We start from the raw sequence: 72089 nt of genomic DNA, 5'->3' as shown, positions 1-72089 counted from the left end.
CATTGCTTCGCGCCGGTTCCTGCATTTTCGTCTTGTGTGAACCCGCGTCGGTGTGAGGAAGTCTTCTTACCTTGAAGGCAAGAAGAGCAGGCAGAAGGTGGGAACGAGGAGAGAGGAGAGCATGGCGGCATCCGTGCCAGATAAAAACATCAAGAAGAAAACTGAGAAGAAGCTTGCTGCTCGAGAGGAAGCCAAATTGTTAGCCAGTTTCATGGCGGTCATGAATAACATGAGGAAGCAAGTAAGTGGGGGAGGAAGGGAGATCGGGGGTGAGATGGGTGAACTCTGGGCCTCCCGTAAAGAAACCTTGGAGGAGCCTGTCGCCTTGCGGGGTCCAGCAAAAACCCGGAGCTGGGGTGGGGACTATGGGTCGGAACCCCTGCTCGAAAACGAGGGACCGAAGCTTTGGCAGTTTCAAGTCTGTAGCGCACTGCCTTCCTAGTGTAGAATGTCCCTAGGAAAAGGGCCCCGTTTTGAAGGGGTTGGCTTGGCATTCTTTTGTTATTTTGCCAAGTCTTGGTTAGTGTTCTTCCGTATGGCAAACGAGGGCGGGGTGCCTGGTGCTGCCGGCATAAAGCTGCCGGTTCGTTAGTGGGATTTGAACTAGGAGCATCTTGATTTATTGCCCAATCTCTTACATTAGTGTAATTATCTGATTCGTTTACATAAAAAAATGCAATTCTGATATTCTAGAAGAATTGTTAAGGTGAGGTTTTATAACCCAGTCTGTTCCATTTGGTACATGTTACTGTTAATTATGTTAACTTTATAGTTAAGTTACATTGGAATAAGATAATTCAAATGTGCTCTGATACTATCCTGCAGGAAGTAAATATAGTTCCGTCTGAGCAACTTTCATATTGTGGAGTTCAACTTCCAGAATTCGCCAGGCAGCAAGATAAGGTTTAGTGAAGAAAATAAACATTTCTACCAGTTTCTTTGAATATAAGAAATATTATATTTCTGGATCCTAACTTTGTGCTTTTTTTGGGTTCTATTTTAGAAAACGCTATGTGATGTTATATTAATAGTCCAGGAGAGGAAGATCCCAGCTCATCGGGTTGTACTTGCTTCAGCCAGTCACTTTTTTCACTTAATGTTTACCAGTAAGGTTTTTTTTTCCCAGTTCAGCTTTTAATTGTCTGTTTAAAATATCAATTTATTATCCCCAGATTTGCAAAAAAAAGGACAGAACATTTTAATTAGTATTGAACAAGTCTTGTTACTGTAATTCCTACAGTCCTAATTAAACCATAACATTAATGCCTTAATACATACTTCCTTTTATATAGATTAAAACTACCCATAGGAAATTATCAATAGATAGTTGGAAAAAGTAATGTCTCCTCCATGACATCATGTTTTGTGAGAAGGATATGAAAATAGTCCTTCAGGATATACCCTAACATTCCATCTTACATGTGGCTGGATCATCAGCTATTTCTAAATAGGCCACAAATAGGTGATCAAGTGTAAATAAGCATTGTGCTTATAAGCCATTGACTCAATTGTGCTTCTGGAAGAATGACAGAACTTTCACTTTGAAACAGAATGCTGTGTGGAGTTTGGGGGTGCATGGTTGTCCTACTGGTAAGAACTGCTTTACTCTGTCTCCTCAGCTTTTCTGCTGTTGCTAAGCTATTATAATACACAATGTTCTCATAAATGTCCTAAGCTGAGAAAGGGAGAGTAAACGTTGATGCATCCCTTCTCATTTGTGACCAGCTTTCCTTTCTGCCCTAAAACAAGCTTAATCAGGACAGGGATTGTGGGTCTGGCTTGGCTACTTGGTCCACTGAGCCATAATTCTTGGTAGCTGTGATAGATGTGGGTTACTGCTAAATAGTGTTTGTGATTGACAATAGTGACTGGAAATACCTAAAGGGTGTTTCAGAATTTCATCCAAGAAGAGTTCCCACAAGAAACAGGTTTGCTCATTCAAAGATCAGAGTAATAGTTCTGCAAGTTTTTTTTTAAAAAAAACTCTTGATAATATTATCTAATTACAGCAAATATGATTGAATCAAAGTCATTTGAAGTTGAATTAAAGGATGCTGAGCCAGATATAATTGAACAGCTGGTGGAGTTTGCTTATACTGCAAGGTAAGTATCTCACAATATTCACTATTGCTAGCCACCTACAAATACAAATCTAGAAAATTTTGTTCATTTGATTACATTGGGCATTCAAGTACAAAATATTATATCTAATACAGAATGTTATTTTAAATGTTGCAAGAAATACTCACATTAATTCTATATGCAGATCTTATAGTTGTATACTTCTACATATTTTTAATTGTTAAAGTTAAGAAAATCTTCTCAAGGTTACTTTTTTAAATGTGTCAGGGTTTATATGTATATTTGTTAAAATGTTTACTTGTGTAAACATTGATATTTTTTTTCCAGAATTTCTGTGAACAGTAACAATGTCCAATCATTGTTGGATGCAGCAAATCAATATCAAATTGAACCTGTGAAAAAAATGTGCGTAGAATTTTTAAAAGAGCAAGTGGATGCTACAAATTGTCTTGGTAAGGGATTTCCCTTCTGTTAAAGATATTACAAAATTTCCAAACTTTGGAATGAAGAACCTCATTGACTTTGTATTATATTTTGGAAACAGTTTTTATAATTAATATATAATTTTGTTAAAATTTAAAAATAATTTGCATATTTTAAAACATTGAGGTTTATAAGTGCTTATATTTGTTTTTTTGAGAATCCATTTAGTGTAGTGGTTAAAAACTAGAAATTGGGAGACTGAATTCTAGTAGTAGAAGGCTACTTCTAGTAGAAGGCAGTTGGCTGATTTTGGGATGGTCATTTTCTCTCAGCCTAGGAATCAGGCATTGGCAAATCACTCGTGCAATCTTGTCAAGAAAACTGCTTGTCCAGGGACTTGTCAAGAAGTATCAATGACTCAAAGGCCCAAAAATAATGTGTATTTTATATAATATCTCACAAAGCAAGCACTTCTTTTTTCCATTTTGCATTAGGTATAAGTGTATTAGCAGAGTGCCTTGACTGCCCAGAACTGAAGGCCACTGCAGATGATTATATTTATCAGCACTTCACAGAGGTGTACAAGACCGATGAGTTTCAGCAGTTAGATGTTAAACGTGTGACTCATCTCCTCAATCAAGATACTCTGACTGTAAGAGCTGAAGATCAGGTAATTTTTTTTTAAAAAAAAACACATTTTTAAAACCCCATGTCTTCCTCAATCTCAGGTCTTCTATCAGAAGCCTGCATAGTATCTTAGCTGTTCCTAGCATTGCACTCTTCTGGACAAACAGCTCTGATGTCATTCCTGGGATCTGTTGGAGCCACACATCCAGTTTAGGAGTCACAGCTGCAAGTACTTCTACTACCAGTGGGACCACTTTGGCCTTTACTTTCTGCATCTAGTTCTTCCTTCAGGTCTAGTTAATGCACAGTTCTAAAGTTCCATAAGGACATGACATTCTTAATGTTAGCAGTTAATGTAGAACAGCTTTTATTAATATCAACATTTGTTTTTCCAAGTTTCTTTACCAATTTTGAGTGAAAAAAAGAACTCATCAATTAAGATTGACAAGTGATAGAAGAAAAAATGTCTCAGGTAATAGTACCTTCTTCTGCTAAATGGTCAAAGTTAAGTTTGGCGTTTGAAGTGAAGCTTTAGAGTTTATTTTAAATAATATTTTCTTTGCCATTTCTAAAATAGACTGCTATGTATATGTGACTAATTAAATATCTTTTTCCTAATTTCCAGGTTTATGATGCTGCTGTCCGTTGGTTAAAGTATGATGAGCCAAACCGTCAGCCCTTCATGGTTGATATTCTTGCTAAAGTCAGGTTTCCTTTAATTTCAAAGAATTTCCTTAGTAAAACTGTACAGGCAGAGCCACTTATACAAGACAACCCAGAGTGTCTCAAAATGGTTATAAGTAAGTTTATCATCAAGATGTCTTTTCAACATTCTAATACTTATTTCCTCTGTGGGTTGCTTATGTCACCACATAACCCAATGAAAATAACCCCTTGAAAAGAGCTAATTTTATCCTTTGGGTGTGGGTGGGTAAGAAACCAATTGTCTTTTACATTCTAGCTCCTTCCAAGAAAAATGTTCTCAAACGTTAGTCCTTCTTTCAGGAAAATCTATTTCACAGGCCATACTCTCTTTGGATTCCAAAAACCTTTTTTAAGAAGCCCCACACCTGCTTTTAGACAAGAATGATTTGCAGTACACTGATAAATTCTAATCATAAAACATATAACAGTCATTGCTGTGAATGTTTTTGATAGTTCCTTTAAGATTCTACAGAATGGAACTTGCTGTTTTGTTCAGGGCTATCTGCACAAAGCATATTATACATTTTAGAATGCCAATTGTGCATTCTTGAAATGATTTAGCTAGTTATAGTTTTGTTCAGTACAGGTTAGAGGAATTCAATGAATTATACGTTTATCTGCCTTTAAATACTTCAGGAGCCAGCTGGTTTAGGTCAAAGAAGCTAGATTGTTGATTCACTATGGTAAATCTATCTCAGCGGTGTTAAAGTTCTTCACTGTCTTTCAGTTTATTTTTAGGCACAATTTGAGATTATCTTCTTGAACTACATGGGATCAGGCAATCCAAAATGCTGCCTTAATCCTTACAGTTCCCTTTTTTGTCATGAGTGTCTTGCTTGTGAAATTATCTCCATAGAATGTCCAAGTACAAGAGTTAGATCCATGTGTTTGGCAATATTTCATAATGCAGTCAGTACCCCTCTCTCCTTTCCTTTGAAGACAAGGTGGTCTGGTACTTTGGTGCTCTCTATATAGTAGTAATTGGATAGTAGTGAAACTTCAGCTTCAGCAGAATGACTGGGAAGAAAGAAAACAGTTATGGCCTTGTTTTTTGAGAACTCTTCATAAATTAAAACTTCTATTTATGTGTGAACATGCAAGAGTGAGGAAATAAGTGTCCACAGAAGGAAGAAACTGATGCGCTCTTTTACTTGATGACCTCTTGAACAAAAGGTGTACATAATACTTATTGTGTCTTCTTATGTTGGAAATAAAGATGTAACTTTGAACTGCACAAAATCAGATTTCCCCCCTCCTTTTTTTATTTTATTTTATTTAGGTGGAATGAGATACCATCTCCTTTCTCCAGAAGACAGAGAAGAATTGGTAGATGGGACTCGTCCAAGAAGGAAAAAGCACGAGTACCGCATCGCCTTGTTTGGAGGATCACAGCCGCAGTCATGTCGATACTTCAATCCAAAGGTAATTCTGATCTTCCATTGCTTGAATGAATTAGATGTACTAGATAAAGATATATCTTTACTTAATGCGTCATTTTATATTCCTGCATTTTGTGGCTTTATGTTAGGGTTATTTTATTATTTTTATTTCAAGCAGAACCTAGTTTATGCACCAAAGGAGAGAAAAGTTCAGGGATGTACTTAAATTGCAGATGTTTGCTGTTAATATAATCTTTTGTTTACATGTTTGATATTGTACAAAACAAAACAAAACAAAACAAAAAAATTGTTTTTTCTAAAATGGATCTGGGCAGATTAGGCTTCTAAAGAATGATATACTGGGAGATTACAGTTTCAAGAGTGCAGCTCTATTTTGCAGCAATTCAACACTTTTAAAATATATGTTAGGGTCATGAGTCTGACATAGTTCATACGATTTACTTAACATCCATGATGTTTTCATTTCATAGCCATAGTAAAAACAGTCATAAAATCAGATCAGTTTACATGGTCACCCATTTAACAACCACAGTGACTTAAAGCAAAATTCCAGGCTTCATTGTGGTTTCTCACCTTAATATATCATGTTCTGAGGATAACAGGAACAGAAATATTCATGTTATCCTCAAACCCTTGACAAAAATGGAATAAAAATAAAATATTAATGGTCCCAAAACTGAAGACATTTTTTTGAAGGACATGGTTGAAAATATTCTATACGGCTTTGATTTATTTTTATACAGGATTACAGCTGGACAGACATCCGATGTCCCTTTGAAAAGCGGAGGGATGCAGCTTGTGTTTTCTGGGATAATGTAGTTTATATTTTGGGTGGTTCACAGCTTTTTCCTATAAAACGAATGGATTGCTATAATGTTGTTAAAGACAGCTGGTACTCCAAACTGGGTCCTCCAACTCCTCGTGACAGTCTTGCAGCATGTGCAGCAGAGGGTAAAATTTACACATCTGGTGGTTCAGAAGTAGGTAAGACACATTAATGGACATGGCTGTGGGAACGTTAAAAGCTACATTTGGTATTGTATTGTTGCAAAATATTTCTTTTAAAAGAAGTAGATTACAGTAAACACTATTATACCAATTTTGAATCCACATGTTAGAACAGTAATACTACATGCATTAATTAAACTAAGATTTTGCAACTTGGATTATTTTCTATGCATACAGTACATACATAGATATTTATAAGAGAATAATTTTCACTTAACACACTGGGCCTTATCTCATTGGATTTGAATTAGACTTACTGGTTTTATTAATGTGTTGATAAACATGTGAAGTGCAACTCTTTTTTTGCAAAGCTATTTGATTATTTTCCTGATTATATTTTTAGAAAATTTTCCTTGTATAGATACAAGGAAAACTTGTATAGATCTCTTTTATCTATCCAAATACAAAAACAAAAATATTTTCCTTTGTATTTACATGCTTTTCTCATTACTCATGGTAATAAATAACCTGTATGTGTCACAAAACACATACCCAGTATAACCACAATATTAGCCACGACCCTGCAACATTATGTTGGAGACTGTCAAATAATCTGTTTTACTTCTTTCCTGGGCTTCTGCTTTAGGAGTAGCATGAAATTGCAGCCATTTTTCCACTGGCCTTTCCATTGGAGAGCCATTTTCTATGCCCCTTGAGTCACTGAAGGGAGAACGTGCATATCTCAAGCTTCCTCCCTGCTAGCATGGCAATAAGATTCTTAGATTTTATTCACATTAAAGGGGACACACAAACCACTATTTTCTCATTTGTTTTCTCTGTGTTTCTACTGAGAATTGCAATAAAAACGGTGCTTTTTTTCTTCCATTAATCAGATGTTGTCCTCAGTACAACTAATCTGATTTGGTGTTGAGAAATTGAGATGTCAAGTTAAGATTCCCTGGAAATGGTGTGTCAAAATCTGGATCACTATTGAGAGTTTATTGTCTATGTAGTTTGCCTATTAAGGATATTATTTTAATAAGCAGATGGTCTCATTGTCTAAGTGATTTTTTTTGTTGTTGTTTAAAGGAAATTCTGCTTTATATTTATTTGAATGCTATGATACAAGAACAGAAAGTTGGCATACAAAGCCCAGTATGCTGACTCAGCGATGCAGTCATGGGATGGTAGAAGCAAATGGCCTGATTTATGTATGCGGAGGAAGTTTAGGGAACAATGTTTCTGGAAGAGTCTTGAGCTCCTGCGAAGTTTATGATCCAGCAAAGGAAACGTAAGTACTGACTTTATTCCCTGACAAAAGCTTGGAATAGAAATGAGTTTCTTCACATTGTGAAATGGTAGAAAAGTTTGATTTCCAAGTTGTACACTCACCCTTCAAAACATGGAAACTACTTTATTCTTATTTGGGGAGGAAAATGCAAAAGAGCCACCCAAGAACCACGCACTATTTTAAGTGGAGCTGCAACTCATCTGCCAGGCTTTGTTGAGATAAGAGAACTAATAGTTAATTATAACATTTCTCATTAAGTCTTGGTCACATTTAACATAAAGGAAAATATGGTTTGAAATTGTGTATTTTAAATATTTGCAGGTGGACTGAGCTATGTCCAATGCTTGAAGCCCGAAAGAATCATGGTTTGGTGGTGGTGAAAGATAAAATATTTGCTGTAGGGGGGCAAAATAGCTTAGGTATGTATTAATAATTTATTCTACCTAACTGCCATGAGGCTATATGGACTGTTGCAGTATTAAAATAAATAAAACCTTAAGTTCTGCTTTCTGAAAGATAAAGACATCAACCCTCTTGATGCTTGTAGTATGGGCTTTAAAGGGCTGTCACAGTATTTCAAGCAGATTGGTATAAATGGTAAAATATTGTTCAGCACCAGAAGGCTTAAATGCAACAGAAAGTAGTTCCCTAAAACTACTTGAGTTCCATAAACAGGAACCATCAAATGCCCTTTATCCAAGAGTTTTTTTCATATTAATGATAAATTAAATGTCATATAAATAAAACACCGATGCTAGTTAGTGATTAAAATATTTCCTTATAAATATTCTGATAATATTTCTTATAAATTAACAAAATATAGTTTTAATTTTAATATACTTAACCTTTAATATAAATATAATACTTGTTTCTTAATTTGCAGATCTTGCGATACTGATTTTCTAAATGTAATTTTATATTCCCAATATATCCTGTAAATAGTCTTTTATGTTGCAGTTCCATATGTATTTATCTGAAAATAAGAATGATTATATTTGTGGAACTTAGTTAACAAGCTAAATTAGTACAATTGAGATAGATAGTACAATTCCAATAATTCTGTGGCTTTATGATTCCATTTTATTACATCCTCATTACTTATCCTCACTACTTATGGAAGTTTTGTATTCATAATGAAGCATAGCTCAGGCATAAATCTATCAATATTCCTTTTTCTTAATGTTAAATAGAATTTTTAAATGAGGTTCCTTTACAATTTTAAACATTTAAGATTTTAAGGCTATATCATGTCCTAGAAGTAAGTTCCATTAAACTCTGAAGATATATTCAGGATATTAAATTATTATTTCACAATTATTCCATCAATTTTATATAGTTTGATTTTATATAGTTACTTTTATATAGTTACTTTTCATCTCTAGGACCTATATATTTTTATCTATTTCTGTAGTAGACTTGAGTGGTTTCTTTAAACCATTCAATTAACTTATTTATTATATTGGTAAAATATTTTTAATTTCTTGTCATTTTATCCTAAAATGATAATGACAGTTATATTGGCTTAATAATTATTTTCTTTCTTCCCTATAAAGGTGGCTTAGACAGTGTGGAATACTATGACATTAAACTGAATGAATGGAAGATGGTTTCCCCTATGTCATGGAAAGGTGTTACTGTAAAATGTGCTGCTGTGGGTTCCACAATTTATGTTCTGGCTGGATTTCAGGGTGTGGGTCGGTTGGGACACATCCTTGAATATAACACTGAAATTGACAAATGGACACCAAACTCTAAAGTTCGTGCTTTTCCAGTGACCAGCTGTTTAATTTGTGTAGTTGATACTTGTGGAGCAAATGAGGAGACATTAGAAACTTAAAAACTTTAGAATTATAAAAAAAATTCCTGAAAGAAATTGCTATTTGTTTTATTCTACCTTTTAGCTGTGTTTTGCCAGTCCATAATATGGGGAAAATTTGGAATGTGATTTTCATTATTAGTTTAACTTTTTTTTATAATTTGAGTTTCCTCATTTGAGTACTGTTCTTTAGTGTCCCTTCTATGCATTGGAACTATTTCAAATTCTCCAAATGAGGAGTGAAGAGAAATGAAAATTTCTGAAGATGCCCATAATTTCTGAAGATGCCCATAATTTTCAAAAAACAACTGTTTAATATGCATTGCAAATTATTTTAAGAATAACCTCTTTATTAAACTTCATTTTTCATTAAAAGCACTGACATTCTTCAAGTAGAAAACTCCCAAAACAAAGTATTAAGCTATATGTTGCTCAAACTAGTGATCAGGATGCCATCTCATCACAGAATTCAAGTTCTGTAATTTTGTTTCCAATAATTGAAATAGTTTAAATTAATACTATTACCAATACTATTGATCTTCTCTTTGTACTTAACTTATTGCAATAACAAAGTATTGTTATTGTACATGAACATTCTATCTCTTTAAATGCTTGTATGACATAACCAAAGTGGTGTTAAGGAAGAGGCAAATAATTTCCTGAACATTCTTAATTCTATCTGTACAAAGCTTTATTCTCTGGAATGCAGTTCCATTATATTCTTTCAAACATACATCTAGGAGCTGATGATTTTGGTAAGTGCATCTACTTTCTGAAATATTACAGGTATAAACAAGATAATATGGTAACTTTTTTTATTTGCAAATGAATGTAGATAGCAATACTACAGTTTCATAAATGTTTTTTGAAAATTCTGTTTTTAAAGTTTTGTTCCGAACTGCAATCCATTTTATTTTTGTCTTTTGTTTATGAACTGAAATCTATGCTACTTAAAATCTGCATAGTTTTGATCTGATTTCCTTTCTTCAAGCTACTTATAAAAATTCATAATAATTTCTTACATGTCACTAAGATTGCAGTAAGGTTTCAAAACTATATATGTACTTTAAAAGTACTCATTTATAAACTTGCATATGAGGAAGTTGAATGATAGCACTTATAAAACTTTTTGGGATATAAACATACATTGCTTTGCCTAATTTTTCTTAACATATTTTTGCAGTTAAGAGGGAGAGAAAGAGAGACAGAGAGACTGATTTCTTCTAGATTGAAATGTTCTGTATTGAACAAGGTATATCTTTCTGTATCTTCTTAGTATTGGCTTTTTGTCATGAAAATCTGAACTTAGTACTTTAAACAGCTCTGTATGCTTGCAAAGAGGAATACAAATTTAATTTTCTAACAACTTTTAAATTGGATTTAATTTGTTTAAGTTGGATTTAAAAACAAATTCTTAAACAAATTGAGGTGCATTTTTTTCCAATTAAGAGATTGTCCAAAAATTTAAAAAAATATATTAATAGATGTAATTTTCAAGCAATGAAAATGCAAAAAGGAACTTAATCCAGCTCATTAACAAATAAGATTCATTTCCATTATGAAACAGGGAGAGTTTCGTAAAATGAATATAAACTAATGCAAGTTTTCCATAGGTTTACATTTCTCCAAGTTATTTGTTTAGGAAGACAGTGATAGATCTGTTTCTTTGTGAATGTTCATGCATTGTAATGTTCATTGTTTATGAACATTATGTGCGAAAAGTTTTCTTGTTTTTGTGAACTGGGCATCTATTAAAAAATCTTGTATATTGAATAATTTTGTTATGTATCAGAATTTTGAAAGTGAAGCAAATACCTCAGTGAGGCTTTTGTGGTCATTTTATTAAATATTTGTTCCTAAAATGTGTTGTTTTTATTTATTTATGTTTGTCCTATCAATGGTCCAAGCAATCACTATCCATTACATAATACCCCAATGGTATTTTAGAGAGCTTTAAAAATCTGGCTATTTCTTCTGGCCTTAACCAAAGGTGTCTGAAGTTTCCCCATTCCACCAGATGTTGGTGCTATGGTCTAATGGATTTACCATCTTATTCTTTTTTTCTTTTCTAGTCTGGCTCTAATTTTATTGTTTGTTTTGTTTGTTGTACTATGAGCTATCTAGAAGTCACCCTGGAGTCAGGCAGTAAAGTGAAATAAAAAAAAGATAACATCATGTACTATTGCTTCAAATTCTGTTGCAGCAATAGAAAATTATAGTCCTTTTCTTAACTCTATCCCATACACATAGAAAACTGTTAAATAGTACAAGACTTGACAAATATGTTAATGGTTGAAGTTTTGGGGAGAGATTTTTCTAAGGGTGCCGATAACCAGTTTGTGAAATAAACAGATTCCAACATCTATACCACTGATTTGTGGATTTTGGATCACATGCAGTATGCACTATGGAGATTATTTTGGCAAGGTTATAATGTAGGAACCTCTTTTCACCCTGCATGTAATCCTTAATCTTGGGGAGCCACCTTCCATACTTGGAAAGTAAAACAACTTTACATTTTACTTTCATAAAGTACCCACATGCCATACTTTACGAAAGTAAAACAATCTCACATATACTACAAACGTGGATTTTATTAATCGTTAGGTTCACTAAACCAAAACAAAGCAGATTACATTATGGTTTAGCATGATGAGTGAATTCAGACAATATTAGATTCCTGCACCAAAGTAGGTACCTGAAGGATATGGCCAATCACAAAACATTTTTCTAGAAGGCAAAACAACTAAAGACAGAATAAAGATTGGGGGGGGGGGTATTACTTGACTATTTTGAAGTTTCCTACTCCAATAGACAAACCATAAATTCAAAGATAACCTATGCCAAATTATTTTAATATTTGATTTCAAAAATCACAGCATATACTGTTATCAGTTTTACAGAATACAGATTGATAATCAAAAAGAGTTAAAGCAGCAACCAGAAACAATATTCCTGACAAAACACTAAATAAAAAATGGTGAATATGAGTCCCCTCCCTGCAAATCATAAAGCACTGTTGGAAGAAATAACCAGATCCAGTTCCAAGCCAGGAGAAAGGCACTGGAAATAAAATGGAGGCAGATTGGAAAGAAAGGTTCAGTTCATTGATGAAGCAGAACCACCAAGGTCATGTGATTCTGGGACAGCTGACAAAATGGAGTTTAGAGAGGGTGGGTTTTATACCTTCTGAATTCCTATGGGGTAATGGCTAGCTCTATAGGCAAAAGGGGAAATGCAAATCCTAGGTGTTTGTCTGACCTAATTTTGTCAACCTTTGGCTTGATTGTGTTGCTTATCTGAAGTTTCTGCCTGACCCAGTCTTTCTGAATGGATTATCAATCTGCATTTCTATACCCTGGCCTCCTCGGTTTCTGCTTGGTGACAGGAAAACGGGCTGGCTTCTGCCTCCCTTAAGGTTTTTTTCCATTTCTCCTGGGGGAAATATTCTATCCTGCCTTTTTAATATTTCCCAATATTAATATTTCATTTTTGGGGGGACAAGGGCTTCCACAATTACTATTTTCCATATACATGAATCTCTCACTATCTTGCTTTACAGTTCAAAACGAGGGGCTTAATAGAACTATAATTGCTTAGTATTTTTATTAGGATCTAAAAGCATTCCTGAAAATAAAAGTGGCATTGGGAGAGCCAATTAGTCAAGTGGTTAAAGCACCAGCTAAAAAGCAGAGGATTATCAGTTCAAGTCCAGCCTTAGCTTAAAGTTGCCTGGGTGACTTTGGGCCATACTTTCTCTCAGCCCAACCCACCTCACAGGGTTGTTGTGGAGAAAATAGAGGCGGGAGGTATCTTCAGCTGTCTGTTAGGACATAATTATAATTTAACAGTGTCTACGTTTAGATAAATAAAACCCTTTCTTCCCCATTTCCCCAACCCTTCTAATTTCAAAATATAAAATAAAGTGGGGTTGATATTAGCGGCACAATACGGAGACTTCCTGATGTATCTATACTTGCTGAATGTCGCCTTCAGAGGCACATTAAATTTTTACCACTATATATTTGGGTGGCTGTTTTTTTTTTAAATTAACCGTAACGAGAAAACTAAAATCATTTTTTTAAAAAAAAAAAATACTTTTTAAACTGTTTTTAACATGGCAATCTGCCAATGCATTTACTTCCGCCAAGGGTAGTCTTGTCGTCGTTACGTCATCACTAGACGCCCTAATTGCTGCGTGCCCAAGCACGGCCAAGTCGTATTACAAATACTGCGTAGCCCTAGACAAAATCTTGCGGAGCGGATACGGTAGTGGAAGCAAAGCGGGAAACTTGTATTGGCGGTGGTGAGAGCGGTGCCTTCTCATGGCTCACAATTCTGGTTGGGTTTGCTCTTACTACTTGCAGGGCAACTGCCGTTTCGGTGATAGATGCTGGTATGAGCATCCACACGGTGGCAGAGCCAGCCAGGCCTTTGCCCAAAACTCAGGTACGGAGGGGATTTGGGTTCTTCATTAGCCTCTTAGGGTTGCCGCTTGCGATTTCTAGGGTCTCTTCCCGCGGGGAACGTGGCTGCATAATGGACTTGCTCGGGAGAGAAAGGTCCGCCTTTGGCTAACAAAGTGTTTTTAACTTAGTTTGCTTGTATTTTGTTTTTAAACCCCAGCCTCTTTTACAGTGACCGGTTGAAACCTGGCCGTACTTTTTAAAAATTGGGATGCTTAGTCTAATTTCTTTACCGTTCTCCTTGCGAAAGAATCCTATAGCAGTTAACAAAGTTAAAACGGATTTCAAAAAATATTGAAATCCATTAAATAAGATTAAAACAAGGTGCGTTACAAAAACCGCAGCCTCGTTCTGTAATAGTTACTATTCAGGCAATGTGCTTGAAGTTATTCTACTCATGTAATAAACGTGTTAGTGTTCTATGGATTTCAGGGGGATCTGCTTTAAGTAGAACTAAATTCATCCCACCTGAGTATCCCGTTAATTTAGGTCTCTTTCATTTCAGCTGCCAGTGCAACTTGTAATTAATTGCAATTATTGACAGTTCCAAAAACTGTCCATTTTTGGTTCCAAAAATGCTGAAATGCTATTCAAGTTTGTTGGGCTTTTGGACATCCATAGAGATTAAACAGTTAAAGCCTGTTTGTTTCCATTTAGTGTAAATGATGGAACACTGACTCAATGTGGTCTCTGCAGATTCTCAGAATTTTAAAGTCCAGCACAGATAAATGCAAGGTCAGACTGCCTGCAAAATGGCCAGCACCTGTGCTACTATTATCCTGTCTCAAGGCCTCTCCCTAGCTGGAACAGCAATTGTTAGTTATAAAAACTGAGCAGAGATGCAGCTGGGTATGGTGTAGGACGTGTGTTTGTGTACTTAAAGCAGTTTCTAAGCAGATAGAGATACTATTCTTTATAAGTAGTATTTGGAGGAGCAGGTAGTGGAGTAGAAGAGGGAAAGAATGGAGTTGTGCCTTTGAGTGCTGTGTATTTGGTTTTGGAACCCTCTGACTTGGATATATATAAAAGAGCCCCTGGCAAAGATATAATTGTAATACCCAAAAATTGAGATATCCAACCATACGTGTAGATGTGACTTAAACTAATGTTCAATAAACACTCCACAAAAAAAGTTTTGGCTAAAAGGGGGCTGTAAAAGGAGAATGGAGTTTGCCTTTCACAGGGCTCAGACTCTGCATCCTGGTTGCAGAAACTAGATCTCTTATCTATACCAAATTAACATGAAAAAAGCAGAAGGTCAGATAGGCTGAAATGCCAAGGAAAGAACAGTGTAGGAGGCTAATAGACCTCCTTAAAGGGATACAGTCACCAGAAGGGTCACATTACAGGAATAAAGATGATCACAGTGGAGAAGTAATCTGGTGGAATAGAAATTTACAATGTAAAATAAGTATGATAAAGAGTACAAAGCTTGTAATATTATGGATGCTGTTGTCTAGGGATCTACGTTTGAGTTATTTTCTATAGATTTTGGATTTGTACTCTATCAAATAACCTTTCTAGGCCAATTTCTGTTACTTAATTCTGTAATATAGATTAAATTATTTTTTACGCAAAGAAGATAAATGTTTGATACATTGTGCTCTTTTTTGTTCAGGCCCCAGCAGAAGAGGAGCACGGGGTGGACAGCACCATTATTCTGTTAGCTTGCAGGCATTTAATTACTCAAAATCATCTAAGTGGAAAACCAACAAAGATCCCAGATCCTCAAATTTTTCTCAGAATAGATTTGCTGCGTTAGATTCAAGTGAACATTTGACTAACAATACTACACCTGAGGAAGAAAAACTTAAGTAAGTGGCATTTTTCCTTTAATTACTATGAGATTTAAATGTGCAGTTAAAAACAACAATCCTAAACTCAATGTCTTCAGTTCTTTGCCATGGTTGTTTATACAGTTCATTGAACTGAGTATTATAATTGCATGCAGAATATGCAAACTGGCTTATAGATATTTTATAGGTCTAGACATTCTATACCTAGAGGCCCTTGGGACAAAGGCACTATCCTACTGGTAGGATTTCTTGATAGTGGAGCAGGACTCCCATCACAACTTGCTCTGTCAGTTGTCTAATTAATTTTAGATCAGGTTCTATATTTGCATTGGGCAAGAAAAAGATTAAGTCTTTCATAAAATGAATTATGCTTTTTGCTATGCTCAGTTAGTCTTGATTTGTCTCCATGTTTAAAAACAGTGAAACCTTAAGATTAGCTTGGTTTGATTTTACATCAGTTTAGTATGGGTTACAACTTTCCATTATCATTTATTCAGTGAAATAATAATGAAAGACATGGAGATTTGGGAATCTTCTGGACAATGGATGTTTTCCTCCTATTCACCAATGAAAGAAAAACCTAATATTTCAGGTACAAATTACTCTATTGTTAGGTCTCATTGGATGAGACATTGCACATATCTGTGTAACTAAGGCACTATGGATTAAGTGGGATATTTACACTTATTTTTACTTATTAAATTTATTTGCTGCCCATCTTGCAATAAGGCAACTCTGGGTGGCTTACAACATAATAAAACAGTATTATAAAATATAAAAACAGTAAGTATAACATTAAATTAAGAATTTTAGTTAAAATGGCAGGAATATACAGTGGGTGAGGGTGGATTAAATTCTATTTAATCCAATAACCACTTTCAGAAAGGAACACCCACATCTAGGCCCCAGGCTAACCAGCCAGGTTGGAAGGCTGAAAGAATGGGGGATGGATCTCACTTCAAAGAGTACAATGTTCCAGATAGCAAGAGCTACAGCAGAAAAGGGTCTGCTCCTGGACTCTGCCAAGCAAAGTTCCTTGACCAACTTTTAAAAGGCTGGTTTTGGACAGAACAGTTCTGTTTGCAATGGAGAATATTTTAAATCTAAAAGATCTACATCCCCATATCTCCTAATTCTCTGCAAATGTCTCTCTTTTTGAATGGTGCCCACACAAAACACACACTGTGTGGCCAGGCTCTTATGCTCTATTGGAGGCTATATACCTTGGGAGCTATTCACAGGAGAAAATGGAAAGCATATGAGGTCAATAATTTATTTTCCTTAAAATTACTATTGTCTGTGACTATAGAGATCTGTCACTATAAGATGTATTTAAAAATCAGGCCAAAATAATTTAGACAAGGCACCTTTACTCTAATACGGAATCAGATTTAGGAGACAACCATATGTGTGATATCCAGATCTCAAGTAGGATCTCAGATCCAGAGTTTGCAATTGACTGACCACATTTTTAGAGGGGAAAAAAATCAGCACCAGAAGACAGCAAGTGTTGTGAACGGCAATATGGGTCAATTGCTGGAAGATGGGTCAAAATTTTTGACTTGGTTTTACAGGGGCTTAAGAGACAAAGCAAATGTATTTTTATTTGCTAATGAATTATTTTGCCAATGAGTCTTTCTTAACCACAAATTGTATCTGTATGTATAGTTACTAGCCTTGCATTATGGGGATAAAATATTTCCCTTTCTGCTCTTTGATTGTTATCTTTACAGGTTTCTCTGACTTTCTGCCAGAAGAGTTGCGTCTTGTGTATTATAACTGTAAAGCAAACAATAACACACAAGTTTATGTAAGTGTCTATATTGTTTAATGTAGAAGGCTGAAGCACTTTTTAGAAAATTATTTCAAATGTGAAGCCAGTAGTGAATAACTTTTCTTCCTCTTTACAGGTCAATTCAGTCCAGCAGCTAGTTATTCAGTGGAAAAATAGATTGCATGAATTGAAGAATGCAACTCCCTCTACTAAAACTACAATGGTGAGTACAACTGGAAAGTATTTTTTTAAAAAAATGTTTTCATATTTTTGGTCCTGATTTTCAAACCAGTAATAATTTGGAGCAATAAGTCAGCTTAATAATACTTGGAACTAATAGGGGAAAGCTTCAGTGATAAGATTGAGTTTACTGTAACTATTGCTGTTCAGATAACTGGATTTAATTAGCAGCCTTTATAAACACATTTAAAATTGTAGGCAAAATTTTAGGTTATCTTTTCAGCATTTATTTTACTTAAAGGCATTTGGAGAATTATATAGAAAAATAAACTAGTGGCATAGAAATATAATAAATAATCAGAATTCTGTACAGAATCTACAAAGTTTTTATCTGCTGCAAATCTGTACAAGTTGTATCCAATGCAGATAAATGCTTTTCTGAGTTTTCATTCTGAGCTATTTCAAAGGACAATCAGATAAGATAGGCGTCTCTGGGCTCTTAGGCAAAGGTTACCAGTAATGAAGGCTTGAACATCACATTCCCTCCATATAAATATTGTTCCAGAGGTTTAGAAATTGGACTAGACTTCCAGTTTTTCAAATGTGAAGTGTTGCCTCACCTTCAGCCAGGGGATAGAAGCCTGACATCTTATTCAGCTTTTCTGTCTAGGTCTCTGAGAAAAAATGCCTTTTTCCCTTGCCTTCCTGCCAACAAATTTATAAAAGAACCAGGCTTCCTTCTTGATCTTAAAAGACAGTAATTGCCAAATTGGAAAATAAAGGAGCACTATGCTCTTGTTTAACAGAAACTTGAAATTTCTCTGGAGTAGAGGCCATGAAAAAAAAAGGAAAAAGGAAATAAAAGTGAAATCAGATTTTACAACAATGTTGGCAAACCCTTTGCACTACTTATTCCATTCCCTTTTAATATTAAACTGACTACAGGCCTCACAGTTTATGTATTGTAATTTTAGTATAGTAGACCATGTGCGATTGACAAACTGGATTTTATCTTAGATTTTATCTGTTATTTTATTCTAGAATTCTTCATTGTGTATTTACTGAATGTTTTTATTTGTTCTGGGCCATGACTGTAATAAATTGAATTGAAACAATGTAAGTAGGAAAAAATAGATAATAAAAATTATCTCATTTTAATATATAAATAGTTCTCAGTAACCACAATTGAGCCCAGAATTTTAGTCGAAAGTCATTGTCATTAAGAGAGTCACCACACGGTTGTTAAGTGAATACATCCTCCTAAATGAATGGTTTTTGCCAGAAACAAACAAAACACTTACAAATGTCACATGACAGTTGGAAGCTGCAATCAGTTATAAATAGGATCTGGTTGCCAAGTAGCTAAAAAGTAGTCACATGACGGGGGGGGAATGCAGCCATCATTAATTTAAGGGTAAGTTGTAACTTTTAGGGGTCCATCATAACTTTGAACGATCATTAAGCACCCAACTGTTAAGTAATACCAGTATGTATGTGCATTTTAAAATACTTAATCTGAAGCCATAAAACAATATGTGAAATATAGAATTTATGTTTGTTTTTAAGGAATTGAAGAATGTGACTAGTCACCAATCTCCTCCATTTGGGTTTGGACAACAGCAGACGCTACCTTCTAGAACATCAAGTAAGGAATTTGTTTTGGCTGATCCATTTTACCACATGCTTCATTTTGATTATCTTAGTTTCCCCTTTAATGCAGTTTTCTTTTTCTTAATATTGCAACTATTCTTACAACTTTTTCTATATGCTATAATTGCAGGCTTTCCTACGGATGCATGGAATACTGTTCAGGCCTTTTCTTTCAAATCTCCTGAATCTGCTGCTGTCTCATCTGTAAGCCACACAGATATCCAAGGTGCTGCACTTCCTTCAGCTGCTCCTCCTACAGTTGGCTTTAATAATATGTCAGATTCTTCAGCAAGTTCCTTTTCATTTAATATGGGTACAACATCGGATGGAATTGGAATACCTACATTTTCTGGATTTGGAAAACCCTTTTCTGCAAATTTTTCACCAGACACCACACCTGCAACAGTATTTGGAAAAGCAATTGCGCCTCCTGGTTTCAATTCTACATATACACTCTTTGGAGAATCAGCACATTCTCTTCCCAGTAATATTGCAGTAACATCCCCAGCAATTCCAACTTTTGGCTCTTCAGAAGAATTATTTACTTCCCAGCTTCGACTGTCTACAGAAGAATTAAGACAGTTCAAAGGTGTAAAATTCATTTTGGGGAAAGTCCCATTAAGACCGCCACCCATGGAATTTCTTAATATGTAGCACGTGGCTGCAGATGCTCTTTCTATTTGTTTTTCTACATTTGTTAACATATATACTACAACTAAATCCTTGGACTAAATTTAATTTTCCTTATTGGTCACTACCAGTGCTTCAGAATTATTGGATTTATTTCTACTAATGAATATCCTTGATTTATTAATACAAAAATGGAAATATTTAGTTTGAAAAAAAAATGTTGAAAATAATAGTTATTTAACATTCATTCTTCGAACGCTAGAAGTCTGAATATAAATTTAGTAATAAGCCTTACTAATATCAAAAGTACTGTATTTTCTTTGGCTGTTGCCTGTGCAGATGGCTTTAGTAATCTGCCAGATTTATTAGCAGGTTTCTTTTCATTTAATGGTACATCTGATGTGGCTACAACATCAGATGGAATTTAAACACCTGGAGTTTTTGGATTTGGAAAACCTTTTTTGTGCTGCCTAGATTATATAATATTAGTCAGGCTTATTACTGTTCTTTGTGATATAGCCATATGAGTATAAATGATAAATTTGCAGAGGGTTAGTAAGGCAGCTCTATTCAATGCAAAGGAAGAAAAATAAAATCACTACTGTTCAAATGTGTCCTGGTGTCCTTCATACTATTTGCATGCATCTGGTTGCATACTAGAGTTTCCTATGAAGGGAAAGTTCAGAGCTATTGAGGTGCTTCACACCCTAAAAGATTGGGGAGTATCTAAATAGTCCCTTCAGTATAAATAGAATGCCTTGACTTGCTAAAAATAGGGCAAAAGCTGGAAAGTATGCTGTTGTACTTTTTCTGTTTCCACGTGATTCCTTTGAAATTACAGAACACTTAATGTTTGCTCCTACGGCCACTACAGAATAATGGCTAAGGTTTTGGCTTTGTTCAGGAAAATGCAGGCAAATTTCTGAGGGAGCTCACACTAACTAACTCATGGCCAATTTCACTCAACCCACTTAGCTTATTATGTTAATATGTTGTTGTTATGGTATTAAAATTAAGGGATACCATCTCAGCAAAGTAGTGCAATGTGTACAACCTGCAGAATACATACACTAAGAATACTGTGGTTTGTCATTTTGAACAGTATTTAAAATTACCTTTTTTTCCCCCTTCCATTCAATTGTGTCCAGTTATCAGATACTGCCTGGAAAGTCTGCCGGTTTTTTTGGGAAGGATTTTCAGAAGTGGTTTGCCATTGCCTCCTTCCTACGGTTGAGAAAAAGTGACCAGCCCAAGGTCACTCAGCTGGTTTGGTTCCTAAAGAGGACTAAAACTCACATCCCCCAGTTTCTAATCTAATGTCCTAACCACTACACAATAGGCTCTCAAAAGAAACTTGGTCTGTAGCTATAGATCACTATTTTTGGTTGCAACTAGTGTTAAAGAAAGAAGCGTTGACAGTAAATTTGGCATTGATTATAATGGAAAGTAAAAGAAATAAAATACTTTTCTACTGGAGGAAATTTCTTTTAAATGAAAAGATGTGAATAGCAAATGGGATATTTATCATATTTAACTTTCAATAGCTAATTACCTACAAAACCAAATGGAGTTGAGTAGAAATAGCCCATGCTGTAACGGAGGAAATAACCCACAACAGGACTGTAATTTTGAGATTTTTTATCTCAGATCCAGGGAAGAGCAGAAGCATTTAGTAAAACATTTTAGTAACTCATAAACATTTTTCTTTGGGATGCCAGTAAAGCTCTTAAGTATGCATGTGACAAATTAGTTTGAAGGAAATCATAATTTGAGGAAGAGGAAACTTATGGAATGCCTACTTCAAAGTAGCCATTTAATGAAATTATTTATTTGCATTTCTAAAAACCTAAAAACAAAAGATGTCATAACATCTTGCTGCAGATCTTTCACTGATCTGTATTTGCATTTTGATTTTATTTTACAATACAGTCTTCAAATACCTTTGCAAGGGATTTATAGTCACGATTAATTAATGAAATCCTTAGAATGGGGCCTTCTTGGGGAGGCAGTATTAATGTTTTACTATTTAATTACCTGACCAGGGAAGTAGAATTCTGACTGCACAGTAAAAAGAGTTGACTGATACTTATTCAAAGCTAAGAGAGTTATAGAGCACTAGAGAGATGCATTACGTACGTTCGGAGTACAAAGAAAATGCATTCTGTAAGGCACATCTAATTGCTTTTATTGACAATTACTTTATGGGAGCAGGCACTGGGGCAATTAGACTCCCACTCATAGTAAAGTGTTCACCGAAACATTCTGGGGCTCAACATTGCTATTATTGCTCTTCAAATTAATTACCTGTGCTTTCAACTGAAGAGAGAGCAGCAACTAAGTAAAACTCTAATGAATAAAGAGCTTAATATTGGCTCCCAACGATTTCCATGTTTTTTTGGTAAACATAGCTTAAAGAAAGAAGTTCCTTATATGGCAAGGAAGGACACATCCTTTTAGAATAGCCCTTCAAGCTAGTTTGGAAGTTTGCCGTGTGTGTGTGTGTGTGTGTGTGTGTGTGTGTGTGTGTGTGTCTGTCTGTCTGTCTGTCTGTGTGTCTGTGTGTGTCTGTGTGTGTCTGTGTGTGTGTGTGTGTGTGTGTGCGCCTGCCTGCCTGCCTGCCTGCCTGCCTGAAGAGATAGATAGCTGTAGTTTGTGAAGTGGTAGATGAATAGCTGTATTACTCAGTATTTCCTGATTGTGACCTCTCCATTGTTTTGCCCCTCTTGAACCTAGTTTGGCAAGCAGCCTGAAGAAAAGAGTAGATAGCCAGAAGTTCCCTTTCTTTTTCTCCTTTCTTCATTTACTGCTCTCTTGACCAGAAGTGGCAACTGAACAGTATGAGCAATATATAAGCAACATAGGACCGCATTATTTAAAATGTCAACAGGTGAGTTTTGGCAAGCACCTGATAACAACCTTTGACAACAACCAATCCAGTTGCCCCTCACAAACAAACACAAATGCCTTGACAATCACTTTCCAGCATGTTCCATGCTAATCCTACATGTTTTAAGATACTGTATATCAGATATAGAAAGTCTCATCTATGGAGTGATTTATTGTTCTATAGCAATTTTCTCCAAGAGACTTGTTAAATTACAATTTCCAATATGTTAACTGGTAGAGAGTGCTCAAAGGCTTAGTCTAACTCAAAGTAATAGCATGTGGGAAAGACCTTGGGAGATTGGCAAAGAGATGCTGCCTAGGAGAGGGTCAAATAAGAGACAGCACAGACTGCAATTGTATAGTGGTTGGCAGTGGTGGGTTGCCCCCAGTTAGGACCCGTTCGCAAGAACCGGTAGTAAAACCGGCGGGAGGCTCCACCCACTGATGTGGATGTCATCAAAGTAGATCTGCACATGTAGGCATAATGCGAACTATAGTAAAGGTAAGTAGAACCTACCCCTGGTGGTTGGAGCAAGAGACTCAGAAGATAGCAATAGCACTTAGATTTATTTACCGTTCCCCATAGTGCTTTACAGCACTCTCTGAGAGGTTTACAAGATCAGCATATTGCCCCAATAATCTGGGTCCTCATTTTACCAACCTTGATGGAAGGTTGAATCAAACTTAAGCCGATCGGAATTGAACTCCTGCTTGGGCAGAGTTAACCTGCAATACTGCATTCTAACCAGTCTGCAACCACAGCTCCTAAAGTTCTCTGCATGTAAATGCAGAGTAATGGCAGGAGAATTGTACTTTCAGAATTGCAAGATTCTATTAATAATAGCTTTACAATAATGAATTAGCCTATTTGGTCATGTCTTTTGTCTGGTCTACCTGGTAAAACTCAACTAGAAGGTAAGAAATAAGAAACAGCTCTACAAAGTTAATCACTTTAAATACATCTTTAAAATTGCTGCTAAAATATTGCGACAGCATGAATAAGCATTTTTATTGTTTAAAACACTGTTTTCCTGTCAGCAAGCTAGTCACATTTCTATAAATAATTTATGAATTTTTCTTCTAGATCACATGAAACATAGTCCGAGCATGTGCTCTGTCATATGCTCAAGGTAATTAGATTACTTCTGATTACACAGAAAAAGCCCAATGTCCTAGACACATTTTTTTTCTCTTTTGTACCTCTGCCAATACCCTAAAGAAATTGGTTTTTAGAAAGTCAAATGAGAAAAAGACATTATAGTGTTAAGAGCAATTTTGGAGACTGAAAACCGATCTTAATTATCTTAATTTAGATACTGTACCTATAGGTTGCAATGTAATAAAGTTATTTCTTTAAAAATTAGATTTCCCCTCACATTCCTGATCTCTTAAGATGCCGATTAAAGTCAAGAAACCCACCACTCTTGACAGCGCTTAAGCTGCTGACCGATCATCAGAACACCACACAAAAGTGGATGGAAGCGTGGAGTAGCTATTCCCCCCAAGATATTTCTGAGCATATTGTATACCTCCAGGATTTAATCTACCCCGACACAGATTACAATACATACAATAGAATTAGAATGACTCATGGGGTGTGTGCCGACTCCTTGTATAAATGGGGAAAGACATCTTCAGCACAATGTGATTGGGCCCCTCAACAGACTATCCAACATGTAGTGAGGGAATGCTCTAACAGAAGATATCCAGGAGATTTTAGGGACTTCCTCTGCGTAACAACGACAGCTACTGACTGGATCTCCAAACTCGACATTAAACTCTGAAATGTTATTTCTGTTTTCCTCTTAGGTTTTCTTACTGCTTTTTAAAAAAATTGTTTTAATTATTTTAACCTGTAAAAATGAAGTGTTTTAATATTGTGTGTGACCAGCCATACGCTAAATAAATAAAATAAATTCCCCTCAGTGATAAAAACACAAAATAAATTGTTTTCTTTATATAATATAAACTATACATTTTGAAAATGTAGACTATACTATGTAAGGAAAGCAATGTTGAATGTATAGTCCCCAACAGCCGTTGTTCTACAATAGAGGGCACAAACATCCAAAACACTAAAATGAATGGCATTGTGACCAGTGGTGAGTTTCTACCGGTTTGCCCTGGTTCGGGCGAACCAGTATCAGTGGCAGGAGGCTCCGCCCATCCGCCCCAACATCATCACGGACCCTCTGCTCATTCTCAGATGGTTCTGTGAATGTGCATAAGCGCTGTGAGTGAGCGAAGTGAGCACGTACAGGGGAGCGCGCTCACAGTTCCGAACCGGTAGCGAAGGCAAGCAAAACCCACTATTGTTAGTGACCAATTTTGTAGAGATTACATAGGCACAGAATATAGATGGTGAATGTTAAGGGCCAAACAATTTGGCTAAATTGTCCATTATAATAAATAAATAGTCCACTATCAATATTTTACAATTATATTTATTGAATAAAGCTGCTAGTTATGGGGAGAGCTGCTGAGAAGCTTAATGGTTAAAGACATTGAGCTTGTCAGCTGGAGAGGTGACAGGCCGGGTTCGAGATCTGAGATCCACACAATGGGGTTAGCTCCCACTCCTGCCCTAACTCTTGCCCACTTGGCAGTTTGAAAGCATGCAAATGCAAGTAGATTAATAGGTACTATTTCAGTAGGAAGATATGAGCATTTTGGGTGCCATAATCATGCTGGCCACATGATCATAGAAATTTTATTTGGATAATGCTGGCTCCCTTGGCCAAGAAACAAAGATGAGCATCATGCCCTAGAGCAGGCGTGTCAAACTCGCGTCATCACGGCATATCCAGTGGTGGCATTCAGCCATTTCACATCACTTCGAGAGACGTTGTTTGTTAATTTTCTGAGCAGTTTGACAAACTGGTTGTTGGAAGAAATCATTAGGGCAGAGAACAGGTTGTTAAATTACTTGAATCCCACTGGACATATCGCAAATTTTCTTCCTTTGCTAAATCAGGTGTGGGCATGGTCAGCGCGTGATGCATCCAGCCCACAGCCTGCAAGTTTGACAGCCCTGCCCTAGAGTCAGATAAGACTGACAGGGAAACCTTTATCTTCCCATTTAATCTTCCAAAAATAAGATATACAGTTTAAAACTATTTATTTTTAGTTTCATCAGACCAGGGGTGGGTTCTACTTACCTTTACTACTAGTTCGCAACAGGATCACACACACATGCTCGCTTTGCTCATGCATGCGCCTTACTTTTGCGCATGTGGCTTGCTTCTACGCATGCGCAGGTCGCTTCTGATGATGTCAGGATCAGTGGGCAGAGCCTCCCGCTGGTTTTACTATAAGAAATCTATAGAACCGGTCCGAACCGGGGGCAACTCACCACTGCATCAGACTGCTTTAATTGAAGTAACTTTTTCAGTGCCTTTGTAACTTCAAACATGGTTGCATATCAAGGACTACATGTATAGCATTTAAAAGCCATTCACAGAGCATTTTTATGCTTAGAGGTCCATGAGATTGAATCTTCCCTTTCTCTAACTAAAAAAAAGATAAATTATACTATAAATAATACTTATTGGTCCCAGCAAGCCAGTTCTGAAACTTTGAATTAATCTATAAGATGAAAATTATGATAATGGTGAAATCTTTACAACCATCACCATGTAATCAATAAATGGTATGGCATTCAATTGAGTATAGGATAGCTTGTTTTTTTCTAAAACTGAGTGATTTAAAACAGACACTCCAATATATAAAAGTAGATCTTCCTTTTGAAAATAATTTTTAAAGGCAAGATGTATAGAATATAGGTAGTCCTTACAGACATTCATTTAATGACCATTACAATGGCACTGAAAAAAGTGACATGATCAATTTGCAAACTTATGACCATTGCAGAATCCTTATGGCACATGATTAAAATTCAGATGCTTGGCAACTGGCTCATATTTATGATGGTTGCAGTGTCCCAGGGACATATGATCACCATTTACGACCTTCTGACAAGCAAAGCCATGGGGAACCCAGATTCATTTTACAACATGTTACTACAGTGATTCACTAACAATTGCAAGGAAAGTTGTAAAATGGGGCAAAATGCACTTAGCAACTATCTCGATTAGCAATGGAAATTTTGGCTCAGTTGTGGTCATACGTCAAGGACTGCCTGTATAAAGCCTGCTATAGCTTATCTGTAGATTCTGAAACTTCCTTGGAATTGTATTAAGCAAATTGTTCAGTTGGTATCTATTGACAACATTTTCTCAAACAGTGGGAAATGGCTATGGAAATTTTCGCTATGAAACACACGTAGAATGCCTTTCGATCTGAAGAAGCATTAAACCATGGCTTTTTAAGAGAAAGTAGCAAACTTTTTTTTTTCACATTCAACACTTTGAAAAATTAATTCCTTAGTTCTATAACACACTGTAGGAAGTTAGCACCCACCCCTTTCCTGGAAGAGTGAAATATTTTAGGAAATATGAAAAAGGCAGAATATTATATTTCCCTGGGATAAGCATGTTTTGAAGCAGCTCCCATCTTCCTGCCCCCCCACCCTTTGTCAATGGGCCATTAAGGCTTGGGCCAGTCTATTCTACATAACAAAGATCTACCTCCTTCAGGCAGAGCCATAGTAGGAATTGCGAAAGATAGGATTAGCCCTCTACACAATAGCAACAGAAACTAACACAATGGGACCCATCTAGACGAGGCTCACCACATGGCACCTGGGAAGATTGCATCAGCCAGCAAGACCCCCACCCCCTGGGAGTCTGACAACCAATCAGGATACTCTTTTGTGGCCCCAAGAAATGCAGAGCCAGAGAGAGCATAAAAACCCGAGGATTTACTGTATTTGCCCCTTTTCTGTTCAGGAACTCAAGCCATGTGATCCTGTCCACCATTAAACCATCTTTCCAAGCAGTCTCCATGTTTCCAGTGTCTGTTTCCCCACTTGGAGCAGAACCCAGAAGGATGTTTCTTCCAACAACACATTACTTAAGCTAAAATAATTCTTTCTGCCAACATGTGAGCACATTCCTTCTATAAATATACTACCTCTCTTACACTTTTGTTAAGTGTAAATGATGAGCCAAAATATATTTTTTCTTTAATAACTATTTTTTAAATGCAGATTTTTTTTTTCAGAAATGAATAGGTTAATCTTCTGTTTACCTTAATCAGAACAGCTGACAAGTCCTTCCCCCTCAAGTGTTTGATCAATTATGGCTGGTTGCAGTTCAAAACACAGGATTAAGTTCTATTTAGTGCACTGGAACTTCAGAGGAGGTAGGGACAGAACTGAACTTTTTAACATAATCTTAACAAAAATTGGCTTTTTGAGACTTGTGTGAAGCTGTAAAATGATATGTAACGTAGCAGGAAAAAATCACCGGGGAAAGTAATTGTGAAAGGAAATACCTTTCCCTCCTTTCCATTATTGCATACATGAGACCAAAATGATTTAAATTTAACCAATTAGCACTCCCAGATAAGTTACTAAAAAGCTCATACATTAAAGTTGATACTAGCTTGGTAAATCAAATAACTAATTTCTCAATCTGTATGGGCAGTACCGGCCAGAAATTTAGAGTGTTTTAATCCCAACATATCTGGAAGACACCAGATAAGGTGAGTATTTTATTGAAGATTTATAGGGCTCTTGTAAATTTGCCCACCAAAAAGCTTTTGTCTGCTTGTGAATTTCAACACCAATTTTTTTTTTTTTAATTTGATTTATATGCCGCCCTTCTCCGGAGATTCAGGGCAGCTTACAATGCGTTAAGCAATAGCCTTGTTTACATCTGCTTATTTTGGCTAACTCATTCTCTCCTCCCCCCCCCCCATGGTTTTAGGGTTAAAGCTAGGTATAGGGTTAGAATTATCACTCAAGAGATTGACCTTGTGCAAATTTACGTACTTATTATATAATCACAACAAGGCTATTGCATTAACTGATTAGGCAAAAAAATTGGATTTACATTTGTGACAGACAAAAAAAATGAACACAAGCCATTTGCAATCCTAATCTGGGGGATTTGAAGATTAATTATTTTAAAAGCACTCAAAAGAAACCATGATGGTTTAATATATATCAAGAAGTATGCAGCCCATTAGTTTTTTTTACCGTTCTTTATCAGTGCTTAATTACAAACTATACATTCATGATGGTTATACATTTTATAATGTAATTTACTATCACACCTTATTTGAGACTAAAATATTATTTCATTGTTCAGTTTTGTTATCCATATTTATAAAAAGACGAGGAAAACAGACAATATTACAAGAAGGGGGATGGGGGGAAATGAAAACTTTCATCATTCACTACCTTTTTATTTTGCTATCTCCTTTTCTACCCCTCTTGGGTTTTCTCCAGTTTGCCTTGTAGGAGTTTTAAGCACTATGTAATTGAGCCATATATATCAACTCTGCACATCCAGAAGGTGGGATATATTCTATCTAGACAAAAACATAAATACTGAAATATGGCAAAGAGCTGGGACTCCATACATGTTTGAGACTACAATTCCCAGAATTTCTTCTGGGCTAAGTTGCCTTGGAATTTTGGGAATTGCAGTCAACTTATTTTCAGGATTTGAGAAGAATACAGACAAGAGCAAGTAACAAATTTAATTGTAATTTTCAGATTGTAATACTTTTGTCTTCTACTCAGTATAATGTGAAGTGAATCTAATAATAGTGGCTGAATTGTTTAGTAGCTTTGGATCCAGTGCAGGAAGAATTTCATTATTTAATACAGTTTGAATTGGAGTTCAATTCTATTAGCAAATTAACCTATTTGGTACTTGTCATAAGCTCTGCCCCTTTTTAAACGATTTTTCCTTTTATTATGATTTTGCTTTTAATTTGATTTTCTTGGATGCTGTTTGTTCACATTGAATTTTTTAACTAATAACAAGAAGCATTGCTGTTCTTTTTCCTAACATATTTAATGAAATAATATTTTCCTATTTTTGTCTATTTTTGTTGTATCTACTTTCCAGAACTTAAAAAAGTATTCATTTCCAGAATAGATAAATTTAAATTTGTACTTTAATATAAAAAAGCTTTTTAAAGCTGTAGAATAGGCTGTGAATATTGCTTTATTCTATACATTATTCATCTGTTTCTGGCTTTAAATTCTCATCCACAGTATTTATACTTCTTCTATTAAAATATCTGTTTTTACCACATGCAGGCAGTTCTCAACTTGCAAGCATTTCTTTCGTGATCAACTATTGCAGCATCTCAGTGGTGGAATTCAGCCAGTTCGCACCACTTCGGGAGAACCGGTTGTTAACTTTTGGAGCAGTTTGGCAGATTGGTTGTCGGAAGAAATCATTAGGGCAGAGAACCGGTTGTTAAATTACTTGAATCCCACCACTGCAGCATCTCCATGGTCGGTGATGAACATTTGGCTGTTCGATAACTGGCATGTATTTATGATGGTTGAAGTAGTCCCAGGGTCATGTGATCACTTTTTGTGACTTTTGGCGAAGCACTATCAGCGCTTTTGTTGGCAGTGGTCTCAGCAACTCTGCAGGAATTCCATCAACTCCTCGGACTTTGCAGTTTGGCAACTGGTTGAATGCTCAAACTACTTCCTCCTCCAAAAGATCTGGTTCTATTTCTGGTAGGTCAGCTTCTCTTCTTACAGCTTGGCCTTGTTTTTCATTTGTGTAAAGTTGTTCTGTGTATTCTTGCCATCTTTCTCTGATTGCTTGTTGGTCATGTAATTAATGACAAATACATCCTCTGATCATAGCCTTTCCTGGTAGCTTCATATTGCAATTAATAAGAACATACATTCAATTTTCCAGATACTAAGATTGTTGGATGAGCAGGCAGAAAAACAGCCATGGAAATGATTGAACCCTGGGAAACAGAACGCTCGTCAATCAACAGGATTTACCCCCACTTTATCAAATACTTAGAAGGCAAGAGCTTGGCAGCACAATGAAACGACTTAATAGCCAGCCATCAATACCCCAATCTACATCTAAAAACCTACACACAACAGGCACCATATAAATACCCTGAGGTTCCCAGTTCCCTGAGGATGGGGGTACAACATGAATCTGAAAGCACAGAAGACAAAATCTCTGGTCCCTTGACCAATCCAAATTGGATCCCGCAACCTTATGATTGAAGTTTGGCTTCTAATTATAATGAAGAGTTGCTATGGCTTTGCAGTTAAATGCTCCAGTGTTTGGGACATAAATATTGAAATATTAAAATGTATGATTGTATGAATGCTTTTTTAACTCCAACACTGGAGAGTCATATATTATTGCTGAACCTCTAAGAATCTTGTAAAAGCCCTGCATCAACTCTTTTTCAGCTATCAGTATCTTTCAAAACATCTTAATAAGATTTACTCAACCTAATTTATATAATTTGTGTGATGACATACGATATGTGTTGTCCAGCATGAAACCTGATACCTATTAAGAATATCTGGAGAAGACACAAGTTACAGAGGACCCATCTGAACCAGTGGTGGGTTGCTACCGGTTTGCCTCAGATCGGGCAAACCGGTAGTGACGGCGGCGGGAGGCTCCGCCCACCCACCTGGACATCTCTGTGCATGCGCAGAAGCTTCTGCACATGCGCAGAAGTGTCACACGTAAGCGCGAGCGTGCACGCATCCACGAGCGAACTGGTAGCGACCAGATTTGAAACCTACTGCTAATCTGGACATGACAAAACAAATAATTAGGTAACAAAGTAGGTGACACAAGATTGACTTGTTTTATTCAGAAAGATAAATACCTTATTTCAGGGTTATTTTCAGAGATGGGGTAGAAGAAAACTTTTGCTAATCAAATTTAACTCTGTCAAGCAATCATGTTGATTCATGTTTTGCTCCCACATGTCAGGATTTTGTGGTTATTGTTAAGCTTATAAAAGGAGCCCAATTTCCCTTCTCTTCTTTGAGAAGAGAAGGCCTATTGTCTTTAATAGTTAAGTTAGTAGTGTGTATCATGTGACAAATAGCATTCAAAGGCAGTGAAGAAAGAGCCATAACTTTTAGCCTTCTTCAATCTAATAGAACCCTCATAAATTGGACTTTCAGAATTATCCCAGCAGGCTTTGTCTGTGCCAGCTGTCAGCTGATGGAAGTTGTAATTCAGCACACCTACAAACAATAAACTGGATAATTCCCAGGGTAAAAGAGTGAGTCACTTGGCAATCATGTGAATGCCATCTAAACTCCTGAAGAAAGTATGCTTTATGTAGGGGAGAGCATAAGAAACAGCTGACCATGTACAGTTTCAAATTTGTGACATGCCACCACACTTTTTTTTACTATTCTTAGTGAGCATATGCCCCTCCCCAATTTATGCCACTAGCTAATGATGATTTCTAATCCAACATTTAAGGGAGCCCTGCTGAACATTTAAGAATGTTTTCTATCTGAGAATGTTTTTTTTTAAAGCATCATGACAATGTTCAATATAGTTCTTGCTTCAGATTGGAGTTAGCAGATTAAAATTAGTTAGAATTAGTTAAATTGTGGTGTCTAATTGTGGTGTCTCACAATTTTGTGTCATGTTTTGTGACCCTGAATTTGTATGCATTTGGCTGGGTACTGTAGGGAAACCAATGATCTACCTAAGTTTTTAGATTTTATTAAATCTCGCAGCATTTTTGTGTAAAACCTACCCACAGATTCTCATGAAATGAAAATAACATCTGTTTCTAAAAAAGTAGATGAAATAATAGAAAGATACTTTTTATAACTGATATTAAATTACTATAAAATGGATTTAGAGATGTATGAAGAAATATTTATGTTTATGTTAAAAAAATATGCATGAATTGTTAAGAGATGACAAAGGGGTTGTTTAAAGATACAGAAATGAATGTAGAAGCTACTCAACAATTGGGGGGAAAAGAGAAACACGATACTCAAGAAATAGATGAGAAATTAGAAAAAACGGAAAGGAGAAAATAAAAATGAAAAGCAAGAAGTTAAGAACAAAGAGGAAAAAAAGACTAATAAGTAGAAGACAATTACATAACCTCTCAATTTATAATGGTATAGAGAGAAAAGAGAAAAACCTCTTTAAAAAAAAACCAAAAGGAAGTCTTGTGGATGGATGTTCAAATGACGCAACAGAAAGAGACAAAAGGCACCCAGAAGGGAAAGATTAGTAGACACAAAAAAATCAAAAAGAGATACAAGATTCCAAGAGAGAGAGATAAAAGGCTGACCAAAAAAATCAATAAATGATGGAATTTTAGAAAGATTAAGAGATGATGGATAATGAGAAAATATATTAATAAAATGGGAAAATACCATAACCCCAATAAATTCAGGTTAGTAGATGGTAATTTAAGAGTAGACAATTTAACTATAGTATTAATATTAACTGTGTGTTAAAATATATTGTGAATTTAAAATATTAAGGATTAGAAATGGTGGGGATTTTTAGATATACTCCCGTGATGGATTGAATATTGTTAATAATTGGTGTTATTAGTAATCCTATATATGTGGAATATTGATGCTATAGTGGAATAATGAGTGAATTTTAAAATATGGAAGGATAACATTTACTAAGGGATAACAAACACAGGATGCAAAGAAATGTTATTTATGCCTAAATGAATCAGTGGGAAAATGTAAAAGGAATATGAAATGAAACTAGTATTGTTTGAAGTTGGAAGATTAGAATTCCACATATTATTAGCATTATTATTGTTAACATTGTATGAAAAAGACTTGACCCAATCAATGCACTGTCTACAAAATATGTATGTTTATATTGGAAAAAATAAAAAATGTATTGGGGAAAAAAAAGGTGAGACATTGAGAAAGAGAACGCACACATGAAGGCAGGAGAGGAACATAAAGACCAATTCATATTCCAATGGTATGTTTCTCTTGGGTACCAATTCTCAAAACATTTTGTTAGTTAAAAATGCTTGAAGACTCCAAAGAACTTTGGTTTATGTGAATTACATCTATCAGTATTTACTATATTAGAAAATAATAATGAGAAACTTTAAAATATTTATTTATTTCACTTTAAAGATCCCTGGAAGGGCAGGAACCCAAAAAGATCCTTACACCACACTTTGATAACTGATGCTCAAGGGCAACGGTGTGTGACTTTGTTTGAGGGCCTCTTTAGCTTTTGAATGGCTTAGTTAGTAGCTGCATTCCAAAAAAATCAGAATCAATTTTCAAAATTTTGAGTGGAAAGTTCAGCTTTAAGGCACTCATTTTCCCCTGTCAAATCCTTTGCCCACTACAAATGCTTAATTAATGTCCTGCTTGCCTTAGGGAAGATTGTACAAACTGCAAAACTAAGGCCAACATAGTGTTCCTGCACTACAGGACTGATATATAATGTGGTTGAATTGCATTTGGTCCTGGAGTATGAAATCCCATCTTGATAGTCCTAACTTCACTGTTACACAACTTTTGGAAGCACTTGTAATTCTCAGCTATGCTCTTTTGTATAGACACCATTCCTGGAAGGTGTAGAACCTGTCCATCTTTGAATCACTGTAAGAATTAAAGTATTAGCAGACAATACATGATTATGGCTTATTTGTTAAAGGTGCGAAAGTGCACCAGAAATTCCTGAAAGGCAAAGCAGAGCTGCATAAAAATCCCAGTGAATATTAAAAGTGAGAGGAATGACTCATAAGCACATGAGCTGCAGGGTGGTGGAGGAGAAGGGAGGCAGAAAAAACAAAATCATGCATCTCTTCTTAATCCAGGCCCATCACATGATGAGCCCCAAGATCTTAATTTAACCAAAGAGAGGAGGAGAGCAGGGAAATGTTATCCCAGTCTTACTTTGAAGAGATGAGAGGAACATCAGTTGTACAAGTTCTGTAGTGTGGGTGTCTTTATCTATTCAGGATGAAGTGGACTTGCCTATTCTTCCTCCTTGGATACCTGTTTGTTGGTGAACATGTTCTGAGTGCTACAGCCTCCAAACGTGAGTTCCTTGCTTTTTCCATTTCTCCTGCTCCATATGAAAACTGGCTGTAAGTTGCAAATTCTGGGTGGGGGAATCAGATATAGAAATGATGGCAGGTTTGCCTTTAATTTATACTTCTAAAAGCACTTTGTAGGACTCGTGAAATTTGGGGATGAGGGATTCTGCTTAAGAAAGTAGAGATTTTCCAAATTTAAAGAAAAGCAAGTGTAAAAATTTTGCTCTGTTTGTACTGTACTGCACCACAAGATGGTCTGTAATTCTACACACAAGTTTATATAGAAGATTTTATTAAGATCAGGAGGGACATTTCAGAGGAAACCTGTAAGATTACAAGATTCATTTTGGAACAAATGGTCCAAAACAGTTTCTTCTCAGCATTCTTTAGCTTTTATATTAAAGTCCTATGTGGAAAACAGATATATGTGTTTTTTTTTTCTTTATTCCTGGCTTATTCATAGTGTGGATTGTGTTCTATGTTAGATATTTTCAATGAGGAATATTAAAGAGAAGCAAAATGAATCCTACATTACAGAATACATGTGGTGTTCATGTGCTACAAAGCTGCATTCTCTATGCATCCTGACATATTACAATAACTGAATGTGTAATAGTAATTGTACCAGCTACAGACATATTAAACACCTCTGATCAAGAATGTGCATATGGCAAATTATCTGTTTTTCCTAGAGATAATTACTCACAAAGAGTGTGTTTCTCTTGGGATGACTATTGTCTCTTGCAAAGACTGACCTTGTCTCAAACAGTATGGCGATCTCTATTCCTGGCGTTAGTGAAACACCATACTTTCATAATCTTTAGGAACTAAGATACTTCTTAATTCCTTACACAGTACAAGCAATAATGGTCAAACATTTTCAAAACCAGGTCACTTTGAGAAAGGGAAATTTTAAGATGCAAAACGGCACAAAAACTACAATTCGTCACCTTACATCTTTGAAATATTTTTTGGGAAGACATGCACTCGGAATTCTACTGGTTAAGAAATTACTTAAAAAGTGGAAAAACATCAAGGAGAAGGGTTAATTATACTCTTGGATCTCTTCTTTACTTTCAATTTCTCCCACAAAAAGTTATTCATTCATGTTAAAAGTAATGGGGGCATTGTTTTTGCATTATCATGTGAAATATATTAAGGCTATATCTGAGGCCATATATTTCTGCTTCCTTCTTAAAATTAACTCTCAAACCACTGTTCCTCATAAATATGAGTCATGGTCTAGCCCAGAAATGTATGGGCTGAATGTATTCAAGAAACCCTAGAAATATTTATGGATACCTCTGTGCTTCAAATTTACAATATTAATCTCCAACAGCTAAAATCTTGTCCAGATTATATGAAGAACATTTTAATTTTCTGATTTTTCCCAAGTGGCAATATGCACACTTGAGCTATTCTCAGTCAACTTCTGTTTTCTCTCATAAGGGAATATCATCAGTTGTCCCGCTAAAACCAGAAATAGGCATCTTACAGGTACTATAGTTAAGGCTGATACTGAGCTGTAGCAATTATCTGAGGACTCATTTAGATTGCCGATTTCACCTGCTTTTCAGAGGAAGCACAACTTGACATAGCACAGAAGCCCACCTCCTTCCTTAACAGTAGCTTATTTGGACAGCTGACAAGCTCACAGGAGAAGTCAACTCCACCTGCAACCATTTTGACTTACCTTCCTTTGTGTGGGATATGATGCAAGTATGACCAAGTGAACATAGGCTGTTCCAGGGGAAGATGCCCCCAGTGTTAATAGCAGTGGTGTGTTCCTGCCTCCTGAGCTCATCCCCAGTCCATGGAAAGCATATTCCTGGAGGCCTGGGGTTGAGCTCCTGCTGCTGAATGCCAGGTTGGTCAATAATAAAAATCATCTTGTTCAAGATCTTATTGAAGAGGAGTGAACCAATCTGGCATGCATTACTGAAACTGGAAATGAAAGGTTTCCCCTCTGGGAGATGTGTCCAACTGGATTTCAGGTTTGGCACCAGACAAGATCCCAAAGCAGGGGAGGTGGAGTGGCAGTAGTTATCAGAAATTCTTTATTGGTTTTCAGGGTCCTTGTTCCACAAAGCTCTGGTTGTGAGACCCTGTTCCTGAAGTTGGGCTCACGAGATCAGATGGGATTGTTGCTAATATACCAGCCTCTCTGCTGTGCAGCAACCTCTTTGCCTGAACTGTTGGAGACCATCTCAAGGCTGGCGGTGGAGTTTCCCAGATTTATGGTTCTGGGTGACTTCAATCTGCCATCCCTGGGGGCAGCCTCGGAAGCAGTCCAGGAATCCATGGCCACATGGCAGCCATCTCAGATTATCTGGCCTGAGTTGGGACAATGGTTACATGCCAGACTTGATTTTTTTGTTGGAGCAATGGCAAAGTGACCTGGTGGGGAGGGAGTTTAAGGTTATTCCCCTTGTCATGGTCATATATCATCCTGGTGCCCCCCACCAAAGGGAGGCTGGACCTATTTAAATGGTCTGAATCAGTGGTGGGTTGCTCCCGGTTCACAGTGGTTCGCAAGAACCGGTAGTAAAAATTTGTAGTAATTCAGAGAACCGGTAATAACATTGGCTGGCCATGCCCCCGAACTGGTCCCCAGCTCAGTCGCCACTCGCTTACCCCACCCACCTATTTTAAAAGCATTTTTTCTACAACCTCTTCGGCTGAAAAAATGCTTTTAAAAGTTAAAAAAAAGCCTCTGATGATCGTGCAGCTCAGGTGGGATCGTCAGAGTCTTTTAAAAGCATTTTTTTCTGCAACTACTTCAGCCAAAGAGGTTGTAGGGGGAAAAATGCCTTTAAAAGCCTCTGCGGATCCCAGCTGAGTTGCCTGATCATCAGAGGCTTTGAAAAGCATTTTTTTCTGCAACCACTTTGGCTGAAGAGGTTGTAGGGGGAAAAAAATGTCTTTAAAAGCCTCTGGCGATCCCAACTGAGTTGCCTGATCATCAGAGGCTTCTAAAAGCATTTTTTTCTGCAACCTCTTAAGGTTGTAGAAAAAATGCTTTTAAAAGTAAAAAAAAAAAACTTGGCCAGGCCCACCCAGTCACATTACCCTCCCCCCACCAAGCCACACCCACAAAATAAGCCATGCCCACAGAACCGGTAGTAAAAAAATTTAGAACCTACCCCTGGTCTGAACCCAGTGACTCATGGACCTGATGGGAACTGAGGGATATCTGGAGGTGTGGCTGCATGGTCCTGCTAAAACTGTGGCATCGCCCATGGCTTTGGACGGGGTTGCGCCCATGTGGCCTCTTTTTTTTTTTTTTTTTTTATTGAAAAGGTTTTCAAATACAAATTTTTCCCCCTTTTCCCCCCCCCTCCCCCCCTCCCTAACCCCCCCTCCCCACCCTTCCCCCCCTGTGACTTCTTCGTAACAAAAAAAAACCCTAATTCATAACAGATTACTTACTCCCTCCTCAAAATACTGACCTTTACTTACTAAAAGTATTATAAATCCCCCTTTATCCATACATTTCAGAAAAGAAGAAGAGAAAAAAAACAAAAAAAACCAAACACATTATACTATAACTATTATAAAATAACTTCTAATTTAGCATAATAGTGTTTTATATCTATACATTATTGCAACAATTCAAAACCACCTTCCACTTTAAAACTATACGATAAGTCCTACTTTAATAACATTTCAAAGCGGGCTCCCCATAAAATCTAATTTAACATTTATTCCACTCTATCCATTTCCTCCACTCCCCTAAATGTATCACTTAAAAATCCCTTTTCTTAAACTAATCAGTCTGTAGCTAGCTTATTCACCCACTGTCTTACAAATTTACCATACACAACAATTCTTGATATCTTTAATTCACTGCCCACACTACTTAAATATATATATATATATATATTCCATTATATCTAAATAAAAAAAGAAAAGACAATAACTTTAAATTTATAGTCCATATAATATCTTCTTGAAGTCTTTCCACTGGATTGTTAAAACCAACATCCATAATAGGGTAATATAGCTTGCTAATGCAACAGTTTATTCAAGATCTCCAATCATATCTGCCCCCATCAGTAGTAAACATCTTCTTATATATATAAAAGTAAAAACAACCACCCGAGTGACATTATAATTATATTCCATATAATAATAATTGTGGGTTTCATCAGGATTATTAATTTCCATCATCGTATTGGGTAACAACCCGATCTTCTGCATGTCCCAATATGATTCTCTTGCCTTATAATTCAAGATAATTATAATATATTTATCAACACAAAAAGAAGTTTCAAAGTAGATAATTCAAAACCATCAATTTGAGGCTCTTTCCATGTCCCAAAATTACGGCAATGCAGAGATCTGCCACTATCCTCAGGATGATATTGACCAATATGTCGCCTCCTCTATGTTTTCACATAATCATTCATATTTTAAAATCACTGGCTTCACTGTTGCTTGGATTAGAAATTTCTATTTTTGTACAACCTATTTCTTTTTTTGTTTTCTTTTTGTGGGTTTGACTTCCATCCTAATTTTTTGTGTCTCGCGTTTCTTTTTTATCCCTTGTATATCCTCTAATTGGTTTCCATGCTTGTCCTTGCCTTGATAAGTCATCACATTAAAATCAGATGGCACTTCTCTCAAATTTGTAGATAATCCAGCTGGGGTATCCGATAAATCCAAAGGCAATTTATCTGGTACAGTCTCTGTCTTTAATTCCAGCTCCTTCTGCTTATCCTGTATTATATCTGAAGACGTTAAATTCATTTTCAACCTATTTTGATAAAATTCTTCCGCTCTTTCAACAGTATTTAACTGGTATCTTTCTCCTTGATATCTCAATATAATACCAACTGGGACGTCCCACCGGAATTGAATATTTCTCCTTTTTAACTCAGACACCAGAAAGCCAAATTTCTTCCTTTCCATTAATATCTTAGGTGGGAGTTCCTTGTAAATCCAAATCTTTCTTCCATACAATTGCAAATTAGAATTGAAGGAATTTTGCACAATTTTATTCCTAATTTCTTTATCTGAAAAATAGATTACCACATCTCTAGGCAATTGCCTTTGCTTGGCAGTCCAGGAGTTTATTCGATAAGCTCTGTCAATCCTACAAAACACTTCCTCAGGTTGAATCTTTAAAATCCCAGCTAGAAATTCAGAAGATATTTTCCTTAAGTCATCTCTGTTATTTTCCTGCAAACCTCTAAGTCTTATTGCATATTCTGTGAAATTGTATTGTATCTTTAGAACCTCTTTATCAATCCTCTGTTGCAGATTTTCTACATTACCAGACTTTTGGTCAGCATCCATTTTAAATTTTTCTTCTGAACTATAATCCTGAATATTTAACAAATCATTTTCAATTTTTTGAATTCTATTGTCCAATTTATCTTGAATTTCATCCATTTTTGACTCTAGTAAATTAGTATTTGTATCCAACCGAATCATGAATTCTGACATTTTTAAAATTTTTTGCTGCAAAAAGTCAAACTTGGATTTCACCAATTCCTTAGTTTCCTGCTTAAATTTTTCAAGTTGCTGATTCACAATCTCATCCCTTCTTTCAATCTCCTCTAAGAGAAATTCTATTATATTAAAATCAGGTTTCTGGGACTGAAGAGTTAAAACTTGTTCCTTTAAATTCTTAGTGGGGGAATCCCCCCCACCTATTTGCTTGTCTGACTTCACAAGCCTCAGTGCCATGTTTCCGCCTAAGCAGGCTTTGTTAGAAGAAAAAAAAAAAAAAAAACAAGACAAAAGACTTCCAGCCAGCAACAAGGGAAAAAGAGAAAAACAAAAACAGGAGCGGAGTTTTATCTACAAATGTAGCCAGTGGTATTTATTCCGCTACATTGTAATAATAAAAAACGGAAGAACTTTCCCTCTCAAACTCTTCTCCAGCCGCGGCAGACGCCATTTTAAAAAGAAACTTTTTTCCTCTTTCTCTTCCTCTATTCTCTTAAGTAATTTTTAAAAGATAAGTAAAATACTTGCGCTTCAGTATTACAGGTCCAGCTCACATTTTCTTTGAGTAATCTGTCAAATTCGCAGGCTTGCTTTTGACGCCTGGCTCTGCATTAGCAGAGGTCTCCCAAAGCCCGGAGCAGCGGCTGGGGATATGGGGCATCTCATCCGCTCCATCCCAAAAGTAAAAGAAAAACTTTTGGGACTCTGCAGAGAGTTCTACCCACCCCTGCCGGCTCTATCTCCGTTTCCTCATGGGAACGGAGTTTTTTCGAGCCGCCGTTCCGTTGTGAAGGCGGCTCTGACAGGCAGTGGAAGCTGACGATCCCAAAGGAACGTCTGGCGGCGGCCAGCAGCAAACAGGAAGCCCATGTGGCCTCTTTTGACTCATCGCTCCCGACCCTCCCTATGGTTTATGGAGGAGCTACAGATTCTGAAAAGGGCCAAGAGATGCCTAGAGAGCCGCTGGAGGAAGACAAGGGATGACTCTGATGGGGCATGACATAGAGCCATTATTAAGTCCTACCTTGTGGCAGTAAGAGTGGTGAAACACCAATATTTCTCTGCTCTTATTGCATTGTCAGAGTGCCACCCAGAGGCCTTGTTTTGGATCGCCCATTCCCTTCTAGGTCAGCGGGGCTTAGGCAATCTTTACAGGGGTAGGCAGAAGAGTTTGTTCAGCATCTGATGGACAAAGTCACTCGGATTCATTCCCAGTTGGACCCCATGCATGGAGATAGTCCATGTGAGATGCCCCAGGAGATGTCTTGCCCTGTTATTTAGGAACAGTTTGATTTAATTGGCCCTGATGAAGTGGACAGGCCCTTGATGCTGTCAATGCCATCACCTGTTAGTTAGATCCTTGTTCCTCCTGGATGGTGAAAGCCTCCAGGATGGTGACTAGTGGGTGGGTTCAGATGTGATTAATACATCACTAGAGGAGAGGACATTTCCAGATGCTTTTAAGCAAACCCGGGTTCACTTCCTTAAAAACCATCACTGGATTCCACCTATCTGGATAATTTTTATCCAGTTTCCAACCTCCCATTCTTAAGGAAGTTTGTGGAAAAGGTGAATGCAGGACATGGGTATATGGAAAATATTTTGAATAAAATAAGTCAGGGAAAATTCTGACATGCATCAACAAAACCTAAATTTTGTCATGTTGAATGAATTAAGTCTTTCTTCATCTGGAAAGAATTTGTATATTTTTATTTTACTGCAGCACTTTTATAACAAGAAAAAAGTCTAGTTTTCTCCTTATTGAGGCTTAAACAAAACCATTTTATGAAACATCCCATATTTCAATAAAAGTAAAAGACACTCTATTTTTAAAATTATTTATCTATAAATAATATAAGAGCTTGACAATCTCATTAAAAGATGCAAAAGGTTAGAACTCTCATTCTATAAGATTTTTTTGGGGGGTTGGGGAATTGCTTATTCACTGGGGAATTTTGGGAATTGGACTTCCACACCTCTTAAAGTGGCTGAGATTCCTGCTGAGGCATAGGTTTGTTTCCCCACACAGTTGAAACTTTATGACAATATTTTTAGATAATTATGATGAGCCAATGCTTGGTTAGCTATCATGAGGCTGTGAAGAAACCCCCCTCCCCTTCTTTCATAGTATGAAAATTGCTGGCAAATTTAAAGTCTTGAAGCTTTAATCTCTGCCATCAGCATGCAAGGAACTCATGTTGCACAAAACTTCTGATATTAAAAAACATCAATAATGTAACCCACATGCTCCTGCTAAGTGCCAAGCTTAATTGCAGTTTTTATTGAAATGATGTTATTTTTCTTTAATCAGTTCATCAGCATTTGTCTAAAGTGAAACACTTTAGTTGCAGTTATAAATTATATATATTGTTCTTAAGTACACAAAACAATTATCCCCAACTCACTGTCTTTATGCTTTTGTGTGTGTGAGACACTCATAAAAGTGACACAGAGTATTTATATCAAAGACAGTAATCACCTTAATCAGCATTTGCAGTGAATTTCAGTTGGAGGGTCTCCTTCAGGTATCAAAACTTCAATTGCAGAATGTTGCTTAAAGCATACAAGCAACAGAAGTGCAACCTTTTTTCACAGTGTCTTCCCATTGACTGAAGTGAAAGAACAGATGTTAAACATGTCAGATCTTCTAGCGCATTTGTCTTGGCATCTGTTGGTGAAATTGGAAGCATTACTTTTTAATCAACCATAAAGTAGTAATAAAGTTACTTGCATAAAGTAATAATTTTGTTTTAAAAATGTGAATTCAAATGTTTTGAATATTAATGACAATTAAAAAGAAGAAAATAATCTTCTGTGGCGCTATTGGTCTATTGGTCAAAATGAGACATGTTTTAAACAACCTTCAAAACACTAAATATAATGTGATTACGTAGAGTGAACAAACTTTCATCAGTGCACATAGAAATAGGATATATTTTCAAATTAGTGCAGTTGTACCAGTATACATGATTAAACACTTAGTGAACTGGAGTACTAAAATTCTGTGAAGAAGGGATTGGCACAATGTAACCATATTTGCGGATTGCATATTGCCCTCAATATAGTATGGTTCAGGGTAAAGCAAGCTGGACCAGAAGGTTAGTTTTGACATCTCCCATCCAAAGGCAGAACTGCATAATTCCTTAAAAAAGCTACTTTTACAGTTTTCTGAATGAGGGTCCATCAGCATGAACAAGGGTCAGTGGTGGGATTCAGCCAGTTCGCACCACTTCGGGAGAAGCGGTTGGCAAACTGGTTGTTTGAAAAAAATAATTAGGGCAGAGAACCGGTTGTTAAATTATTTGAATCCCACCACTGACAAGGGTACACATAAACCTTCTATACATGTGGAAAACAAATAAAATTCTTAACTTTGTTGATGATTTGAATTTTTCTGTGCAGGATTTCGAGATGTGATGACTCATGGAACAGCATATTCTTGGAACAAGTACCACCATAGGCTGGATCGTTGGTATTCCGATCAGAATAACTGGAATGATAAGCTTTATCCTACCTGGGAGAAAGGTGACTCCAGATGGAAAAACTGCTGGAAAGGTAATTCTATGTGCATGAAAGGATAAAGATGGGCAGGGAAAGTCAATCAACCTGAAGTGAACACAACTGTAGAATAACATGGATGATACATTATAAGTGGAGCTTGGCTACAGTGATAATTTTGTTTTCTGTAAAATAATGATTTTTTTTTTGTTTGTGAAAATGTTTTTACACAAATTAAGGGCATCTAATTAAATATTATCAAACTTGTCTTCTCTGATACTGCACACATGACTTGGCACCAGCATTAACCAAATATTTGGAATAACGAGAGTTCTGCCTTTATAGACTTCAACATGCATATCATTAGTCTTACAATTAGACTGGAGCATGCTTTTGTATTTATGTATTAAGTTTAGGATTTAAAATATCGGAATTGATTAGGGTTCCCTAGACCTGTAAGTAATTATACCTTGATGAACGGTAATAGAATGAAGTGCGATGTTAAAGGTTAATCTTAAAATTATTTTGTGATACAATTGATTTTAATTTGTAATGCTTATGGTACAGGATCCCAAACTTTCTCACTTCATGGCAGCTTTAGTGTCAAAAAGATATAATGTCACAAATGGATGTTGCAAAACTCAGTTTTGTAAATGAACATCACAAAAAACATTTTTACAAAATATTATCTTGCAGTAGCCAATGGAGTGTCCCAACACACAATTTGGAAATTGCAGGCTTTAAATAAAAATTTGTTAATGGAATTAGACAGTGTTAGCATTAGGCTTTCTTGAGTTTGTTAGACTGATGTTCGTATTATAGTTTGCTTAGGGCTACTTTTTATGCTTAGTGCTTCTTTTGGAATTAGTCTCTGATATGGTTTTTATGTGTATGGTTTAGAATTAAAACATATTGGCTAGGATTTAGCTTGTTTGAGATTTCTAGTTAAAATACTTTGAAGGGTACAGTGGTGGTTTGCTACCGATTCGCCCCAGATCGGGTGAACCGGTAGCAGCGGCAGTGGCAGGTTCCACCCACCCAACCAGACGCTTCTGCGTATGCGCAGAAGTGTCGTGCGTGCACGTGAACCAGTAGCAACAGGTTTTGAAACCTGCCCCTGGAAGGGTAGCTTTAGAGTGAAGTCTTATGCTTAAGGTTAGGATTAGAATTCTCTTGTGTCACAAGTTGTTTAAACGTAACCCTCAGGTTTAAAAATTGTTATTGGCATTAGAAAGAACTTTAAATTAGGATTGGTCTTCTTCCTTGAGATTTTATTTTAGTGAATCTTGGTTCAGGCTAACATGAATTTAGGACTTAGGTTTAGTGCTATATGAAGCTCTTGATGCAAATTGATGCAAAAGAGCTAGTATTGGTAGCAGATGCATGATATTAGAAAAAGGTTTTGCTAAAAAAAAGCAGCATTATTGCCATGTTTTTGGGATGGAGGGGTTATCAGTTTAAAGTACTGATTTCAATTATTAAAATTCTAAAGTATTTTGGGCCTGACCATATGACAGTCAGTCCATTGCAGCATTGATGTAAATGGGAAGGATCCAGGGGTGAAATGCTCCCGGTTTGGACCGGCTCGGGTGAGTAGGTAGCAATGGCAGTGGGCAGTTTGGAGAACCGGTAGCAAAAATCCCTGCCCCCGCCCCCCATGCCCAGCTGAGCTGCGCGATCATCAGAGCCTTTTTTTTCTTTTAAATGGCTCTGATGATCCAAGCTCTGACGATTCCAGCTGAGTTGCCTGCCGATCAGGCAACTCAGCTGGGATCGTCAGAGCCTTTTGAAAGCATTTTTTTACATGGTTTTACATGTAAAAAATGGTTTTAAAAGTAAAAAAAAAAAAATTGGCCACGCCCTCCCAGTCACATTACACCCCTCACACACCAAGGCACGCCCACAGAACCGATAGTAACAAATTTTAGATTTCACCCCTGGAAGGATCTCTTCATTAATGCCCTCTTTTTACTTACTTATTTACTTATTTATTAAATTTATATGCCTCTATCTTACTATCAAGTGACTCTGGGCAGCTTACAATGTCATATACAACAGTTTAAAACAATTAGAAGACTAAAAGATTTATATGCCCAACTGTTCAACATGGAAAATAAATGCTTCTCCTCTGTTGATTCTAAACTAAAAAATGTATTCTTTCTAAATTTGAACATAGTCTGTACATTTTCTACTGAAATGGCCTCAACAGAGGGATCCAAAAACTCATGCTAGCCAAGACCACATGACTGGAGGCCCATCCCTTTTACACTGGGACTTTCATAAACCAGAGATGATGATACAATCTCATGATCACAGTCATCATTTTTACCTTTTTGATCCTCCTACTGACACACATACATCTCTGGTATGAGATCATAAGTCAGGCTTTTTAAGTTATGTAAACAATAATTTTCTATTGATTTATTTTTCAATTAAGTTTCAAAACGTTAATTGTTGAGCTCTTGCCGGGAGTGCCTGACATGCAGTATGGTTTATCAAACAAAGAGAACTAAGCAAGACTTGATGCCAATCTGACTTATTGCATTTGCCTCAGGCAATAGAGGATGCTGGGATTATTCTCTACTGTTACAAATTTCACTGCCATTCTCCATCTCCCAGAATTTCCATGGGTCTGTTTTGAAGAGAGCCCAGGGAACAATTATCTCACAATGTCTCCATTGAAGTTTAACTAGGATGTAGGAATCAGTGTAGATTAGAACATTAGAGTATTCCTTGCTTTTCCTATTATTCAATAAATAGTCTGCCTATGGAAATGTCATTGAAATATTCTTTAAAAAATAATTTGGAGAAAACCAAAATGGAACATTCCTATCTATGATGCCTGCCTGCCATCCATCCATCCATCCATCCATCCATCCAAACACTTCAGTAGAATCTTCCATTCCACATCCCCCAAATTAGTTAATATTTTTGAGGAGTTTACAAATTTTATTGATTTATCAGAATATAAAATAAAAGGAAAATAAAAATAATGGGGAACTAGAAAAAAGAGAAAAAGAAAAAAGGTGGAATAGAAGGGGGGCAGAAAAAAAAAGATGATGACTTCTGACTCTCTTTAGCACAGTAGAAATTAATAACTTTACAACTTCAACTTTTTACTTTTTCAGAGCAATATTTACTAGCCATTTCTAACAACAAATCTGTCTAATTAGCAAAACCAAATTCAAAGATTCATTTTTTCCCATCACAAGCACAAAATCCAGAAGCAATTTCTAAATAGAAACAGCATTAGATATATTCTCTTCTTTGGATAAAGCAATTAGTTTAACCATCTCTAATTTTTTTCCTTGCTGTGGGAAATAATATCTATTTCTGTTTTCACTTATTAATCTTTATAGATTATCATCATTTATATTAGCAGAATTCACTATATTCTTTCAGATTCTTTAACCTTAAAAGAGGAAAAAGCTTTTTTTACATCATTTTAAAACACTAAACTTTTCTTTAAAAACATTTCCAAAACCAGTAAGTTCTAATATACCTTTTTAAACTTCCTCTTAACATACATATTTTAAAATTCACTTCCATAATATTTTACAATATTTTACCAGCTTAAAAAATTATTCAATCATTATATATGAAGGAGAAAACATTTTCAAATTCACTTTATAAACACAAAATTACACACACATACACATACATCTAAAATCATGTGTGTGTGTATACATGTGTGTGTGCGCATGCGTAATTGAAAGAAAGCTTTAATGCAAATTACTTCGCATTTTATGGTCCTAGAAGATACTCTGTCATACTTAAATTGTTGCAAAATCTTTCCCATTCCCAAAGTTACAGGGGTTTTTTGGCGGAGGGGGGTTGCATTTGGAAATTTTTTTGAATATCCCAGTAGACATCCCCATCTTATGCATGGATGATTTTGTTGTCTGGCTAGCTTCAGGAAGTATTGCACTTTTATTATGTTATTTGCATTGAATATTTTAATTTATACAAACAGAATTTTTCATAATATATTTGAAAGAACTTAGTAAAATTAAATACCTTTTAGAAAGTGAAAAGACTGGTGGCATGCTACAAAAACTCTCTAAGAATCATGAAACATTTTGGAAAGATGTAATATAGGTAGTCCTCAACTTCGCTTAGTATCTATTTGAAGTTGCAAAAGCACTGACAAAAGTGACTTATGACCATTTTTCACACTTATTGCTGTTGCAGCATCCCCATGGTCACATGATTTACATTTGGATGCTTGACAACTGACTCATATTTATGATGGTTGCAGTGTCCCAGGATCATGTGATCCAGGGGTGAAATGCTACCGGTTCACTCTGGTTCGGGCGAACCAGTAGTGATAACAACTACCAGTTCAGGTGAACCGGTAGTTTAAAAACAGTTTAAAAACCTACGAACAGGTATTTCCAAAGATCAGCTGTGCCGTGAGGTTTAGCTTTAGGAAATCCTGCTTTCTAGCAAACTAAATTAGGTGATTCCCCCACCTCAATGTTCTACTTACCTTTCCAAGCCTCCTTTTGGTGCGTAATGTGCATGCACACATACAGCACGCATTTGGCGTGCATTGCACATGCACATGCGGTGCACACTTGGCACACAGTGTGCATGTGCGGCCAGCAAACTGGTAGCAAACCGATTCAGATTTCACCACTGATGTGATCCCCTTTTGCAACCGTCTGACAAGCAAAGTCAATGGGGAAACCATATTCACTTAACAACCATGTTTCTGATTTAACAACTGTTAACAAATGTGGCAAGAAATGTGGCAAGAAATGTTGTAAAATGGGACAAAACTCACTGAACAATTTTTTTCTCTTAGCAAGATACATTTTGGGCTCAAGTGTGATCTCAAGTGGAGGACTACCTTTATAATGTTTATCTATCTATGTGCATATATGTATATTAATATGTCAATTTTTGAGTCAGTACTTTTGACTTTAGTGACTGAGTGGACAAATCTTGGCAGGATTTCAGAATTGATATTGCTTCCTTCTCAGGGCTAAGGGAGAGTGATTGGCCAAAGTCACCCATCTGGTTTTGTCCTAAGGCAGAAGAACATCTCTCAGTCTCCTGGTTTCTAGCATATTGCAACACCAAACTGATTCCATAATGCATAAAATTGTAATCAAAATAAAATGGTAGTGGGAGAAGTAATGGGGAATTTGGTGCACCACAGTTTTCTGGTGCTCTGTGGAGGAAAAGTAGATTGATAATGTAATAAGTTTATTTTATTTTTCACTTTTCAGGGGGAAGAGTAGTAGCTAGTTTGATCAGTGATAGCCCAGCTCTTGTAGGATCTAATGTGACATTTACTGCAATGCTAAAATTTCCCAGATGTCAGAAGGAAGATAATGACAGCAATATAATATATGATCGAACATGCCTAAACAGTAAGTAATTACATTTTTATTATTGCTGTCGTTGTTTTATTGCTGTTGTTATTATTGGGTTATTTTACTTTTAGAGACGGTGCAAGATGGGATTTTTCTGCTTCAGGGGGGCCAAGTAATTTAGCTAGCTTTAGATATCATAGATAACCATATGACTTTATTAATATGATTGAAATGGTGTCCAATTTGGTTTTCTACTTAAGACAATCTGTATTAGTCCAGTAAATTCTTAATAACTATGTTTAGGACTGCAGCCTTGATAAACTTGATCCTTATTTTCCAATCTGAAGTTTTCAACATTCTATTGAAATGAAGGAATTAAATTCCAATATATGAAAGGCACCAGTCTGAAGAAAATGCTTTAAAATTTGTTCTGCTTCTTCCCCCCACCACCTATTTTTTCCTTTTTGTTTTTAGATTCTTCAGTTCTTTCTGATAAATATGTTTATAATTGGACCCAGTGGATTGATGACTGTAGCTGGGTAAATTGCACACATAACAACAGCTATAATGTTTTCCCAGATGGAAAATCTTTTCCTTATCACCATGGATGGAGGAGAAGGAATTTCATCTTCATATTTCATACACTTGGTTAGTCTTTAAAATGTACTTCTAGATTTGAATTTTTATTTTATTTTATATAGTTCTATCCAGAATTATTTGCAATTGTCATTATTATTAGGAAATATATGAGCAAAAATCGGTAGGTCTCTGAGAAAGTAACTGGTTCAGAGCTGCTTTGAAAATAGAGAAGCTGTTTATTGACAGTTAAGTTTGGGAAATAGACATATTTCACAGCATTTCAAGCTGAGATAGGGTATGTTCACATCTCACAGTAAATTGTTCTTAATACCTTTCCCACTGTAAATTGTACAATTGATGCAGAGTTATAAAAAGGCAGTAACCTTGAACAACGTTTCTGAAATGAATTATAATTATACTGATTTTAAAAAAAATATTTTAAATTTTCTACAAATATTCAGCTACTAAATCATGTAGGTTTAAATTAGCATTTATGTTACAACTTCACATATCTTTAAGGTCTTTTCCATCAGAAAGGAATACTTCGTTTCCTCATTTATAAAAGTGTTTTTGTTTTCTGTAGTGTATTTGTTCTTTTATTCTGACTTCCACTTCTGACAACATACTAGGCAGCTAATGGTGTAGGAGGGAGGGAGTGATGACAAGTGTTTAAATAATACATATATGGGCATCTAAATTTTTAAATAAGTAAATGCTAGCCGGAGAGACATTTCTTACCTGCCCCTTCGAAAAGTTGAAAAAATTGGAGGCAAATGAGACTACCAAGTGGGAGAATGACAAATGTGTCATAGAAAAATCAGATCTCCAGAGGTTTTGGATTTGTTTTTATTATCCCTGAACGCTGAAGTATTCTGGCTGGAGTTGAATGGAGCCATTAGGCTGCCTACCTCTTGTATATATTTTGGCCCAGAAAAAAACATTTCCCAGACATTATTTGAAATCCATTTCATTAGCAATTAAATGTGAAACCTTCTATTTATGAAGTACTTTGATTTATTATGTACCATTAAACTGACTCCTAGCAACCACATGCGTGGATTTTCTCCAAGGCAATCTGTTCTTTTATGTCTCCCAGTAATACATTAATTACCTTTTTAACTGACTTTATCTATCTTTCTGCTGGTCATCCTCCTCTTTCCTTCTATCTTTCCCAGAATTACAGCCTTTTCTAGAGAACTGAGTGATTTCATGATATGTCCAGAATATGATAATTTCATCCTGATCATTTATGCTCAAATGAGAACTCTGGGTTGAATGATGCTATCAATGCATTGAGTGGGAGGGGCAGATATGGCGGGAGCAGGGGGCCGTATCATGTGGTGGGGGCGCGTACTTGCTATCTTTGAGCGGTGGCGCGCCCCGGTCCCAATAGCCCTTCTCACACCCCAGGCTGTTCAGAGTCTCAGGGCCCGAGCCTTTGGCTGCTGTTGTGCAATGCCAGGTCCGTGGTAAATAAAGCCCCACTGATTTGCGATCTTATTCAGGAGGGGGGAGCGGACCTGGCAGGTATCATGGAGACCTGGTTGGGCCAGGAGGGGGGAATTCCCCTTGTAGATATGTGCCCATCAGGCTTCCAAGCATTCCATCAGCCGAGAGCTCAGGGCAGGGGCGGGGAGTGGCAGTTATTATAAAGGAAGGTCTTGATCCGAGGGAGACCACTGTTCCACAGATAGCCGGATGTGAGTCCCTTTTTGTGAAGTAGGGCCGTGGAGTACAGATGGGCTTGTTGATCACATACCTGGCTCCCTGCCACGTGGCAACGGCCCTGCCCGAGCTGCTCAACATCATAGCCGAGGTGGCGGTTGATACCCCCAGACTTTTAGTCATGGGGGATTTCAACCTGCCATCTATCGGTGAAACATCTGAGGTGGCTCAAGAGTTCATGGCTTCAATGATGGCCATGGACCTTACTCAGTTAATTCATGACCCTACTCACACAGGTGGACACACTCTGGACTTAGTTTTTGTCTCTGGTCAGTGGTCGAGTGGCTTTGATACAGGGGATATAGTCATCGAACCCTTGTCATGGTCTGACCACTCACTCCTTCGACTGGACTTTCTAACCGCTGCACCCTGCTGCAGGGAGGCGGGACCGACCAGGTGGTTCCGCCCCAGGCGCCTGATGGATCCTGATAGGTTCCAGATGGAGCTTGGGCCATTTCCTGAGACTCTGGCTCATGACTCAACTGAAGACCTGGTGGCCGCCTGGGATAGTGCGGCCGCTGGGGCTTTGGACCGCATCATGCCTTTGTGGCCTCTGACCCGGCACCAAACTCACCTAGCTCCTTGGTTCTCCGAGGAGCTGAGGGAGATGAAGCGCTGGAAAAGACGCCTGGAGAGTAGTTGGAGGACCAGCCGCTCCGAATCCGACCGAACACTGGTGAGGTCTCATATTAAGACCTACCTAGTGGCGATAAAAGTGGCGAAATCCAGCTATCATCAGATAATAATAATAATAATAATAATAATTTTATTTCTATACCGCCCTTCTCCCGAAGGACTCAGGGCGGTGTACAGCCTATTTAAAAACATAAAAAACACGACAACAATTTAAAATTTAAAATCATTAAATAATTAGGCTCCAATTAAAATCCCAGAAATTTAAAATACCCCAATTTAAAACGTTATGTTAGTAACCCTGCCTGGCGGAACAACAGGGTCTTCAGAGCGCAGCGAAACACCCGGAGGTCAGAAATCTTTCGTATTTCGGGGGGCAGTTCATTCCACAGGGCTGGAGCTCCCACAGAGAAGGCCCTCCCCCTGGATGTCACCAGCCGACATAACTTGGCTGATGGCACCCGGAGGAGACCCTCTCTGTGGGAGCGGACTGGTCGGTGGGAGGCTATTGGTGGCAGAAGACGGTCTCGAAGGTACCCGGGTCCTATGCCATGGAGCGCTTTAAAGGTGGTAACCAACACCTTGAATCGCACCCGGAAGACCACTGGGAGCCAGTGCAGCTCGCGCAGGAGGGGTGTCACGTGGGCGCAACGGGTTGCACCCATAACCACCCGCGCGGCCGCATTCTGTACCAGTTGGAGCCTCCGAGTGCTCTTCAAGGGGAGCCCCATGTAGAGAGCATTACAATAGTCCAACCGGGAGGTGACAAGGGCGTGAGTGACCGTGCGCAAGGCGTCCCGATCCAGAAAGGGCTGCAACTGGCGAATCAGGCGAACCTGATAAAAGGCCCCCCTGGCCACGGCCGTCATGTGCTCTTCTAAAGACAGCCGTGCGTCCAGGAGGACACCCAGATTGCGAGCCCTCTCTGTGGGGGGCAAAGATTCACCCCCAATAGTCAGCGATGGCACCTGCTGACTATATCGGGGCGCCGGAAGCCACAGCCACTCGGTCTTGGAGGGGTTGAGTCTGAGCCTGTTCCTCCCCATCCAGGCCCACACGGCCTCCAGGCAGCGGGACATCACATCAAGGGCATCGTTGGGGTGGTCTGGGGTGGAGATGTACAGCTGAGTATCATCAGCGTACAGATGACACTTCACCCCAAAACCACGGATGATCTCACCCAGCGGCTTCACATAAATGTTGAACAGGAGAGGCGAGAGGACCGACCCTTGCGGCACTCCCCATGCGAGATGCCTCGAGGTCGACCTCTGTCCCCCTGCCAACACAAACTGCGAGCGGTCGGAGAGGAAGGAGGAGAACCACCGCAAAATGGTGCCCCCTATTCCTAACCCCCTCAACCGCTGCAGCATGATACCATGGTCGATGGTATCAAAAGCCGCCGAGAGGTCTAATAGGACTAGGACAGAGGAGCAACCCCTGTCCCGAGCCCTCCAGAGATCATCCACCAACGCGACCAATGCCGTTTCAGTGCTGTACCCCTGCCTGAAGCCCGACTGGTACGGGTCTAGATAGATAGCTTCATCCAGGTGCCGGGGAAGTTGTCGTGCCACCACGCTCTCAACAACCTTCGCCACAAAACGAAGGTTGGAGACTGGACGATAGTTGGCTAATTCAGCCGGGTCCAGGGAAGGCTTCTTGAGGAGGGGCCTCACTACCGCCTCTTTCAAGGCGGCAGGAAAGGCACCCTCACTCAGAGAAGCACTTATAATCCCCTGGAGCCAGCCTCGTGTAACCTCCCGGGAGGCCAGCACCAACCAGGAGGGACACGGGTCCAATAAACACGTGGCGGCACTAATCTTACCCAGAACCCTGTCCACATCCTCGGGAGTCACAGGATCAAACTCCTCCCAGGTAATATTCTCAAGACCTGCCCTCGTCTCCTCCCGTGGACTCATCCAGTCGGAGTCCAAGCCATCCCGAATCCGAGCGACTTTATCGTGCAGGAATTGCACAAAATCCTCAGCGCGACCCTGCAAGGGATCTTCCCGCACTCCCCCCCGGAGGAGGGAGTGGGTCACCCTAAACAAGGCGGCTGGGCGGTTCTCTGCAGATGCGATAAGAGCGGAAAAGTGGTTAGACTTTGCCGCTTTTATCGCCACTAGGTAGGTCTTGATATAAGACCTCACCTGTGTCCGGTCGGAGTCGGATTGGCTAGTCCTCCAAATGCTCTCTAGGCGTCTTTTCCGACGCTTCATCTCTCTCAGCTCCTCAGAAAACCAAGGAGCCAGTTGAGATCGGCATCGGGTCAGAGGCCGCAAAGGCACGACGCGGTCCAAAGCTCCAGCGGCCGCCCTTTCCCAGGCGGCCACCAGCTCTTCAGTCGAGTCGTGTGTTAGGGTCTCAGGGCACGGCCCAAGCTCCGTCAGGAACCTTTCAGGTTCCATCAGGCGCCTGGGACGGAACCATCTAATTGGCTCCGTCTCCCTGCGGCGGATAATCACCCAGCCGCCCTGTTTAGGGTGACCCGCTCCCTCTCCATCTGGAAGCGTGGGATGATCCCTTGCAGGGTCGAGCTGAGGATTTTGTGCAGTATCTGTATGACAAGATTGCTCAGATTCGGGAAGGCCAGGCCTCTGACTGGGTAAGTCTGGATGGGATGACTGAGGCAAGTCTTGAGAGTGTTATCTGGGAGGAGTTTGATCCTGTGGCTCCTGAGGACGTGGACAGGATCCTGGGACGGCTGAACGCGATCACATGTTTATTGGACCCGTGTCCCTCCTGGTTGGTACTGGCTTCCCGGGAAGTTACACGAGGCTGGCTCCAGAGGATTGTTAATGCTTCTCTGAGTGAGGCGGTCCTGCTGGCTGCTTTGAAAGAAGCGGTGGTGAGGCCCCTCCTCAAGAAGCCCTCTCTGGATCTGGCTGTTTTGGCTGACTAGCGTCCAGTCTCCAACCTTCGCTTCGTTGCGAAGGTTGTTGAGAGTGTGGTGGCGCGGCAGCTTCCCCAGTACCTGGATGAAGCTGTCTATCTAGACCCACTCCAGTCCGGCTTCCGGCCTGGGCACAGCACGGAAACGGCATTGGTCACGTTGGTGGATGATCTCTGGAGGGCTCGGAATAGGGGTTGTTCCTCTATCCTGGTCCTGTTAGATCTCTCAGCGGCTTTTGATACCATCGACCATGGTATCATGTTGCACCGGTTGAAGGGGCTGGGGTGGGGGGCACCATTCTGAGGTGGTTCTCCTCCTACCTTTCTGACTGGTCGCAATCTGTGTTGACAGGAGGGCAACGGTTGACTCCGAGGTGCCTTGCTTGTGGGGTGCCACAAGGGTCGGTCCTCTCGCCCCTTCTGTTCAACATTTATGTAAAGCCGCTGGGTGAGATCATCCGAGGCTTTGGGGTGGAGTTCCATGAGTACGCTGATGACACTCAGCTGTACATCTCCACCCCAGGCCACCCCAACGATGCCCTTGAAGTGATGTCCCAGTGCCTGGAGGCCGTGCGGGCCTGGATGGGGAGAAACAGGCTCTGACTCAACCCTTCCAAGACCGAGTGGCTGTGGCTTCCGGCGTCCCGATGTAGCCAGCTGGTGCCATCGCTGGCTATTGGGGGCGAATCACTGGCCCCCATGGAGAGGGCTCACAACTTAGGCATCCTCCTGGATGCATGGCTGTCTTTAGAAGAGCACATGATGGCCGTGGCCAGGGGGCTTTTTATCAGGTTCACCTGATATGCCAGTTGCGCCCCTTTCTGGATCGGGACTCCCTACGCATGGTCACTCAAACACTTGTCATTTCCCACCAGGAACCCTGCAATGCTCTCTACATGGGGCTCCCCTTGGGGTGCACCTGGAGGCTGCAGTTAGTCCAGAATGCGGCCGCGTGGGGGATTATGGGAGCGATGGGGCGCTCACATATGACACCTCTCCTGCGTGAGCTGCACTGGCTTCCTGTGGTCTTTCAGGTGCGCTTCAAAGCATTCCATGGCTTAGGGCCAGGATATCTGCAAGACCGCCTTCTGCCGCGAATAGCCTCCCACCGACCGGTTCGCTCGCACAGAGAGGGCCTCCTCAGGGTGCCATCAGCCAGACAGTGCTGGGTGGCGACCCACAGGGGGAGAGCCTTCTCTGTGGCTGCACCTGCCCTCTGGAATGACCTACCCCCTGAGATACGCAGGATATCAGACCTCCGGACTTTTCGTCGGGCCCTGAAAACACACTTATTCCATCTAGCTGGGCTGGCTTGATCCCATCCTCTCAGTTTTAATTGAATTCAGTTTTAATTGGGTTGTTTTAAATCTTGGGTCGAAATTATTTAATTGTTTTTTAAACTGTTTTTAAATTTTACATGCAATGTTTTATCTCGGCTGTACACCGCCCTGAGTCCTGCCGGAGAAGGGCGGTATAGAAATAAAATAAAATAAAATAAAATAAATAAATAAAATAAATGCTATGTGCTCACTTTTAATTTATGGCTCTTCTCCTTTGTTTTCTGTTTCTTAATTCTTGTTGGTTTTAGAAAATGTATTAGTCAGTATCAGTCACATTTTTTTGTCTCTTTCCAGTGAGAATAAAATAAAATGGCATTATATCTGGTATGCTCAGACATGACTGGGGTTAAAAAAAAATTATATTATCTAGTGGTGAACCATATAATGGCACTATCCATATAAGTGTAATAGATATAAGGGTATGGATATAAGTATAAATAGTTTATTAATCTAGAAAAAAGTTACTGCAAATCAAAGTTAGTCCAGTTTAGTTGAAAATTTTACTATTGCTATGAGTTGTCAAGTGGTTTGTGCAAATGTACGAGACATGGAAAAGGAACACAATTATGATACTAGACATAAAATGATAGAATCATGTGCACACTTTTGGACTGTTTATAAGAAGGACCGACAAACATGCAATTCATTTGGAAGCATTTTATTTATTCATTTTGCCCTTTTGATAGAGTAAGATATTTCTTTCCTTTGCAAAGAGCAATGATACAGTGCTCGCCCCCCCCCCCAAAAACCCCATAGTACTGCTATCTTTTATATGTTTTACTTTTTTTAGGACAATATTATCAAATAAAAGGAGGTTCATCAGTTATGATGTCAATCAACACAACAAATATCACTGTTGGTAAACAAATAATGGAGTTGGCAGTTTACAGAAGAGGTTATCGCTCATATGTACCTGTAACCACATCAAATGCTATTTATGTTGTAACTGGTGAGTCTTCAATGTTAAGTTATAATTAATCAAGTGTGGACTATTTATGCTACTTATGGTCTGAATTTAACTTCCAGAATTCTTAGCAGCAGAATTCTACACAATCAGAGAGCCAATGTTCTCTACCTTCTTTCCTGCTTCTTATCAGGTTTTTAGATTTTAAAACTAAAAAAACACTTGAAATGAAGTGTGTAGGGGTGGAGAGATGGGAAAGGTTTATGCAACACATTAGGCAAGCAAATGAGACACCAGTCTCATATATCAGTACTTCTCTAGTAAGAGCTACTGCATGAGTCTAGTGTTATCTATTGTGTGTAAAGCTACAATTTCATCTTTTTTTGGATATTCTTTTCATGCAGATCAAATCCCCTTCTATGTGAATATATCGCAGAAGAACAATCGCAATATTTCAGACTTTATCTTCATCAAGGATATCCCCATTATGTTTGATGTTCGGATTCATGATCCCAGCCACTATCTGAATCATTCTGCTATTTCTTACCACTGGAATTTTGGAGATGGCAGTGGGTCATTTGTTTCCAACAATTCTATTTCAACACATACATACACACTTCTGGGAAATTTCAGTGCTGACTTATCTGTTCAGGCTATTATACCTGTTCCTTGTGGACCAGTGACACCTTCTCCTTTATCTACATTTCCAGGTAAGTGTCTACGACAACTGTGGCATCCACCCTACATATTTGATCATGGAGACACATTGGTTTGGTTCATGAAAGAAAATAAGATATAATGTTCACTGTTTTGTTTTGACATAGTTTGTTATATAAATTCGCCACCACAACAAGAAACATTATATGTGATATAATATAATGCAAACCTAATACTTTATTTGATGGCTAATATATTAATCCAGCCACTGCTTGCTTTTTATAGGACTTAATTCATCTCCTGTCCTCCACTTCTCTATAATTTGCAAATTTGCAATAATAAATGATTGATTGATTGATTTCTTAATCTCTATGCTTACTTCATCATTCTGTGCTGTGATCTTATACCCAGAATAAGAAATGCTATATTTTTCATCTGGGTTTTGCTTTAACAGGTAATTTTACACTTAGGCCTATGATGATTAGATTGTTATTCTTGGGGGACCTGGGCTGGAGTCAAACATTTGGAAGCCCGGTGCCCATTCTGACCACACCGGTAGCATTTGATAGTCCCGGATGGTATGGGAAGTGGCACTTTGGGCTGTTTCACCAGGGTTCAGCGACCCAGGGGTCTTGTCATTGGTTTCTCTGCAGTTGGATTTCTGTGGGGATGGATTTCCAGATCCATGGCTACAGCTGTGTTGTACTATGCCTGTATACATTCAGATACCCCTCTGATGTCACAAGCTTGTCTAAGGTCTGGGTCGAGGACCTCCTTGAAGTGGTGGATGAGGAAGTACTCCGGCCAGTCTTCGAAACTCCCAAATTAGCTCCTTGGGAGGCCGGACGGCTTGCTTCAGTGCCTTAATCTGGGCCTCAGCTTCCACTCTGTGGGCCATGTCCTCAAACCGGCCTCAGAGCAGATGGACAAATTTGTCAGCATTATCCAGCTCGGGGACTTCATTGTCATGGAGTTCAGCAATCCACTCCACCGCTTCTCCCTCATTCATGCCACCTGTAATAGCTGTAATCAATTCCCGGTCCAATTTATATTGATTCACATATTGGTCAATGTAAACCCAGATGTGATTGAGGAAGTAGGTTAGCCTTTCTGGGATCCCATCAAATGTCACCCTAAACTGTGAAGGGGGAGAGGCTGGCAAGGCCAGTTGCTGCGCTGGTGCGGGCTGCGGGGTTGGAACCTGCTGTGGGGCCACAACCGGTTGCTGGACCTGCAGTGGTAGTTGGGCCAGGATTGGCTGGGGCCCTAGGACTGGGGGCTGGAAGTGCACGTGTTGATGGATGGGCATGGGCTGCAGGATCGGGGCAGGCATCCACTGATATTATACCCACCCCTGGCCCGGGTAAAATGCCCATCCAGGAGGGATCTGGTATCCTGGGGGAAGCCTGAAGACTGAAGGTTGCTGAGGTGGAATACTTGGTCCCAGTATCCCCAGTTGCGGCCCCTGCATCACTGTGCCGGGCTGGTTCAGTGAGCCTTGTTGCTGTGCCATTCCCATCCCCATGGTGTTTGCCATTCCTATAGATCGGGCCCGATGTGTGTGGCTATGGAACTATTTGCTCCATGCTGAGTGAAAGGAGGTAGACACTCTGCTCAGTGGTGCTGCGGCTTCCTGGCTCGGGAAGGTAAATGAAGGCTGAGTTAGGATCCATCTGGGCTGCTTGGTCCCAAGGGGTTGAGTGGCGCTGCCCATGCTGAGTTGGCCGAACTGCTACGGTAGGCTGGCTAGTGACTGGCTGTGTGGTGGGAGTCCCCATTCTCAGGAGTACTTGTGGCATGCTTGTCTCAGTAGCCTTCCCTCGAGGGTCAGGATCAGGTCTGCTCTGCTTTCACCCATCCACGGTATTGACAGTATCACCCCGGTCATCATCTCCTGGAGCGAAGTGGCTCCCGTAGCTTCACCCCACAGGGTTAGATCTGGTTGTGTGGCTTGCTCAGACACTGGTCTTTGGGCCGGGCACCCATGCATTCCCTTTCTGTGGCCTCCTCTGCTTCCACCATGGCTTGGAAGGAGAGTAGATGGTTTCAACATAACTCACTGAACCAGCCCCTGTGGGTCCCTTTGTGACCGCTTTGTTTTCCTCTATCTTCCCTGAGTCTTCATGCCTCCAGGTTTTGGGTCAACATTCAGTGCTCAGGACCCTGGACAGCACCCCAGAATCCGGGAAGCTGGTTGCATTTTAAAGCAGATTCGGGTTAATGTCAGGGTTCCAAGTAACACCCCCAACAAATAAAGACTCTGAGGCTTAAAGTTCCTCAAAGTTCCATTTTATTAGATATGTCATATTGGCACATCTGGGAAAACCTAAATCTGAAAGTTTCCAGGTTTTTCCCACCCAAAGGAAAGTCCAAGTTCCTGCCCAGCCACATGGGCCATGTGATGAACCCACAAATTCATCACATGGTCCAATCAAAGCACCGTCCCAACTTGAGATGCCTCCCAGCCACACCCCTCTAGGTGCAGGGCAAGATGTCCGTGATTCTCTGAGAAAGGAATGTTATTATGACTATACATCACCCTTCCTCCATACAATCCTCCCTCCCAGTTTCCCACAGCAGTAAATGTGTCAGGCCTGAAGATCCCATGCAAAAGATGGCTTCCAGGCCAGACACACATGTGCACATAGGAGGAGGTAGGTGCACGTGTGCATAGGCCCAGCCCATACCATCCCAGCAGGCGTGTGTGAGCACAGGAGGTGGGCACCCGTGCACCTGCTGGGATGGGTTGGGCCAGGTCTGTGCATGTATGCACGGACCTCCTCCTGTGCACACACATACCTGCCAGAATGGCATCGGCTGGGCTGAAGCAACACGTGCGCCCACCAGGATGAGATGGGCAGGGCCGAAGCAATGCTGGCTGGCCCCTTAACATTTCCAGGACAGTTGCCCCTACCAGCCTTTCAGGTGAGTGTGTGCCTGCGTGGGGGGGGAGATGTCCAGCAGTAGGGACTCCACAGCTGGCCCTCCAAGAAACAGCCATGGCAGCGGTGGTGGCACTAGCAACAGGCAGAGTGGGGGGGGTAGGCATGTGATGCGGACCACCAGATGCACCTGCTCCATCCCGTGTGGCTGGGAGAGGGCAGGTGGGTGCCTGACACATCTAGCAGGCCAGACTGCATGCCTCTCCCTTGTACCTCTGCCTAGGGTTGCCAGGTCTGCTTCCAAAAAATAGCGGACAAGTGGGGGGGGGGATTAAGTAGTAAAAAAATAAAAAAAAATTACAATTAAATTATATATTTTCTTACATTTTAACATGCCATTTTAGGTCAGTCGACACAAGCACAATACATTTTAAAAATGTGAACTGTACATAATTTTATAATATATTTTTATTTTAATCTCATCATTAATTTTTTCGGAAAATGGAGTTCAATCTTTGTCTCATTCTAACTTATGGAAAAAAAAGACAAAACACGATTCTCCTATCCTTATTCTCTTAGACTGTACAGCTTTAGATTACGTACCATTTCATCATAAAGCTTTTGAATAAAAAAAATGTCCACTATTTTGTGAAAAAAAATAGTGAACATAATGTGAAAAAAGTGGACTGTCCGCTCAAATAGTGGACACCTGGCAACCCTACGCTCTGCCTTTGGCTACTGCTGCTGCTGCAGGTGAAGACAAGGTGAGGAGAGTGTGGAGTGACTGCTGCCTACTCTGTCCCATCTCTTTTGGCTTGCAGTTGGAGAGCAGGTCACTGTTGGTCATCTCCTTGGCCCCTTGTGGGGCTTGCCCTTGGCCTGTGGGTGGAGCATATTCCCCTCGTGCATCCAATGCATTTGGCACCACCGAGGCTGCCAGCAGCTCACGCAGGTTCATTAGGCCGCTGCCGTCACCGTCTGGAGCACCAGACCTGCCCAGCCCAAAGGAGGCAAAGCAGCCAGCTAGAAAGGCCAAGTAGAAGTGGTAAAAGCATTCCCATTCTCAGCAGGCAAAAGGCGGCTACCACGAGCAGGGAAAGCTCCATCCGCATCAGTGTAGTGGCTGCCCAAGCCTAGCTGGGAATGCGTGCCTCACCCCCATCTCTGCTGGGCCTGGGCAATCAGGGCTCTGATGGGGATCTGGCACTTGCAGTGGCTGCCTTTTGCCTGCTGGGCCCAGTGCAGTGGTGCCAAAGTGCATCAGGTGTGCAAGGGGAACACGCCTTTCTAGCTGGCCACTTTGCCTCCTTTGGGCTGGGTGGGTCTGCTGAGTGGAAGGGTAGAAATCCCCGATGACACGCCTCCTTCATCGGGGCTGCTCAGCAACTCCACCCTGCCCTGTGTGGCAGCAGGTCCAGAGCACTTTTGGAGAGCTGCCCAACCAACACAGCTCCTTCAGACAGAGTCCCGAGGCTGCAGTTCCTTTCCTGGACTGAAGGCAGCTTTCTGACTTGCACGCGCCCCCCCCCCTCCGCTGTATCTCTGTTCCAAGCTGAGGATTGCAGCCAAATTCCCCAATCGGCTGGTGTTCCCAGAAGGCGCGGTTTGGGGGTAGTGGGGCTCCCCTCCATATGAGCAGGTGAGTCAGCAGGACGCTGACCAAACCAGGGCCAGGGGCTCAAAGGCCCTCTTCCTCCAGCCTTGGGATGGGTGCCGCTTTCTACCCTGCCCTGTGCCTCACTTTGGGGAAGACTGACTGGGTGCCATGTGTTGTGTCTGGTAGCAGATGGGGAAATGCCGCACCCTCCCCCACTTCCTGCTGGTGAAGCATCCCTCCTGTGTACCCTCCGCTGCAGTCACAAGGGGAACATGCTCCATGTACAGGCCAAGGGCAAGACCCGCAAGTGGCTGAGAAGAAGATGACCAGTGGCAACCTGCTCTCCAACCACAAACCAAAACAGACAGTGGGGCAGAGTAAGCACATCCAGCGGTCTGCATCACATTCCTTCCCACAGCCTCCACTTGCTGCTTGGATGGCCAGCCCCATGATGTGCTGGCTATCCAAGGGTTCCGGAGCCATAGTGTGTGTCAGCTGAGGGGCCAGCAGACTGTGTCTACAGCCAGAAACCATCTCTCACACAAACACAAAGGGCAGTGAGTACACACTGTGGCTGATGGATTTCTGGCTATAGCTGCCCCACCCCCTGCCTTGCCTCATCTCATCCTGCGGGACAAGACCCACCAATCAGAGATCCCTGGATTCCCCCCCCAACCCCACCCAAACCCATAGGCACCACCCACGTGAGTGACGTCAAAGGGACCATGCCCCTGGCCACGCCCAGTCAGTTGCGACCACTCCGGCCATGCCCCTTCTCCTGGCTATGCCCCCTCTTCCCCCTCAGCCCCCGGAGGACAACCACAATGTTGATCTGGCCCTCAATAAAATTGAGTTTGACACCCCTGTATGGTATATAAATGGATGTAGGTCTTTATATGAAAATATGATGGTCAAATAAATGTAATATATGCTTTATCTTGGTATAAACAGAGGGTACAAAAATTCTTTTTGCTCTAAGATGCAAATCTAAAAACTCTTTCCACAACTTTTCTTTCTTTTTCTTTAGCATTCACTACGCAGTTGCCTTCTAATACAACCCTCACCTCCCCTAACTTAACCGAGGTGCCCACAGGACAGCCTCCTGTTGAAAGGTGCAGTATCACTCGATATGGAACTTACAAAGCAACACTTACCATTGTAGGTATGCATCTACATCAGTAAACAAAGAATATCATTTTGATAGATAGTGTGTGAAGTGTTTCACATTCATTACATAATTAAAATGGCTTTTGGGTTCCTGCTATGGTAGAATTTTTCTCTAAACAAAGGGCAGAATATATGAAAGCTTTGTAGAATCCATTTTGAAATGAAGACCTAAAATAGTATTATTTTGTTTGCTTTGAAAATCATATTACCAATAGTGTTACTGCTAAATATTTCCATCCATGAACAACAAGAGATTTCTTTGTACAGGTGGGAGTTCTTCCATTGGAGGAAGTCTCCTTTTGTCCACTAGAGTTCTTCCATTAATAGAAAAGATCCAACTCTACCAATTATCCTTTGTGGAATATATAACTAAATAGCTCATCAGTAATATTTGTGTTTGGCTGGGAATGTTCTTGTCACGCTGCCAAGGTATCATCATACACATCATTTTAAACCAAATTTCAGCATGCAGTATTATTGTTGCCATGTTCAGTTTTGTCATCTTGTTCAGGAAGAGCACAATCTCTGGATTAATACAGCAAATTCCAATTAAGGAGTCATTCTGAAAATATGATGAATATACCACAGTTTTAAAAAAACGTATTTAATTTAAAAGAAAGCTCTTAAAGTAACACTTTGATGTACATCATTATATTCAATGATGTACATTATTAGCAGAAGGAGCAAACAAAATTCTCAAATTGTATTCTATTTTTTTTTTGCAAGAATCTGAAGTCAGCCATACACAATACATATACACAGTATTAAAAATGCTCAGTCCAAGGATTTAGTTTCAGTATTGAAACTGAGCATAATAAACTTTTTAAAAATTGTCAATTTCTAACTTACTATGTGGTGGTGAGGAAGACAGAGAGTAATTCTGTTGCTGGTTTTTTGTTTTTTTTTTGTATGAGAATCAGACACTATTATTTTTTACTACAATAAAAAACTACCCATAGCTTCAGACCTATCTTTTTACTCTCTTGGTTATAAATTATGGATCATTCTTATCATTCTTTGGGGCTGGAATTTAAATATCTAATGATATGAAATGTTTTAAAATGTCAAGTGCCTGAACCTCTCTCTGTAATGATTACATGTCAACAAAAAATAAAAAAAAATGAACTTTTCTGGGTGACAGAAACAAAAACACAAATACAATGACCAGGAACAAATAAAATTTGATCATTCTGCCTATTTTTTGCATTGAAGAATCAGAAATTATTGTCAACAAGAAACTATAATTCTCTTGTACTTAGAAAAAATACTTTGTTGTCAAATTTTGCACTTAAAAAATCTTGGTATGTTAACAGTGGCTTATTTTTGACAGAGGGGATCCTTGAGGTAAACATTGTCCAAATGACAAGTGTCCAGATGACAGCTACTCAAATTGGAAGTTCCATGGTTGATTTCGTAGTAACCTGTCAAGGGAGGTATGCAAATATTCCTACATATTCTCCTACATATTCTGGCATTTTATGCTACACATTTAAATAATTCCTCTCAGCTAACTGAAAGAGCTCTATACTCAGTAATACCAGTATAACTGAATTGTCCTATTGCGGTTCACTGTGTTGGTGTATTGCTCCACACAGAGACTGAGAAATAAGAGAGCTGTAGTCCAGCATTCATGGATACTACTAGATTATAGGAATATGGAGATAATCTTGAAAACATTATGCATTTATGCAAATAAGGAAGATGAAACCCGTATTCATCCTGGCAAAAGAGAAAGCATGAGAAAGAAACTTAGAATAACCCTACCATGATTATCTTTGGTATAAGAGAGGACAATATTCTGTTATTATAACTTAGAACGATAAAGTAGTATTCTTGAAATGCTGACCTGATCTGTTTCCTAACCTGTCCTATCTCAAAGGACTGGCATTGGGCTGGAAACAGTTGAATCATATTATTTGTGTAGCTAAATCATGTACCTTGGCACCTGATTTATCTTCTGGTCCTCTGCTGCAAGTGGCAGCATCTAGCTGACCATGACTGATATTGAAAAAAATAGAGCTGGGTTGGATGTGATTAATACCAATGTGTACTTGGCTGTAGCTTAAAGGCCTGAACAGAAAAATTGTGAAATGCTGGCCTTTTTTTCCCTTTTTAACTAAAAGTTGAAAAGATTTTTAATTAGAAATTGACAAGCCTTTCCCTTCTAGTTTACAGTAAGTGTCAGGAAGACTAAAGTGTGTGTGTGTGTGTGTGTGTGTGTGTGTGTTTTGTATTTAATACAATAGTAAAAGGGTGAAATTTCCTTCCTTCCTTCCTTCCTTCCTTCCTTCCTTCCTTCCTTCCTTCCTTCCTTCCTTCGTTCCAGTTTGAGTTCTGCCAAATTTCCCTTCTAGCCCAAGTTAAAGAAAAAAATAGAAAAATGTCTTCAAAAGACATGCTGATACAAAGGAAAACAGTTTTCTGATATGTGTGGGCCAGGACCATCACTCAGGAGCCATGTTAATTCTGCTCCAGGGCAAAGCAGAGAAAGAGAATGAAATCCAGATGTTCTCTTAAACTGGATTTATTTCTAGGCAGTTTGCAAGATTCAGTTTACAAGATGCAGACAAGATTCTAAAGGCTGTCACATGGAAAAGCCCCATGTATTGTCCTTTGCAGTTGAACTAGCTTTCTTCGTAATATATTCAGTAAACTGTGTACTAGTGAGGTAAATAGCAAATAAAGAATAATGTAGATAAAAGAAATAATGTGAATAAAATAGGAATCATACAGAGTCAGATATATTTGGGGGACCCTCTCTATTCACATTATTATAAGGGGAAGACGTGCTTGGATACATGAACTCTGAGAGACCCTATCTATTCACATTATTATAAGAGAGGAAAGTGCTTGTTGGAAATTACATTAACAAACAGTTAAACCCCTTTAATTGGTAATATATCTTCTGAGACCTAGATGTCACGAAAGGACTGCTATATGGAAAAACATCTGAGTGACCTGACTGTGAATGACACAAAGACCTATATGTTACAAAGAGTTACTTAATCCAATGAATTTACCCAAGGATAGTAGTAACTCTCCCATTAGCAACTCTGAGCACTTAAGAAAAGTTGTGTGGCTAAGATAGTTTTGTAAACTAAGATTAATGCTTTAAGTAATTAGATGAACTTATTATACAGTGTATGTAACCATAGAAGGAAAATCGGATGTCTCATGATTAACCATATATGGAAAATGTATGATCTCACTGAATCCTTTGTCTTAGAAATGTATAAAAACCATTGTATCAGAGTTCTTTCTTTGTTCAAAGCTTCAGGTACAAATCTGGCTCTGAACCTTGCGCAATAAAGCTGTCTCTGACTGACCTGGGAATGTTTTTTAGTCCTTCCATTCCACTACACTAGGATTTATAAACAGAAAGCTTCATTGGAGCATTAATATTTTTAGAAGATTTAAAATAGTTACCTTCTTTGATGATGATGATGATGATGATGATGATGATGATGATGATGATAATAATAATAATAGCATGATGGCAATATTTTTCTTCTCCTGTTTAGTCATCTTTATTGTTTGAACTGAAATGGAATTGTTTTAAATATATATATGCTATGTTAAAAAAGAATAATAAATTGATCCGAACCATTTTGGGCATGTTATGAAAGAACTTACATGTTATCAATTGGTCCATTGGTTCTATACAATCCAAACTGATTAAGTACCTTATCTCTTTTTATCTCTTTCCCCTACCTAGTCTTCCTACAGATGCTTGCACATTAATTGCTGATCCCACATGTACAATTTTACATAGTGAGTCATGTCACCCTGTTGATATTGCCGATGTATGTTTCCTAACCATAAGAAGAGCCTTCAATGAATCTGGAACCTATTGTGTCAACATCACACTGGCTGATGCAACAAGTCTAGCACTCACAAGTACTTTGATCTCCATCAATGGAGGTAAATCCTACCTTTTTTTTTTATCAGAAGTTGGCATGGTTATTTCTCAAGAGATGTTAAATTTTCAACTCTAAGGGATACTGCATGTTTGACAGATTAACAGATGCTTACAATTGTATTTGTTTATTGAATAGCCCGAAGGCCTTTTCAAACAAAACAGAAAAGAAAAAGGGTAAAAGGCAAAACAGTTACAGAAATAACAATCTAAAAATATATGATATATGACATTAAAATTTTACAATATCAGATTTCAATAGCTAAGTTGCCAAGACTGTCAATAACCCAAATAAGATAGCTCCTCTCTAACTCAGCTCATCTTTCTTACAATCAATGAAATTCTTTTCGATATAACTGGCTCGTATTGCTGTCATCCTTTTAAGATAGCGAGTGATAGCCCTTACCATGGGAGGAGAGTCAGCCTTCAACAGAAATGCTAATTTATGCCTTATATTCCAGTGGGGAAATTAACAGATGCTTATAATATTCTAACATTACACTAATATACAAGTATAGAGTGCCTGAGATAGAGAAAAGTGTGCTTCTTATGATAAATATGCATAAAAAACTTTTTCATCTGAAGTACTTGGTCCTTCCTAACTCTATTAGTCCAAATCTGAATAATGATTGTAGTAGTGCCACACTTTCCCAAATGTCTGCATTTGAAGAAATATAGAATGAAAGACTATAACACATACAGTAACTCAATTATTACTGTATGTGCTGTGTACGAAGCAGTGTTGTGGCAAGAACTTTTTGCTTACCTTTCAAGCTTAGTCAAGTATAGAAAGAAAAATCTAAATAAATGAAAGTAATGAAACTGAAATAAGAACAATTTATTTTTCTTTGTATTTTATAATATTTATTTATTTGGTAAATTAATATACCATCATCTCATGTGACTTTGAGTTACAATGAAGTTACAAAACAATAAAACAAAATAACATCCTCCCTCCAAAACAAAAATATTTTTAAAATATTTAAAAACAATTAAGGCATTAGTTTTAATTAGGAGACAGGTATGGTGAACCCAATGAGATTGCAATATCAAGCAATGTAGAATATGTAGAGCATTATAAGAATATATTATTCACTGATTAAGTTCCCTTTATTCTGTTTTCTTTAATTTATTCTTTAAGCTGAAGCATCCTTTTCAAGAACAGCAGAAGGAATTCTGGTTACATGTGGTTTCTTAGTGGTGCTTGGTAGTTTACTGACTTTCTTCCTTTACAAGTAAGTTGCTTTGTACAGTCATTAACATGGATCAGACTATTGGTTTAGTGATTTATAAAATTTTCAAACTCAAATAATACAGATGTAAGAATTTGTCACAGAAGGTAGATTCTATTTACCCATAGAAAAAAGCAAAAATCCAGCAGCTTTCCCTCTCTGACTCACTCCTGAGATATAAAACACACCAACCCATCACCTCCCTGATGTTATTTTTCTTTTATATTCTGTTTTCTTCATGTTGCTTTTTAAATTATCCATAGAAGCTCGCAAATATTACTGGATAGAGCATATAATATATTTAAAATTGTTGAGAATAAGTTCAAAGCTTGTCTATCTTCTTTTCTATAAGAGGTTGAACAGCTTTAATTGGGTGTGCTATTGAGGAGTGAAAAATAATAATCAAAAAATCATAGCTATCCCTTAATCAATAGAGGAGAATGTTTGTAGTGAACGTTTGTAGTTGAACTGTGGGGCCCTTAGTGCTTTCTGAGTTTGGTTGTTTCCTTGTAGACATTTCATTACCAAACTAGATAATATCATCACTACTAAAAGGAGGTGGGCTTTACCTATTTGTTCTTTACAAGTAGTAAATAATAGTCTAATCAAGAAACTACTAAGAACATTCCTACCAATACTCACAGGATGAGCCACTTGTGTACAGAGAGAGCAAAGAGAGAGCAAACTTCACTCCCATGTAACCATGATGATGTTTCTTAGTTGGGAAATAAAATGTTTGCAAGAAAACAACCAAGCTCAGAGAATACAATGACCCCACAGATTCCTCAGTGTCAGGAGTGAAAGAAGCTTTTGCGCATGTGCAGAAGTGGCGCATGCCCATGCATGCGCCCACGAGCAAACTGGTAACAGCCAAAATTGAAATCCACTATTGGAATGAATGACAATTTGAACCATAGTTACTGCCTATAAGTTTGACTCTGTAACTGCAATATTCTATTGTCCCTGTTTTTTAAAAGGTTTCACATAAAGAATATATCTCGCAATGGCATAATATATTTTTTCTTTATGGAAGAACTCTGAAAACATTTACTTATTTTTGTAGTATATTTCGTTAGTAATGCAATACATTTCTATAAACACAAAATAGATTGTTTTCTTTTTTGGTGTCTCTCTCCTTTCACCCTAATGTATATTCTCAGAACCTGTTATCTAGAGCTGTACTAAAAGCTTTTTCCCACTGTTTTTTTTCATAAATATAAATGTGCAATAACAATTTACAGAAAAGAGTAATGCAATCCAGGAATTATTGGGTTTTGTTCATATAACAAGAAAAGCTTTTAATAAATTGATCTTCGCATTCTTTTCAGGAGATATAAAGAATATAAACCTATTGAAAGAAAATCAGGTCAAGGGAAATCCAGTGAAGGACTAAGTGTTTATTTCAATAATGTCAAGGCTGTTCTTTTCCCAAGAGGCAACGAGAGAGACCCTCTGCTGAAAAAAAAGCTGGGAATTGTCTAATTCTTCAGGTTAACATTTTAAAATCGCATGTTAAAATTTCAAACTTTACACTGAACTGTAATTCACTGTAGGAATGCTCTTAAAAAGGGAGGAAAGTTGGCATACTTACGTTACATACAAAATAAAAGCTATTGTTCAATACACTTGAAATTATAAAATATCAGCACATAATGTAATATTTTAATTGCTTATCTTGGATATGTTATAATGTATCAGTTAATGAACCATTTATAAGATAAGATAACTTTTATTTTCATTTTTTTACTGTGAGCACACCTGCCCACATTAAAAATGAAATTCTATTTCCTGCTCTTCAAGAGAAAATGTATACCTACCCAAACACATACAACACATACATTATAATGGGTACATTATATTGGGTATTATATTCAGTATATTAGATTATTGCAGAGATTTGTCACTGGGAGTCAATACTGCCTAAAAAGCATAAATAAATGAATAAAATAAAATTATTTACTCCTGTGGTTCAATAAATGTCTGCTTGGTTGAGTGTTTTTCTTTTACTAAGCAATTTAAGCTTGCAGTGAATTTTACTGAATTTAGAGGAAATTATTTCTGTGCCAACATGCTAGGATCATACTTCAATCCAATTTCCTTCATCCTGTATACTCAGTCAGCTTCAAGTTAATGAGTTTTAAAATTAGTTTGAAAATTACAGTAATGCTCAACTTACAACAAGTCATTTAGTGACTGTTCAAAGTTACACTGAAAAAAGTGACTTATGACTTTTTTTCACACTTATGACCATTGTAGCATCCTTATGGTCAATTGATCAAAATTCAGGTGCTTGTCAATTCTCATACTTATGATGGTTGCAGTGTCCTGGGTCACATTGTCACTGCATAGTCATAGTCATTTTTCAACCATCTGACAAGTAAAATCAATGGCAAAGTCAGATTCACTTAACAAACATGTTATTAATTTAACAACTGCAGTGATTCACTTAATAACTGTGACAAAAAACATAATAAAATGGGGCAAAACTCATTTAACAACTGTCTAACTTAGCAACAGAAATTTTGGGTTTAATTGTAGTGAAGGACTACTGTATTAGGATAGCCATTAGCTGGATGCTTTGAATATTCCTTTTTTAAAAAAAAGTTTTATTGTTTACTACACATTACGACAAACACATAACATACAACATATACATATATCCTCTGTTTAACTAATATACAATTTAATCACAACTTGGAGAACAATATAAAGATGTCTAATGTTTGGTTCTATTTTCTTGGTTTTTTAAAATTCACTCTGGTGCAGTGGTTCTCAACCTGTGGATCGGGACCACAGGTTGGGGGTCGAATGACCCTTTCACAGGGGTTGCCTAAGACCATCGGAAAACACGTATTATCAATGATTTTAGGAATAATTTTATAGTTGGGGGTCACCATAACATGAGGAACTGTATTAAAGGGTCGCAGCATTAGGAAGGTTGAAAACCACTGCTCTAATGCATTAGAAGAAGGGAATTTCTTGAATACTAAGAGGAGGAGAAAGTGGCTATGTCTACCAATAGCTTTGTCTCTACTTCCTAAATATGTATCTTTTTAGAACTATTATGAAAGATTAGGTGGGCTCAGACTCTCACAATTGTGGGAGAAAAGACTTTAAGAGAGAACTTGTGAATTTATTTTCATCCTGATTTCAATTTACACATTTTCTCTCCCTTCTCACTTGGCCCTTGAGGTACAAGTTGAAATCTGTTTTCTGTATTAAAGGAGGATATCTTCAGTCTCCAAAATTTATTATAGGTTTGAAACCGCAGGTCAAATAACACAAAAACAGGTTCAGTAATACTTCACAGAAAGAGCTGATAAACAAAGAAAATAGAATGTACTTATTTTCAGGCAATGAGGAATTTAAAACATGATTGATTACAAAGCCTACTTGCTGCTAAATATTTTCTGATACAGGTTTAACCCTTACTGTGCTCAAAAGCTTCATACTAAAACATTTATTAATATTGAAATTGTTTAAATCCTTCCATACTATCTAATCCATTTGTGGCTATGCAAGACAAACACCCCAACCCTTTCTACAGCAGATACAGTATTATCTTAGTATGATGTTGTCCTGCACTATTTTATGATCTGGTTTGAACATAAGACATTTATATTAAGACATTTACAAAATCCACTGATTGGATTCACAGATCTTATCAAACAAGTGCTCAAAGGAAAG

The 72089-nt window shown here is 38.4% G+C and overlaps 3 protein-coding genes and 1 long non-coding RNA gene across 6 annotated transcripts in view; all 4 read left to right on the top strand.

Moving 5' to 3' along the window:
• The window catches only part of KLHL7 (kelch like family member 7), an 11368-nt gene extending 214 nt beyond the window's left edge, over window positions 1-11154 (top strand). Inside the window, exons 1-12 of one of the 3 annotated variants that reach the window (XM_034402485.3) lie at window positions 1-241; window positions 826-903; window positions 1004-1106; window positions 2010-2103; window positions 2410-2534; window positions 3000-3175; window positions 3758-3932; window positions 5117-5259; window positions 5981-6221; window positions 7275-7476; window positions 7798-7895; window positions 9030-11154. The exon at window positions 1-241 is cut by the window's left edge and continues 214 nt beyond it. In XM_034402485.3, coding sequence (XP_034258376.1) covers window positions 122-241; window positions 826-903; window positions 1004-1106; window positions 2010-2103; window positions 2410-2534; window positions 3000-3175; window positions 3758-3932; window positions 5117-5259; window positions 5981-6221; window positions 7275-7476; window positions 7798-7895; window positions 9030-9313 — 1839 coding nt within the window. In that variant the 5' untranslated portion in view covers window positions 1-121 and the 3' untranslated portion in view covers window positions 9314-11154. The remainder of the gene's footprint in view (window positions 242-825; window positions 904-1003; window positions 1107-2009; window positions 2104-2409; window positions 2535-2999; window positions 3176-3757; window positions 3933-5116; window positions 5260-5980; window positions 6222-7274; window positions 7477-7797; window positions 7896-9029) is intronic. The other 2 variants (XM_034402486.3, XM_087892680.1) reach the window with 2 other exon arrangements.
• A 1565-nt stretch (window positions 11155-12719) lies between these two features.
• NUP42 (nucleoporin 42) lies at window positions 12720-20398 on the top strand. Its single transcript, XM_034402059.2, has 7 exons — window positions 12720-13741; window positions 15377-15572; window positions 16052-16146; window positions 17288-17364; window positions 17465-17551; window positions 19075-19153; window positions 19289-20398. Exons 1-7 carry the CDS (start codon window positions 13618-13620, stop codon window positions 19810-19812), a joined length of 1182 nt encoding a protein of 393 aa, XP_034257950.1. The 5' UTR covers window positions 12720-13617; the 3' UTR covers window positions 19813-20398.
• Window positions 20399-27788: 7390 nt separating this feature from the next.
• On the top strand, window positions 27789-32425 carry LOC132709398 (uncharacterized). Its single transcript, XR_009620400.2, has 3 exons — window positions 27789-28278; window positions 29849-30283; window positions 30471-32425. It is a non-coding gene; the product is annotated as an uncharacterized LOC132709398 (long non-coding RNA).
• Window positions 32426-34295: 1870 nt separating this feature from the next.
• Window positions 34296-70379, top strand: GPNMB (glycoprotein nmb). The gene is made up of 11 exons (XM_034401980.3): window positions 34296-34610; window positions 43465-43617; window positions 48795-48938; window positions 49356-49529; window positions 56838-56996; window positions 57356-57661; window positions 63115-63249; window positions 64585-64687; window positions 66970-67175; window positions 68312-68405; window positions 69731-70379. Exons 1-11 carry the CDS (start codon window positions 34532-34534, stop codon window positions 69882-69884), a joined length of 1707 nt encoding a protein of 568 aa, XP_034257871.2. The 5' UTR covers window positions 34296-34531; the 3' UTR covers window positions 69885-70379.
• Window positions 70380-72089: the final 1710 nt, after the last annotated feature.

Source organism: Pantherophis guttatus, chromosome 4 (assembly GCF_059756535.1).
Source record: "Pantherophis guttatus breed Tessera chromosome 4, ASM5975653v1, whole genome shotgun sequence".
NCBI lineage: Eukaryota > Metazoa > Chordata > Lepidosauria > Squamata > Colubridae > Pantherophis > Pantherophis guttatus.
Note: the sequence above shows the minus strand (reverse complement) of the source record. Positions and strands in the feature narration are given on the sequence as shown.

Bases quoted from the DNA above. Each gene is read 5' to 3' on its own strand.
- NUP42 (XM_034402059.2), top strand. From the start codon at position 13,618: ATGGCTCACAATTCTGGTTGGGTTTGCTCTTACTACTTGCAGGGCAAC. The intron at 15,573-16,051 runs GTAAGTGGCATT...TCATTTATTCAG, and splicing joins CCTGAGGAAGAAAAACTTAA to TGAAATAATAATGAAAGACA. The intron at 19,154-19,288 runs GTAAGGAATTTG...CTATAATTGCAG, and splicing joins GCTACCTTCTAGAACATCAA to GCTTTCCTACGGATGCATGG.
- GPNMB (XM_034401980.3), top strand. From the start codon at position 34,532: ATGAAGTGGACTTGCCTATTCTTCCTCCTTGGATACCTGTTTGTTGGT. The intron at 49,530-56,837 runs GTTAGTCTTTAA...TACTTTTTTTAG, and splicing joins CTTCATATTTCATACACTTG to GACAATATTATCAAATAAAA. The intron at 63,250-64,584 runs GTATGCATCTAC...TATTTTTGACAG, and splicing joins AGCAACACTTACCATTGTAG to AGGGGATCCTTGAGGTAAAC.